We start from the raw sequence: 51,832 nt of genomic DNA, 5'->3' as shown, positions 1-51,832 counted from the left end.
GGTGAAACAGCTTTTCAAAAAAATATCCGGTGCCCGAAACTTGCTTATATTAAAATGTCTAACATGTGTATGTGTTCTAATACAGAAGATGAGTGCAATGTGGAAACTGAATGGCCTCACAGACAATTGTCAACGAGTTGGAATTTTTTATGAATTACCCTTTGTCGAGTCATCCTACTACCGATTGGCCTCTTCAATCAATTGCCCGTCGACAAATATTGTTGTTGGTTTATTTGCCATCTGCTGTAAGGGGAGAGTGTGGGGCTTGTCAAGCCGACATCTGCCAGCATTTTCATCACGCCTCCAGCGCCTGTACCGACTGACGCCGACGAGTTGGCCTAGAAATAAATACCCACGGACTATACTATAGCCGCTAAATATCTCTACGCGAGCATGATTTGTTTTCAAAGGGGCACCCGCCTGTCGGTGCTTCTTTGATTTATACATACGTCACGGTCAAAACGTTCCGCAGCTACTGAGTGAAGGCCGACCAACCTATTTTGTCCAATTGTCGGTGTATGGAAGATGAGAATGCCACTGCGTCAAAGACAAGACGTGTGCGAGCGTTGCTAAAAATAGAGACCACTATCGATGTTTTAGTATACATGGTTTCATTCTTAGTCAGAGCGCAAACAGAGGTTAGATGTCACGAAAACACATACACAAAGACAAGAAGCACTTTATCACGGCGCATTGTATGAGTTGTTATATTAGTGGGTGGAATCACCCAAACAAAGATAGTGAACGCCGTGGCGTTTAGGTGTTGAGCTGTTGGTGATGCTTGATCGGCGCAATGTGTCAGTCGAGCTCCAACTGAGGGTGATATGAGGCGGGGCAGCTCTGTGGTTTTACTTGTTGTTTATTCTTGTGTCTTTCGTTTTTGCGCGAAATATTGCGGATCACAACAGCTAGGCATCTTCGTCCGATGAAGCTCTGTTTTATTGATTGGCGTTTCATCGAATAGTGGACATTTCATCGAACACCGCTTCATTGAACGCCAACTCAAGTAGCTTGATCGAATTATGTTTCTGCTATCAAATTATTGCAGATATAATAACTACGCTCGTCATATTTTGTAAATAACGGTAGCCTTTAGCGAAAATTGTGTTGCATAGTTAGTTTTGGCCGTCAGCAAATAGTGAAAAATATCTATCTACCTATCTCTCTCTCTCTATATATATATATATATATACAAAGGCAAAAATGCGTACTGTCAGAGTTACTAATTCGAAGTTTACTACGACGTTTCGAGCGGGGACCACACTTCATCACCTAATGAAGAACGGTCCCCGCTCGAAACGTCGGAATAAACTTCGAATTAATAACTCTGACAGTACGCATTTTTGACTTTTTATATATATATATATATACATTTTACTAATACAATGTCTGGACATTTACACTTACCAAGTAACCATTTTCAGCTGTGATTTGAGACTGTGTTGCGCTTATCCCGCTCTTATTTATTTATTTTTTGTTTCTCTAGTTTCTGGCCTTTTTAGTATAGGCTTCCACCAGCTCGCTTGCGCGTGAACTCTAATTTCAAGTGAAACAAATTTGTAAATTAGGGTGACACTATATAGGTTTGAAATCCTATACCAATTTTATTGCCATTTGGTGAGCCACGTACGAATTTTGAAATATATCTTTTCATCCAAATAATCGATTAGTAAATCGAATAGCGATTCGGACGAATTTACTACGACGGGAAGAACGAATTTGCAAATCTCATGGCATTTAGGAAATTTCAGCCATCCTTGGTTTCCGATTGGTCGCGCTCAGTAGCGGCTCCCTCCGCACAGAGTAGCCTCGAGTCAGAATTCGCGGAGTCTCTACTGACCGGCCAAAAAAAGTGCGGCGCTTCAACTGCTCCCGCCCACACGACTTGATATATTTGTATACGCCCATGACATCGGCCGCGATCGGCGATTGAGGTTCCGTTAGCCGACGCAAGCGTCAGCGGACGTCTCATATTTCCATACTCTCATTTAACTACAGAAACACAAACAACAAAAAAATCATCCAGTTCATGTTCACTATGTTCACCACTGACAAGATAGTCGGTAGTCGACGAGTTTCCGTGCAAAGCCGATCAAAACGAGGCACCAGATCAACTTTTACGGCTGCCATCAGGAAAGATGTGGCTTGTCGCGTTCCCTCAACGTCACTCCGAATATTGTTTGTGCCCCGCGCACCATCCTCTTGTAGCAATATTTTTATTGTCCCCATGTGATTTCTTTTTTATGTTCTTACTGGTGTTTGATCATAATTCGGTCATTGAAATAGTTTTTGCTGCCGACCCTACCATTATTTTGACCCTCTGGCAGCAAAGGAATCTTATGCCGGCATTACACACGAAATAAGAATGTAGACACTCCGTCCCATATCTGAAATTACATCACAATGTGTTCACACAACTGTAGTGCAGAGGTACGATGAGCAGGGTCTGAGAAAATATTATTTTCAGTATTTTCAAAAGAGCGACGAAACAAAATAAAGAAAGGACCGCCTATCGGCAGCGCGTGCAAGCATAGGCAGTAGTGACAGGAAGGGCGAGGTGTGTCTTTCGTACGGCCGGCATCAACTCAAGCACTGTCCGAAGATGTACTCTGTTTTACTCGTAGGATTGCAACGCTGCGGAATGTAGGCGTGTGATTTCAGAAAGCGCGTCCTACCATTTCTACGCGCGAGTGCTCCTGCAACCCAAGCATTGTATACAGTTACGTCCTCGCGCCCGTGCCTTGGCCAGCCCCGTACACAACTTATGCAGTATCGAAAAGGCATAGTTCAAAATTGACGGTCCCACTTTTCCATACCGCTTCAAAACCCCATCTCGCTCAAATCACTTGGCAGCCGGACAATTTTGGCAGGGGGCCTCAAGTTGGGGATTATCCGGTACATTGTCCTCCCAACAATGAACGTGGGCGCGACGCGCCAGAGGGTGAACACGTGAAAGGAGGGGCGTAAGAGTGGAGAAGGAAACTCAAGGTCGCAAGCGACGGGAAAAAGGGTTTCGAAATTGGCGCGCAGGTTTTGCAGCATTTGCTCATACGGACAGCCAACGCCGCCCTGGTGGTTCAACTAATGTTTTGTTCAAGATGGCCGCCGTGGTACCGCAGCCTTAAGTGGGTCAGGGGGCCCACGCAAGGGGTGGCCCAGCGCGGGCGTTCCAAGAGGAGCTATCAGTTAGAACTTGCACAAAGAGTCCTCCCCGCTGAAGGCAGGAAAGAACGATAAAACTAAAAGCCAAGAAGCAGACGGAAAACGCGAGAGAGAGGCTGTCAAACAAGTCGGGCGCCAAGAAGGTACCGGACAAGAAGCAAAGCCAAAGACAGAAAAGATAAACAATACAGCCTAAAAGAGCTAAGTGGTTTAGGGGGCCCTCGCAAAGGGTGGGCCTGCGCGCGCGCGTTCTAAATGGAAGGCAGTTAAGTAAACAGAAAGGAAGAGAAGCTGAGTCTAAAGAGGAGGCTACAAGAAAGAAGATAAAAAAAAAAACAGTCCGGGGTGCAGCGCGAGGGGGAACCAAGGCGAATAAAGTAAAGAGAAGAAAAACGCGAGAGAGGAGCTGTCAATCAGCTCGGCAGCAAGGAGGAGAGATTACGGGAGAGGAGGACGCGACGCCCTGCAGGCCCTGCCTGGATAGCGATCGCGTCCCCCTCCGCCACGCGACCGGCGGAGAAACCGAGTTTCCCCGAAGGAGGGAAAGGAGGAGCGTTTTCGGCGGGCGGGCAGCAGCGCCAGGCCAGGCCTTCCTAGTGGGGTGAGCTTTCCCCGAAGCTCTGCGGCTGTCGTCTGCTACAGCTCCTTTGTCTCTTGCGCGACCGTTGCAGCCTAGATCTCGCCGGCCAGCCCCGTCTCGACGAGGAATCCTGCGAGCGCTGTTAGGGCACTTTGCGCCGCCTTACCTTGCGGTCTGATTAGAGTTTCAAAGCTGTTCGTGCTACATCCAAGAGTGATGTAGCGACGAAACAATCGCTCACGTTCCTCGCCGAAGTCCGGGCACTCGCGGAGGAGATGATCGGCGTCCGCGACGGCCGCCGCGCATCTCGGGCAGCTTCGGTCGCCGTCGTCTCGCCACCTCGCTCTGTAGTCGGGGGTGAAGGCGCTGCTCGTGCGCAGCCTGTGGATCACCGCCGCTTCGCCTCGCCGCATGTTCCTCGGGGGCCTCGGGGGCAGGGGCCCGTGCTCGAGCTCGGGGTGGCGGGCTGCCACCACTCTTCTGACCAACAGGCGTGCATCGGAGAAGGCCGGGACCTCGGAGATCGGGTATGCAGGATCCTCCTGCGCTTCGGCGGCAAGGCGATCTGCTCTTTCATTACCTGCTATTCCACAGTGTGCAGGAACCCATTGGAAGGCCAGCGTCCATCCCCGGCGCTGCAGCTCGATGGCTTTTTGGGCCACCACCTTGGCCAGTGCTGGGGCCCTGTCCAGGTTCTTCAGGAGTCCGAGAGCAGCCTTGGAGTCACAGAGTATCACCAGGCGGTCTGGCTGCCCCTCGGTGTCCACGATGGACAGTGCCAGGATCAGCGCCGCCAGCTCAGCTGTCGTGGAGGTCGCCTGGAAAGAGAGCCTCTCGGCGGCCGTGCGGCCGGTGTCCTCCGACACGGCCGCGGCGCTGGCCGAGTGGCTCGCCGGATTTACAGACCCGTCCGTGAACGTCTTCGCCCAGCCCAGGAAGTGCTCGTGGATATGATGCTCCGCGTGCTGCCTCGCCGTCGTCTCAGCCATGTGCCTCTTTGGTGCATCGAGACCTGCGTTCAGTTCGACTCGCAGCGGGGGCTCCTCGCTCGGTGGTGGTGGTGTAGGGTTGTTCCCCGGGCCGCCCGCGATCCGAAAAAGTTCCCTCGCGTGCGCGGCGAGTTGGGACCGTGTGCGTTGTAAAATACGCTCGGGCAGCCCGGTTGTGCCCCTCGACTCACCGATCCGGATGAGGTGCCGCATCGCTCGTTCGGCCGCTGCGAGTCTTACCGTGGTGACGCCTGCATCGTTCAGTGTGTGGCGCGAGGAGGCCGTGCGGGGGACTCCGAGGCAGACGCGAAGTGCAGTGCGTTGCATCCGTTCGAGCAGTTCCCACTGGTTCTCTGTGAGTGTTAGTAGCGGCAGTGCGTACAGTGCGCGAGAAAGAATCAATCCCTTGTAGAGGGTCAACAGCATACCCTGTGAGGTTCCGCGGCGAGTACCTGCAAGCATTTGGATTATACGCGCGTGGCGTCGGCACTTACGGATTACCTCTGAAACCGCAGGAGCCCATGTGGCTTTCCTGTCCAGTTGCACCCCCAGGTAAGCTGCTTGCTTCTTGATTGGAATTTCTGTGCCGCCTGCTTTGATTGACATTGAGAAGCGATATGTGTAGTGGGGGGCATTGCACAGAACGACGGACTTGCTCGGGGAGAGGGACAGGCCGAGCAGGGAAAGATAGTGCTCAATGTTGGTGACTCCTCTCTGCAAAGCTTTCCGCACGGCCCCTCGGTGCCATCCCCGAGCAGTTGCCCAAAGTGCAATGTCGTCTGCGTAAACCGCTATTTGGAGGCGCTTGACTCCCTTTTGGCCAATGTTTATGATTTGCGGGAGGGCCGACATAGCCACATTAAATAGCAAGGGGGAAAGCACGCCCCCCTGGGGGACGCCACACTTGATTTTCCTGGGAGTGCTGAGTCCCTTGGCTGCTCGTACCTGCGCCTCTCTGCCGCTGAGATACGCCCTCACGTAACGGAGCGGTCGGCCCTCGATTCCTGACAGCCTGAGCATGTCCAGAATTGCTGAGTGTTTGACGGCGTCGAATGCTTTAGACACATCGAGAAGGACGACTCCCGTCGTCCATCTCTTTGCCTTGCTTTCCTCGAGCGTGGTCACCAGATCCGCGATGGCGTCTGCGGTGCAGTGATGCCGTCGGAATCCACACGTGCTTTCCGGGTACCCGCCCACCGACTCGAGATGGTATTCGAGTCGGCTTTTCACCATTCGTTCGAGTAGTTTCCCCATGCACGACGTGAGCGCGATGGGTCGGAACGAGCTGGGATCTTTTCTGGGCTTACCCGGCTTGGGGATCGGGACGACGACTGCCGAACGCCATTCGGAAGGGATGTTGGCGTCTCGCCACGCTCGATTGAACAATTCTAGCAGCGCTGGGTAGCTCGCTTTGTCGAGGTTTCTCAGCGCTGCAGCGGTGACGCCGTCTGCTCCGGGGGCCGACTTTTTACGTGGGAGCGATGCCAGGGCGCGTTCCAACTCGTGTAGCTGGAAGTCTCCGAGCCCCTCTGTCATCTGGGGCTTCGCGTGCCACTTCCAGTCTCGCCATCCGGGCGGTGCATCTCGGGCGGCAGGCGCGGGTGGGGGGGAGAGCAGTGCGTCCGCTAGAAGTTCTCGGACGTCTGCATCAGAAATGTTAAGCGCGAGTGCCATACCTGCAATAGGATCTCGCGGTCCCGGTCGGTTGCAGAGGGTCTTGGCCATTTTCCACGCCTTGGTGGCCCCGCGGGGGCCGTCGAAGGACTCACACTTCTGCTTCCATTGCTCCCTGGCGAGCCTCTTACCGTGTCGCTTGAAGAGTGCATCCTGGCGTCGGTAGCGGAGTGTGTCCTCGTGACGGCCCGTCCGCAGGGCCACCCTCTGTGCCTGGCGTCTTTGTGCTCGAAGTTGGAGCCAGCGAAAGTCAGGATTAGGACGCTCAACGGGGATACTCACTGACGTGGTGGCCTCTTTGAGTGCGGCGCCGATGGCCTGGCTGTCAAGGGGCCAGCCCATCGCCTCGTACTGGCGGAGGAAGGCACGATACCTGTCCCAGTGGACCACCTTGCACGTTCGATTGGGTGGCCGTGGGGCAGGTCCCGATGTTATGGGAACGTGGTCGCTCCCCCAGCTGTCTTGCTCGAGCACCGTGGTCAGTGGGAATCGCGCCGAGCAGAACGTTAAATCGAGTACGCTCCGCTCGACGCCTCGTCCGATGAATGTGGGCTGCCCTGTTCCGCTGTACTCCAAGTCGGTTTGGGCGAGGGCCTCCTGCAAACGCTTGCCGCGCGCGGTCGTTTTCCTGTCCCCCCACAGCTCGTTGTGCGAGTTAAAGTCTCCGCCGAGAATGATTATGCCCTGCTCTCGCGCGTGAATTTGTTTTACAACCTCTCCACCCCACGCCGCGTTGGGGTGAACGTAGCAAGAAAAGATAGAAAATGTCTGGTTATTTTTCTTTACCCGAATACCTACAAGTTCCGAAGTGTCCGAGCAGTAATCGGCGCTCTCGATCCGGCAGTGGGTCGCGTCTTTGTGGACGAGCACGGCCGCCCAGGGTTGTTTTTCCCGGCCGGGGCAGCAGTAGGTGGTGTAGCTGGGAATGGTTAGTTTGCTCACGTCCATTTTTGGCTCCTGCAGCAGCACCACCTCGTACGCCCTTGCCAAGAGTTCTGCCCTCAGGTGGGTGAGGCGGTTGCCGAGCCCGTTCGCGTTCCACTGGAGGATCGAGGGACAACCTTTCACAGCATTAGGCTTACTTGTTTTCTTAGGGCCTGTAGGCATTCTCAGTTCCTTGCCGCGAACGTTGCATCCCCGCGGTGATGCTGTGTAGTAAGGTCCCCTCCGGGATCATGGCTGTAGCCTGCCGATTCTTGAGGAAAAGCGGGATTAGTGTTTGGAGCAGATCCTCCAGGGTGTGGATCATGTCGCGCATTTCCTGCGCGGTGGGGGGCGTGTCCGTCTCGTCCCGCCGAGGGGAATCCCCGGCGCTGTCTCCTGGGGAGGCTGCGGGGAAGGGGGGTGAGGGGGGCACCTGTTCTTGCTGGGGGAGAGGCCTCTCCTTCTCGCCACCGGGTCGGTCGTCCGCGCGGGGAGAGGAGGATCCTCGCAGGTGCCGTGCGTCAGCTGGGCGCCGGTCATTGACCCCTCGCTGCTGCTGTTGGCTGTCTGGACGGTAGGACCTGCGATAGACCTCCTTCCGCCGCTGCGGCTTACCGACTTCGGGGATTTTGGCGCTGGGTTCCGTGTTAGTGGAGGCCTCTCTTGTCTTGACTTGTGGGGGCTGTGGGGCGACTGGGGGGATTAGTTCGCGAGTCGCACTCACCGCGTTTGGCCGACTGCGCGCTTCCAGCGTTGGGAAAGTGTCTCCCCAGACTGAGCTCGCTGGGAGCACGCTGGTCTGCCACGCGGGAGTCTGGCTGGCTCCGCTGTGCATCCAGGGGGGCGGGGTGGCGGTCTGCTCCTGCGCGCGCTGCGTGCTGCGCTCGCTTGCCTTTTTCTTGTGGAGTTCGGCGGCGACACGTTTGGCCTCCTTCCAGCTGCAGCCGGTGTCGCGGACTGCCTCGGCCTCGCGCTTGTGTTGTTGGTACACGCTGCATCCCTTGTCGAATGCAGCGTGTCTGCACTTGCAGTTGGGGCAAATGGGGGTGAGTTTTGTCGCGCACTTACCCCGAGGGTGCCTGCCCCTGCATGTTGGGCAGGCAGTGGGCAGCGTGCACGCGGACTGCACGTGGCCGAAGCGTCCGCATCCCCAGCACTGCGTTGGCCGGACGTGTCGTGCCTCCACGACAAACTCGATGTCGTAGATCAGGACCGTGGCTGGTAGGGGTCCGCCGAAGAAGAGCTCCGCGTACCGTCCTCCGCTGAACCGTCTGATGTGGTCCACGGGTACCTCGCTTTCGAGGCCTCGGGTCAGCTGTTCTGTTGCGTCATTGGGGCAAAGTCCGCGGATTACGCCGATACTCACCGCTCTGGCCGGCGCGAGGGTGGCATGGAGAGGGAGGCTCGCCAGCTTGTCGGTGCCTAGGAGGCGGTGGGTCATTGCCGCGCTCGTTGTCTCGACCGCCATCACGTTTCGCCTGAGATTGAAACGTGTGGCGGCCGCCTTGCCGCCCGTGACCTGTCGAAGGCCCTGCGCCAAGGAGACTCTGTTCTCCAGGGTTAGCTTACCTGTTCCCGTTGGGCGGAGCAGGACTGTGGACCCCTTTGCGGGGAGTTCGTCTAAGGAGGGAATTGGTTGGTTACCCTTGCCTGTGTTTGTCTTACGTGAGGCCCCGGATGTTGGGGGGCTTGTCACTGTGGGGGGGGTTGTCGCTCGGGGAAGGGTTGCTGCACCATCCTTCCTTTTTTGGTGCAGTTCCTCGATGAGGGTGTTGCAGTCCTTGTTGCCTGCTGCCTGAAGTGCTGCAAACTGGTTGGAGGTGTTTACAGTCACCTGGAGTTGGTCGTCATCCTCCTCGGAGGTGTTGTCAAGTGTTGAGTCACTGGGGCTCAATGTTGTGTCCCCGCTTGCTTCGGAGGGGCTGTCGCTGTTCTCGCAGTCGTGGAACAGGTCCCTTACTTCGTCCAGGAGCCGATCTGCATTTGGGTGCACTAAACCGGCACTTTTCAGTACACCTAGGATGGCGTCCGGTCGGGGGACGCCATCCTTCGGGGGCTCGTCGCGCGCCACGTGGGCGCCGTCCTCGTGGCTCTCGGGTGCCACGCGGAGGCTAGCCTCCGCGCGGGATCCGGTCCCCACGAGGTTTTCCGCGTTGTCCACGTGGCTCGCGCCGGCTGGCGGTAACGAATGGTTACCGTCTGTGTTTGGTTTGGGCTTCATGGCCCTGCTCCGCAGCAGGTACCCCGAGGGGTCCTCTGTCTCCTTTGAGTGGTCCGTGGTCAGTTGGTCCGGGGGCATGCCTGCGTCGGTGCCCTCCCGAGGGAGGGCAGGGGGAAACTACAAACTGTTTAAATAAAGGTCCCTCCGCCTCTTTAAGGCAGAAGGATCTTTAACACTAACTAGCTCTACTCTATCTTAATTCTTCTTCACATTACGAAGTTAGGGTTAAAGCTAAGACTAAATTCAAAATGGCGCTTAAATTGGAGCTAACAAATCACACGTCTACTTTATTTGCCAACTCTTCTAAAAGTCCTCAACCCCTGAAATTTTCGTTTTCTTTGCTCTTTTTATAGGTTTTCACAGCATTCTGAAAAATGTGCTCCGATTGGCCAGCATTCTAGAGCGCGGGAAACAGTGCGCTGTGATTGGAGTACGCCCAAAATAAAGCTTCGCGATTGGTTGCTGCGCGAACCAATGAGCAAGCAGTTGAAACTACAATTTTTTGGGAGAGGGTTTTGGGAGAGGAGTGCTATGAAGCAGAGGCAGTGCAAGGCGAAAACGCGCTCTTGCAGCGCCCCCCAAGCGGAGAGGACTGGCACTTCCTTTGATTTTCTGCTTCTCGATGCGCTGACTCCCTCACTCACTCAGTGTTCGTTGGTTTGTTCGGTTGTCCACTTCTCACCTCCACCAAGATGTCTGGGCGCGGAAAAGGAGGCAAGGCAAAGGGCAAGAGCAAGACCCGTTCCAGCCGCGCGGGGCTCCAGTTTCCCGTGGGAAGGATCCACCGACTACTGCGAAAGGGCAACTACGCGGAGCGAGTAGGTGCCGGTGCCCCCGTCTACTTGGCGGCCGTACTCGAGTACCTGGCTGCCGAAGTGCTCGAGCTGGCAGGAAACGCGGCCAGGGACAACAAGAAAACTAGGATCATCCCTCGACACCTGCAGCTGGCCATTCGCAACGACGAAGAGCTCAACAAGCTGCTGTCCGGCGTTACCATCGCGCAAGGAGGTGTCCTGCCCAACATCCAGGCCGTCCTCCTTCCCAAGAAGACCGAGAAGAAGGCCTAAACCATCCCGCGGCATCCGCTACAGAAAAACGGTCCTTTTCAGGACCACTCACGACTTGAGTACAGGATACTCATTTCCGTGCGCTAGTCTTCCGTGTCTCTAAACGCTCGGGTATGTGCAATTCAATTTCCTTTTTGTGCAATGCCGACAGTGTTTCTCTTTCATCACCTACAGGCCTTGAATGCCACTCTTAGGCATTCTCCCATGCATAATATTTACGCTGCGTTTAATGCCAAATTCTTTCACGTGTGCGAATTGCCCGAACAAGACTTGCTGTCGGGTGCAAAGGCCAGCATTGCTTGTTATTTGAACTCGTAAAACCACCGCTGCACTGCCTCGCTTTGAGAGGATTTGAAGCTGTTTCTACGAGAGTCAACAATCGGAGCAGCATTTCCCCGAAACCGGCAGAGGGCAATAAATGTTGTGGACATCCCTCAAAAACAGATAATTACTCCACGGGTTTTTGTTGGTCGAATCTATAATCGTGATATTCGCTGATTGCTAGAAAATGAACCCTGTAATGTCTCGGGAAAGGTTTTTTTCTTCTTTATTTATTTCATTGAACAACACTTTAGAAAACAAGGAACACATGAAGGAATCGTTGGAAGCAACTGCGAACGGAGCACTTGGCACAATGCAAACTAGTTCAAAATGGGAGAATAAATAGAAAGTACTCACAGCTTTTGAACTCCTGCACTTGGAACAAGTCAGCATCGGAGATTGAGACACGGGAGGACGTCGCTTTACACATGTCCGAAAAGCATGTCTGATGTGGCCCTGAAGAGGGCCGTTTTTGTGGCGTTGCCTGCCGCTTCCAAAGAAGCGACATTAAGCGCGTTCACCGCGGATGCGACGAGCCAGCTGGATGTCCTTAGGCATGATGGTTACCCGCTTGGCGTGGATGGCACAGAGGTTGGTGTCTTCGAAGAGACCGACCAAGTAGGCCTCGCTGGCCTCCTGCAGGGCCATTACAGCCGAGCTCTGGAAGCGGAGGTCCGTCTTGAAATCTTGCGCGATCTCCCGCACTAGCCTCTGGAAGGGCAGCTTGCGGATGAGCAGCTCAGTCGACTTCTGGTAACGACGAATCTCACGCAGCGCGACCGTGCCCGGCCTGTAGCGATGCGGCTTCTTGACTCCACCGGTTGCAGGAGCACTCTTCCGGGCGGCCTTCGTAGCCAGCTGCTTGCACGGTGCTTTTCCTCCCGTGCTCTTGCGGGCGGTCTGCTTCGTACGGGCCATTCCGAAACGTTGGGACAATAAAACGAGAGAGCTAGCAAACAGCAACACACCTCGACTCCTGACGACCAACTGCCTCAGCGCGAGTGGCGAAACTTCCTTCCCGACAAGGCCTCTCGGCCAATCAGAGAGCTTGTTCATTCTGGATGCTGTTTTGGGCAAGTTTCTTGCGAGGGACAGCGCACGTGGCTCGCTAGGACAATATTTCACGATTGAAGTGATCTAAACTTGTGGGGATAATGTGGAACCAACGTTAGAGCACAGAATCGAGCAAAAATTAGACTCCCAACCTTGTTATTTTAGAAACGGCACGGTTATAAACATTCGTTACCTTCTCCAGTGGGCCGCGCTCGCCTCTCGTCCAATCAGCGCGCTTGTTCATTCTTGGATGCTGTTTTGGGCGACTTTCTTGTGAGGGCCTATGCGCTTGGCTCCGTAAAATAATTTTTCTCGATCGAAGTAACTCAGACTTGTGAGGATAATGTGGAACCTATATTAGAGCACAGAATCGAGCAAAAATTAGACTCCAAACTTTGTTATTTTAGAAACGGCATGGTTACAAACATTCGTCACCTTCGAAGGGCTTCTCCCGGAGGTTCGCGCTCGCCTCTCTCGGCCAATGAGCGCTTGTTCTAGACGGTTTTTTTTCAGTCTCTCTCTGCTTACGATTAGAGTGGGTCATGTCCGAAGAAGTGTCCGCTCCTGCTGGGGTCGCGGCCCCCGCTGCCCTCAAGAGCCCCAAAAAGGCTTCCACGAAAGTGTCCAAGGGAAAGGCAAAGGCCGTGCCAACGCATCCCAAGGTGTCCGCAATGGTGACAGCATCCATCAGTGCGCTTAAGGAACGTGGTGGTTCATCTCTACAAGCCATCAAGAAATACATGTCTGCCAACTACAAGGTGGACGTCGAGAAGCTGTCTCCTTTCATCCGCAAGTATCTCAAGTCTGCCGTGGCTGCGGGAGCATTGGTGCAGACCAAGGGCAAGGGAGCTACCGGATCGTTCAAGCTGTCAGCCAAGTCCGACAAGCCCTCACCTGCTGCTAGGAAGCCCAAAAAGGAGGCCGGTGCTGCAAAGAAGCGCCCAGCCTCGGCAACTGCCGGTGCGGCCAGGAAGAAGAAGCCCGGGACTGCCAAGAAGTCGCCCGCAAAGAGGGCCAAGTCGGCCAAGCCCAAGTCGGCCAAGCCGAAAAAGCCAAAGGCAGAGAAGAAGGCTGCAGCACCCAAGAGCCCCAAGAAACCCAAGGCAGCAAAAAAGACCCCTGCCAAGAAGCCGGCTGCAAAGAAGGCTTCCTCCAAGAAATAGGTCTTCTCCTGGATATCCAGAGCGAAAAACAAAACGGCCCTCATCAGGGCCATAATTCGTTTGCATATCGGGGGATATGCACTTGCGTGGCATGCAGCTCCCGTGTCTCTCGCCACCTCTCTGTTCCAGCCTCGGTAAGCTGATTCCTGCTCTTTTTCAATGTGCACGAGGCATACTTGGTGTTATATTATTGTTTGTTCCCCTGTTAGCAGCATTTTATCTTTGTGTGTGGTACTCGTGAAGTCGTGGAGGCCCGCTTCACGCTCGAGCCGCGATTCGATCGCCTAAGATCAGGCGAAAATAAAAACAAAAAAAAAACTACTCGCTTTAGAACAGTCTTTTTTTCTGTCCTCTTAGCGCACACCTTTTTTTTCGCGGCACACGAAATTAAGAATCTGTATCTACGTTTATTACTACCTCTTTTAAACTTAAATCGACCAGCCGCCCTGACCGCTTGAAAACTAGTTTTGGCTTCCAAGTAAGAGGTTAGATCGAAATATGAAGAAAAGTAACTCCGTTTAAATTCAAATAATTTTTACACCTATTAGAGAAGTTCATTAGCTTTCGGAAAATATATACTTCGCTATGCGTAAAAATATTTTTCGTTGCGTTAGAGAGTGAAACAGGTCAAGCTGTAGAGTCCGGCGCGCGCTCGAGCCGCGATTCGATCGTCCAAGATCAGGCAAAAATTAAAGATAAAAAGAACTACTCGCTTCAGAAGAGTCTCTTTTTTTGTGCTCTTAGCGCACACGTTTTTTGAGCGGCACACAAAATTAAGAATCTGCATCTGCGTTTATTATTACCTTTTTAAACTCAAATCGACCATCCACCCAGAGCGCCCGAAAACTTGTTTTGCCTTCCAAGTAAGTGGTTAGATCAAAATATGAAGAAGAATAACTCCGTTTAAATTCAAATAATTTTGACACCTATTAGAGAAGTTCATTAGCTTTCGGAAAATATATACTTCGCTATGCGTAAAAATATTTTTCGTTGCGTTAGAGAGTGAAACAGGTCAAGCTGTAGAGTCCGGCGCGCGCTCGAGCCGCGATTCGATCGTCCAAGATCAGGCAAAAATTAAAGATAAAAAGAACTACTCGCTTCAGAAGAGTCTCTTTTTCTGTGCTCTTAGCGCACACGTTTTTTGAGCGGCACACAAAATTAAGAATCTGCATCTGCGTTTATTATTACCTTTTTAAACTCAAATCGACCATCCATCCAGAGCGCCCGAAAACTTGTTTTGCCTTCCAAGTAAGTGGTTAGATCAAAATATGAAGAATAACTCCGTTTAAATTCAAATAATTTTGACACCTATTAGAGAAGTTCATTAGCTTTCGGAAAATATATACTTCGCTATGCGTAAAAATATTTTTCGTTGCGTTAGAGAGTGAAACAGGTCAAGCTGTAGAGTCCGGCGCGCGCTCGAGCCGCGATTCGATCGTCCAAGATCAGGCAAAAATTAAAGATAAAAAGAACTACTCGCTTCAGAAGAGTCTCTTTTTCTGTGCTCTTAGCGCACACGTTTTTTGAGCGGCACACAAAATTAAGAATCTGCATCTGCGTTTATTATTACCTTTTTAAACTCAAATCGACCATCCACCCAGAGCGCCCGAAAACTTGTTTTGCCTTCCAAGTAAGTGGTTAGATCAAAATATGAAGAAGAATAACTCCGTTTAAATTCAAATAATTTTGACACCTATTAGAGAAGTTCATTAGCTTTCGGAAAATATATACTTCGCTATGCGTAAAAATATTTTTCGTTGCGTTAGAGAGTGAAACAGGTCAAGCTGTAGAGTCCGGCGCGCGCTCGAGCCGCGATTCGATCGTCCAAGATCAGGCAAAAATTAAAGATAAAAAGAACTACTCGCTTCAGAAGAGTCTCTTTTTCTGTGCTCTTAGCGCACACGTTTTTTGAGCGGCACACAAAATTAAGAATCTGCATCTGCGTTTATTATTACCTTTTTAAACTCAAATCGACCATCCACCCAGAGCGCCCGAAAACTTGTTTTGCCTTCCAAGTAAGTGGTTAGATCGAAATATGAAGAAGAATAACTCCGTTTAAATTCAAATAATTTTGACACCTATTAGAGAAGTTCATTAGCTTTCGGAAAATATCTACTTCGCTATGCGTAAAAATATTTTTCGTTGCGTTAGAGAGTGAAACAGGTCAAGCTGTAGAGTCCGGCGCGCGCTCGAGCCGCGATTCGATCGTCCAAGATCAGGCAAAAATTAAAGATAAAAAGAACTACTCGCTTCAGAAGAGTCTCTTTTTCTGTGCTCTTAGCGCACACGTTTTTTGAGCGGCACACAAAATTAAGAATCTGCATCTGCGTTTATTATTACCTTTTTAAACTCAAATCGACCATCCACCCAGAGCGCCCGAAAACTTGTTTTGCCTTCCAAGTAAGTGGTTAGATCGAAATATGAAGAAGAATAACTCCGTTTAAATTCAAATTATTTGACACCTATTAGAGAAGTTCATTAGCTTTCGGAAAATATATACTTCGCTATGCGTAAAAATATTTTTCGTTGCGTTAGAGAGTGAAACAGGTCAAGCTGTAGAGTCCGGCGCGCGCTCGAGCCGCGATTCGATCGTCCAAGATCAGGCAAAAATTAAAGATAAAAAGAACTGCTCGCTTCAGAAGAGTCTCTTTTTCTGTGCTCTTAGCGCACACGTTTTTTGAGCGGCACACAAAATTAAGAATCTGCATCTGCGTTTATTATTACCTTTTTAAACTCAAATCGACCATCCACCCAGAGCGCCCGAAAACTTGTTTTGCCTTCCAAGTAAGTGGTTAGATCAAAATATGAAGAAGAATAACTCCGTTTAAATTCAAATAATTTTGACACCTATTAGAGAAGTTCATTAGCTTTCGGAAAATATATACTTCGCTATGCGTAAAAATATTTTTCGTTGCGTTAGAGAGTGAAACAGGTCAAGCTGTAGAGTCCGGCGCGCGCTCGAGCCGCGATTCGATCGTCCAAGATCAGGCAAAAATTAAAGATAAAAAGAACTACTCGCTTCAGAAGAGTCTCTTTTTCTGTGCTCTTAGCGCACACGTTTTTTGAGCGGCACACAAAATTAAGAATCTGCATCTGCGTTTATTATTACCTTTTTAAACTCAAATCGACCATCCACCCAGAGCGCCCGAAAACTTGTTTTGCCTTCCAAGTAAGTGGTTAGATCAAAATATGAAGAAGAATAACTCCGTTTAAATTCAAATAATTTTGACACCTATTAGAGAAGTTCATTAGCTTTCGGAAAATATATACTTCGCTATGCGTAAAAATATTTTTCGTTGCGTTAGAGAGTGAAACAGGTCAAGCTGTAGAGTCCGGCGCGCGCTCGAGCCGCGATTCGATCGTCCAAGATCAGGCAAAAATTAAAGATAAAAAGAACTACTCGCTTCAGAAGAGTCTCTTTTTCTGTGCTCTTAGCGCACACGTTTTTTGAGCGGCACACAAAATTAAGAATCTGCATCTGCGTTTATTATTACCTTTTTAAACTCAAATCGACCATCCACCCAGAGCGCCCGAAAACTTGTTTTGCCTTCCAAGTAAGTGGTTAGATCGAAATATGAAGAAGAATAACTCCGTTTAAATTCAAATAATTTTGACACCTATTAGAGAAGTTCATTAGCTTTCGGAAAATATATACTTCGCTATGCGTAAAAATATTTTTCGTTGCGTTAGAGAGTGAAACAGGTCAAGCTGTAGAGTCCGGCGCGCGCTCGAGCCGCGATTCGATCGTCCAAGATCAGGCAAAAATTAAAGATAAAAAGAACTACTCGCTTCAGAAGAGTCTCTTTTTCTGTGCTCTTAGCGCACACGTTTTTTGAGCGGCACACAAAATTAAGAATCTGCATCTGCGTTTATTATTACCTTTTTAAACTCAAATCGACCATCCACCCAGAGCGCCCGAAAACTTGTTTTGCCTTCCAAGTAAGTGGTTAGATCGAAATATGAAGAAGAATAACTCCGTTTAAATTCAAATAATTTTGACACCTATTAGAGAAGTTCATTAGCTTTCGGAAAATATATACTTCGCTATGCGTAAAAATATTTTTCGTTGCGTTAGAGAGTGAAACAGGTCAAGCTGTAGAGTCCGGCGCGCGCTCGAGCCGCGATTCGATCGTCCAAGATCAGGCAAAAATTAAAGATAAAAAGAACTACTCGCTTCAGAAGAGTCTCTTTTTCTGTGCTCTTAGCGCACACGTTTTTTGAGCGGCACACAAAATTAAGAATCTGCATCTGCGTTTATTATTACCTTTTTAAACTCAAATCGACCATCCACCCAGAGCGCCCGAAAACTTGTTTTGCCTTCCAAGTAAGTGGTTAGATCGAAATATGAAGAAGAATAACTCCGTTTAAATTCAAATAATTTTGACACCTATTAGAGAAGTTCATTAGCTTTCGGAAAATATATACTTCGCTATGCGTAAAAATATTTTTCGTTGCGTTAGAGAGTGAAACAGGTCAAGCTGTAGAGTCCGGCGCGCGCTCGAGCCGCGATTCGATCGTCCAAGATCAGGCAAAAATTAAAGATAAAAAGAACTACTCGCTTCAGAAGAGTCTCTTTTTCTGTGCTCTTAGCGCACACGTTTTTTGAGCGGCACACAAAATTAAGAATCTGCATCTGCGTTTATTATTACCTTTTTAAACTCAAATCGACCATCCACCCAGAGCGCCCGAAAACTTGTTTTGCCTTCCAAGTAAGTGGTTAGATCAAAATATGAAGAAGAATAACTCCGTTTAAATTCAAATAAGTTTGACACCTATTAGAGAAGTTCATTAGCTTTCGGAAAATATATACTTCGCTATGCGTAAAAATATTTTTCGTTGCGTTAGAGACTGAAACAGGTCAAGCTGTGGAGTCCGGCGCGCGCCCGAGCCGCGATTCGATCGTCCAAGATCAGGCAAAAATTAAAGATAAAAAGAACTACTCGCTTCAGAAGAGTCTCTTTTTCTGTGCTCTTAGCGCACACGTTTTTTGACCGGCACACAAAATTAAGATTCTGCATCTGCGTTTATTATTACCTTTTTAAACTCAAATCGACCATCCACCCAGAGCGCCCGAAAACTTGTTTTGCCTTCCAAGTAAGTGGTTAGATCGAAATATGAAGAAGAATAACTCCGTTTAAATTCAAATAATTTTGACACCTATTAGAGAAGTTCATTAGCTTTCGGAAAATATATACTTCGCTATGCGTAAAAATATTTTTCGTTGCGTTAGAGAGTGAAACAGGTCAAGCTGTAGAGTCCGGCGCGCGCTCGAGCCGCGATTCGATCGTCCAAGATCAGGCAAAAATTAAAGATAAAAAGAACTACTCGCTTCAGAAGAGTCTCTTTTTCTGTGCTCTTAGCGCACACGTTTTTTTAGCGGCACACAAAATTAAGAATCTGCATCTGCGTTCATTATTACCTTTTTAAACTCAAATCGACCATCCACCCAGAGCGCCCGAAAACTTGTTTTGCCTTCCAAGTAAGTGGTTAGATCAAAATATGAAGAAGAATAACTCCGTTTAAATTCAAATAATTTTTACACCTATTAGAGAAGTTCATTAGCTTTCAGAAAATATAAGAACTGGTACAAAAGGACACAACCCTCCAAGAGAGCAGAAAAAAAAAAGAAAAATGCCATCAGCACTCCGTGTTCCCAGGTGGTCACCCTCCCAAGTACTGACGGATCCCGATGCTGCTTAGCTTCGGTGATCGGACGAGAACCGGCGTATTCAGCATGGTATGGCCGATTTTTTTTTTTTTTCTTTATTGCCTGGAACAGGACAGTGACATTCACCATCACCCCGTACTTAAAACAACAGGGATAAAAACGAGGACATCAGTCAGCTCGGCTGGTGTCAGAAATCTTAAAAGTCCTTTAGGGTAGCTAGCCCCTCAAGAGCAGGCAACCAATCAGGTCGTGGTTCCTGCGCCTTGTACACTTCAATCAGAAAACAGATATTTTCAACGAAATACTTGCTAACAGGGCGTACATCAACATCTGCGTGGCGTACAGCCATACGGCACCGCCATATACTGTGCAGGCCCAGGAGCATTATCATGTCATACGGCACATCGTCCGCTCTTTCTGTGGGTAAAAACCTAATTCCCTGAGGCGTTATTGGGAGGTCCTTTTTGAGAGTCCTCTGAAGGACGTCCCAAAAGAAAACCGCGTCCCAACAGTCGATGAAGACGTGTTCAATAGTTTCTCGCTTTTTACACAAAAAACAGTTATCGGACCATGGGACCGGTATACCTTTCTCAGATAACCAAGCTTTAACGGGGAGTGTTTCACTGTGTAACTTAAAGAAAAACGTCTTGGTATAGGCAGGGACCAGCATTCTTTTAACGCGCTTTAAAACATCTTGCCCTGGGCCTGCACTGTACAACAAACGATACAAAGGCATGGGGAAAAGCGCATCCATCAGGTCTCTCGACAACCGTTTACGCGACACACCGGACAAATACTGCAAAGAAAAACGTGCTGTTAAAAACCGATACGCACCAACAACCTCTTTCAAGTATCCGCGTAAACCAGGGCAGATGTCTACATTCGTCGCCACCACAAAATCTGGCAGGGCACTGCGCAGCCGCGTCTGAATAACTGTACGCAAAAAAGGGTCTTGCTGGTCTCTAAGGAACATAAACCTGCTAACCAGTTGTCTTATAAACAGGTGTGAAAGACCTATACCACCAGCTTTGACCCTACGAAAAAGATTTGTGCGGCTGGTTCGTTCCCAGGCCGAGCTCCAGATGAAAACGGCGAAAACACGATGGATCCGCTGAATGTTAATACGTGAACAATACAAAACCTGCAACAGATACCAGACTTTTGCAGCCAGAAACAAATTGCAAACAGTTGCCCGCGCAAAAACGGATAAACCTTTTCCCCCCCATTTCTCGGCCTTTACACGCAGAACTTCAGTCTCATCCCTCCAGTACTGATCATTGACGCGGTACTGATCCAAGGGTACTCCAAGGTAACGCGCCGGCGTGTCGGACCAGACAATACGGTCAAAAATAGCGGGTGCTGAGGGCCAGTCACCGTGCCAAAAACCAACACACTTCTGCCAGTTGACTGCACTACACGTCTGTTCACAAAATAGTTCTGTTAACTGTACAGCCTTGCTCACACTTTCGTGGTCAACACAAAATATCGCTACATCGTCCGCGTAGGACAAAAGACGGACCTCAGTTTCCTGTAGTCTAAACCCACGTATCTGACTGTTATGAATGATGCTCAAACAAAAAGGCTCCAGAAAGACACAAAAAAGTAGCGGTGAAAGCGGACATCCCTGCCGCACAGAAGAAAGTAGGGGAATGCGCTCACTAACAGATTTATTCACTACGAGACTGGTGGCGCAGTTCTTATACGCCATACGGATGCCGTTGTATAAGAGAGACCCTACATTAACGTGTTCTAAAATCGAAAAAAGAATCTCGTGCGACACACGGTCAAACGCTTTTTCTAAATCCACTTGTAGCACCGCGACCCTACGGTGCATGGCGTCACAGCACTCTAGAATGCTGCGCGCGACGTGCACATTGGTTACAATACTTCGGCCTCTAATGCCGCAAGTTTGGTGCGGACCGACGATGACGTTAATAACCATTTGTAAGCGTTCAGCCAATACCTTCATGAAAATTTTATAATCAACGTTGGTGAGCGTTATCGGTCTATACGCTCCAACAGAACGGAGTCGCTCGGGGTCCTCGCTCTTTGGAATAAAAATCGTGTGCGTACACAAAAAGGAAGGAGGCAAACAACCAAGGTCGTACGCCTCAGCGAAAACGCGTTGCAATAAAGGTGCAACTTGATCTTTAAACGTTTTGTAAAAATCCCCTCCTAAACCATCTGGGCCGGGCGACTTTCCAGGCTTTAAATTATCTATCGCTTTTTCAATCTCCCACAGCTCTACTGGTTGTTCTAACCTTTTTCTTGCTTCATCATCGAGTTTCGGCATTAACGGCAAAAAGGTCGTTTGGAACTCTGCTATCTTTGAAGCACGATAACTGAAAATCCCTTTGTAGTACTCAACAAAAGCACGCACGATGACTTGTCTTTCACTCGTCAAAGACCCTTGATACTGTATCTCGCTTATTTCATTCTTGCTAGCGTATCTCTTTTCTAACCCTAGGGCTCTTTTAGTGGGTAACTCCCCCCGTGATAAACGCTGTAAACGTGCTCGAACCATGGCCCCTTGATAACGTTCGGTATCAAGGGCCTCAAGGCGTTTCTTTAAAACACTGATGTCATCGGAAAACAGCCCGGGTGATATGCTGTCCGCGTTAAGCAAATCTTGTAGCAGCCCCTTTAGCTCCGTAATTTCTTTTCTTTCCCCATGTTTTAAGGCAACAGATCTTTCAATGGCGCTCATCTTAAATTCTTGTTTTAACAGTTCCCATTTCGCCCCGACACTTTTTCCTTCTTTTACTTTATCTAGTTGTTCGAGACTTTTACGCACCTCACTCGCAAAAATATCGTCTTGTAAAAGCTTCGAATTTAATTTCCACAGATCCCAACTGAAATTATTGGCTTTTTCCTTTGAAGAGCCCAATGTAAAAGAAACAAGACAGTGGTCGCTGAAAGACACTGGGTCCACTGCATACGTTTTACAGGACCTGACGAGTTCCAAAGAAACATAAGCTCTATCCAACCGTGCGTGACTAGCACCTTGGAAGTGAGTAAAAAATAGGCAGGTAGGACTTGATGCACACTGACCCACGTCTTCCAATTCACACTTCTGGACCATATCACTTAGAAAAATGGTACTCGTATCTCTATACTGCGTGCTGTTCGATCGGTCACGCGGCTCGCAAACGCAGTTGAAGTCCCCTAACAAAATGACAAGTCTATCGGTTTGGACGAACTCGAAAATGTTTTAAAAAAATACTAATCTTTCTTCCGCCTTATTAGGGGCGTAAACGCACAAAATACGAAACAGTTTACTTGAAATGGTCAAATCGCAGAGGACCAGGCGACCAGACTCGCAACTAACAACTCTGGTCACAGACCCAAGAGACTTCCTGATAAATAAAAGGCATCCCCCCGACGTTCCCACGGCGTGACTGACGCATACATCGTAACGTGACTCAAAGAGCCGCACCATGCTCTCCGTCCGGTCTTCGCTCTCTATCTTCGACTCTTGCACGGCAATTACGTCGAGGTCTTTCTCAATAAACAAACGGCTCACTTGGCATTGCCTACGCCTCGCGTTTAAACCTCGCACGTTTAAAGTGCCTACTCTCAAAGGTCTTTGAAACATAAAGAAGGGCTAGAGAAAGAACAGGCGGGGAGCACGGTGCTTACAGTGTGAAGCGGGCAGCAACGTGCCGAGACGACTCACTGTGGCTACTCCTTGTGGCGTACAGGAGACGCGGGCCGGCTCTTGAACCGTCCCACCTTCCCGCACCACTCACGCTCGAGGCGTCTCAGCTGTCCTTCCCCACCCCTGGACGGCGCATCATCCAGACGACGCTTCACTGTAGTGGTTTCGACGACCATAACGTGGTCGTCGTCGCCACCCTTGGCGACCGCGGGCTCCCTTCCTTGGACGGCATCCACTGGTGCTTCCGGAGTCGCCATTCCATCCCTCGCCGAAGCACCACTGGTTCCTTCGGGAGCCGTCTTGGGCGATGGTTCCGTCTGAGAAGCGGCGGTCTCCGTCTCGCTAGGGCCTCCCTTGGCTTCCTCCGATTCGGGCTGCCCTTGAGGCACTGTCAGCATCGCCGGTGCAGCCGCTTGTTCCGCCTCTTCTTCGTCCATCAGAAGCTCCGTGGACTCCGCATTGGTACTGCCGCTGGCTGCACGGGCGTACGTCTTGACGCAGTCCTTGGGCTCGTGTCCGAAACCGCGGCACTCAGCACACCAGGGTGCCCTGCAGTCTCGGCGGATATGCCCAGTGCGACGGCACCGGAGACATTTCGCCGCACGCCCGGGCACCACGACCAAGACGTTTCCACCGCAGAGACGGAGTTGGTGCGGCAGGCTCTCCAGCAAGACTCCCTCGTTGAGGGTGATCCTCACGACGAGGGTCGTGGACTCAACGTCGACGAAACCATCCACCTTCCACTTTTCCCTCGCGACTTCCTTGACGGTCTCAAATGGTTCGAAGGCGCGCCGAATAGAGTCCACCGGCGCGTCGAACGAGACCCAGTGAAGCTTAACGCGAAGCTCCCTCCGGTTCGGGTCGACGAGCTGGCACGTCAAACCTTTCACCTGAAGACTCCCTGCTTCCAAAAGCTTTGCTTTCGCTTCCGGAGTTTTCAGTTTAAGCAGCCAGACGTGGCTCATCTGGTAGGCGCCCAGACCCGCCACGTCTGACAAAACGCCCACCTGTTGCAACGGCTGCCTGAAGTCTTCAATCTTGTACGGGCGCCCGTCGAGGTCAGCGTGCAAAACGACGCTGAGGTTTGCAGCATCACCGGTGGGCAGTATCGGCAACTGCATACGATATTCCTTAGCAGCAAAAGACCTGTTATCACCGCGGCCGGGCACGGCCGCCACCGCTTGCAAGGAGCGATCCATATCACGTCCGTCCGCTATCGCGACCGGCAGTGGAATGATTAGCATGGTATGGCCGATGGCAGGTGCTAGGGCAACGAATGTTCGACTGCTGCCTGAGAAGATTGGTACACTCGGCTGTGGCGCACAAAATGGTAGAGACCCGCGGCAAAACAACACTCATGACAAAAGAGGAATCACTCACCCAAAGCAGTGCTTGTTTTCAGGATTACAGAGAGACACGGGAGGGAGGCGTTGGAATGAAAACCCGTTTCCAAGATAGATCGGTACTGGTTTGGCCCTGAAAAGGGCCGTTTTCGATGTGTGTCCGACGGCGAGACGGCTGTTAACCACCGAAACCATAGAGGGTACGGCCTTGCCTCTTGAGGGCGTACACCACATCCATGGCCGTCACGGTCTTCCTCTTGGCGTGCTCGGTGTAGGTGACGGCATCGCGAATGACGTTCTCCAGGAAGACCTTGAGGACGCCGCGGGTCTCTTCATAGATGAGGCCGGAAATGCGCTTGACACCACCGCGGCGCGCTAGGCGACGGATTGCAGGCTTGGTGATCCCCTGGATGTTATCGCGAAGAACCTTGCGATGGCGCTTGGCACCACCCTTGCCCAGGCCCTTGCCGCCCTTGCCTCTTCCAGACATGTTTGCTGCAAAAACAGGGACGGAAAACACGACCGCACCGTTCGCCTACTTCAACAAAGACTGGCGGCAATGCTCTACGGGTCCGACCAAGTGAACCCACGACGGCCTCCTCCTCTCCCGCCGACGAATGGGGGCAGTCCTGCAGCTTCGTATTGTGGCCGACAGGTGGCTGCGCACTGGAAGCAAGCGTGTGTTGATGAAATGCATGGCTTTAGCAAAGGCATTCATACACCTCGCCCATTTTGAGTCTTCATAGTTGTATGTGCAAAACATTGTTTTTTCTAGGTTCCAGGAGATATATATTTTAGCGGGATTAAGATTCGTTTTCGCTAAGTCAATGGGAGAAACATGTCAACTCAGGAGTGCCGAGCTTCGCACCGATGCAGCTAGTCAAGGGCCCGTTTTCACATGCGAATAAAAAAGAGTTTTATAAACGTTCGAGCAATCTATTCATCGGAACTTGTACAAGACACACTCTTCTCACGGCACACAAAAATTAAAGTTTCTTATCACTGGCGTTTTTAAGCGCGCAGTGCAATTCACCGCCATGGTGAGCCGGGTCGACAGCAAGTTGGGTCACCCAAGAACACAGTTTGATCAAAATATTGACTTATATAAAAGGGTCCGGTTTTAAGTGCTCATTACACGGGACGAAAAGTCTTTTTGGCTGGCGGAAAATTTGATACTGAAAAACTTTTTACCAAGCCTTCGGTCTGTTAAGAAGCAAAACCTGCCACCCGAAAGCGGCCAGTTCGTGCCGCTGCCGCGAATCGCGCAAATGAAGTAAAGTAATAAAACAATTTCGTCTAAATTCAAATGCTTTTTACACCTACCGAAGAATTTCATTAGCTTTCAGAAAATATACACTTCGGTAAGCGTAAAGATATTTTTCGTTGCGTTAGAGAGCGAAACAGGCGAAGCCGTAGGGCCGGCTTCGCGCTCGGGCCGGAATTCGATCGTCCAAGATCAGGCAAAAATTAAAAATAAAAAAAAACTACTCGCTTTAGAAGAGTCTCTCTTTCTGTGCTCTTAGCGCACACCTTTTTTTAGCGGCACACGAAATTAAGAATCTGTAGCTACGTTTTTTATTACCTTTTTTAAGCTTAAATCGACCAGCCGCTCTTAGCGCCCGAAAACTAGTTTCGGCTTCCAAGTAAGCGGTTAGATCGAAATATGAAGAAGAATAACTCCGTTTCAATTCAAATGCTTTTTACACCTATTGAAGAAGTTTATTAGCTTTCAAAAAATATATACTTCGATATGCGTAAAAATATTTTTCGTTGCGTTAGAGAGTGAAACAGGTGAAGTTGTAGAGTCCGGCGCGCGCTCGAGCCGCGATTCGATCGTCTAGGATCAGGCAAAAATTAGAAATAAAAAGAACTACTCGCTTTAGAAAAATCTCTTTTTCTGTGCTTTTAGCGCACACTTTTCTCTAGCGGCACACAAAATTAAAAGTCTTTATCTAGCTTTTTTTAAACTTAAATCGACCAGCCACCCAGAGCGCCCGAAAACTAGATTTGGCTTCCAAGTAAGTGGTTAGATCAATATATGAACAAAAATAACTCTGTTTAAAATCAAACGCTTCCTACACCTATTGGAGAAGTTCATTAGCTTTCGGAAAATATATATTTCGATATGCGTAAAAATATTTTTCGTTGCGTTAGAGAGGGAAACATGTGAAGCTGTAGAGTCCGGCGCGCGCTCGTGCCGCGATTCGATCGTCTAAGATCAGGCAAAAATAAAAATAAAAGTACTCGCCTTAAAAGAGTTTCTCTTTTTTGTGCTGTTAGTACACACTTTTCTTTCGCGGCACACGAGATTAAAAGCCTGTATCTACGTTTATCATTGCATTTTTTAAACTTAAAATAAGAACACTCGAATTTAAAAGCAAGTTATTTGATACAACCGTGGCTCTAAAAAGAAAAACGCTGCAACTCGAAAACACAACACTTTGGAGTATGGGCTCCCAACGGCTAAAAACCACGCGAATATATCCTTTACATACGCGAGCGATGTGCAATATTTAGGAAGGTCACTCGTGCCCTCAAAAGCAATGAAATACAATGTTTTTTTTCACCGAAACAAAATAAACGACATCCGACTGTGGCTACAAGAAGCCAAGTTCGACTGCACAACAAGAAAAAAGACATACTCTTTGCAAACATGCGCGATGCAGAAGCACTGGGTACTCACATATTTCTTGAAAAGAGAGACACGGGAGTTGGAAGTCATCGAGAGACGGCCGTTTTGCAGGGATGAGTATGGCCCTCAAAAGGGCCGTTTGTACATACAGCAGGGAGATAGCTCCTGGGTGTTACTTGGAACTGGTGTACTTGGTGACAGCCTTGGTGCCCTCGGACACCGCATGCTTTGCCAGTTCACCCGGCAGCAGGAGCCTCACAGCTGTCTGGATCTCCCGACTCGTGATGGTCGAGCGCTTGTTGTAGTGAGCCAGCCGAGACGACTCTGCTGCGATGCGCTCGAAGATGTCGTTCACGAAGCTGTTCATGATCGACATGGCCTTGCTGGACACTCCGGTGCCGGGATGGACCTGTTTGAGCACCTTGTAGATGTAGATGCTGAAGCTCTCCTTCCTCTTGCGCCTCTTCTTCTTCTTGTCGGTGGCACGCACATTTTTCTGTGCCTTGCCCGCCTTCTTCACTGCTTTTCCGCTCGGTTGGGGGGGCATCCTCGCGCGACTTGTCTTCGGGAGAAGATCGACGTTGTTACTCGCAAAAAGATGGCGAAACAACAACTGGGGCAACCTGAAATTTTTTTAGTCAGAGTATTGGGAGGAGGAAATCAAAGGAAGTGTTGCTGAGCCGGAAGCTCAATATGTCACCTTTGTTTTGGGGTAGGGGAAGGGGAGTAAAAGATAAAGATAGAAAAGGGGTTGTTGCGCCAGCTTCGCGCCGCCAATGCGCGCCGCCGCGCCACGCAAGCCGCACGAAGAAGCCCCCCCGGCCGAGCAGAGCGGCCGGTGAAATGCGCTTCTTCTAAGTTGAAGTTGGGCAGAGTCCCACTTGATTCTTGAGATAGTCTTCAGAGGTCTTCCTTAAATGGGCCGTCACAAAACACACCAGCGCCAAGCACCACCCAGGAGCCCTGTTGTACAAACCTAATATTAAGCCGAATTAGGACCGAATCAGAATGGTAAATAAATATATAAGTAATTAAATAAAGTTGGGCCGGAATGATAAAAAATTGTGGCCAGGAGGAAGTTTGTTCCCATTAGTCTTGCGCCGCGATTGAAGTGTCAATCGCGGTGGCAATTTGTTACCGAGGGGCCCAAGCGAGCCGTCTCATAACGGCCGACCGTCCTAGGTCAGGACGGTCGGAGCTCCTGTGAATGAGGCCGCGGTGCGAGGAGAACGCAGCGCGGTGAGAATTCAGTTACCTCCGCTAGCGATGCAGAGGCCCCGCAAGCAGAGAGTCCCGCGCGAGAAGCTAAGTCAGCGCGAAGGACAAGGGAGCGGATCGCAAAGATAAAGTTTCCGCGATCGTGAGGAGAAATACCTTTGAGTTTGGTATCAATCCAGATGTGAGGGTCGCCCGGTGGTCCGGAACGCCAGGCGGTCGCTTCCCAGAGCGGCAGCAGCGAGCGAGCCGTTCAGGAGGACAGCGGCGCCGGGGAGAATCCAGGCGCCCGACTAGGGCATTCCAGACGACAGGCGACCGGCGCGATGTCCGGGAGGAAGAAGCGGCGGTGAGTCACCGCGCGATGCAGTCAGACGAAAACATCACGTGATGAGGAGAGGGGTACTCGGTCAGTGAGAGTAGTTTTGTGGAGGCGGCGAAGGCGTCGCGGCAAAGGCGCGGCGCCAACGTTGCCTCCTGGTGGCGGCGAGAGACACCACTCGCCCCGCCGAGGCTGTAGCCCCCCGCACCGCGCGCCGCCCGGAAACCGGGAGGCGCGCGATGCCAGAGTAAGCGAGCCGATGCCTCTCCCCACCCCCTACGTCACGGCGCAGGGGCTAGTCGGCCAGCGGGCCGCTGAAACCAGGAGAGCAGAATTTGTAGATTAAATAGATACTAAATAACCTGGGGGATCGACCTCGATGATGGTGAACCTCTTGCCTTTAGCGCGCGCACCACCACCGATGAAGATCCCACAGTTTCAGCCAATGGCGAGCGAGGCCCGCGTCTGGCCAATAGCGGCGGCCGCAGCTCCTGCCTCGCGCGTTCCCGGCCGCGCGCTGGCCAATCAACGACCAGTCGGCAGCGGGGTGCAGAGGCGCACGGTCACGGACAGTCCTCTCCCTGCAGCGAAGCACGCCGTCTCCGCGATCTCCGTGCTCGTCGGTGGTTTACAAGTTATTTTCCAGGCGTGTTTCCACCAGGAATTTTGCCAGGGCCTTTAGCGCTGTCTCTGCCGCAGGTTCGAGAGAGAGAGAGAGAGAGAAGTCTTGCAAAAGAGGAAAAACCATCGTTGGAGTTACAGCCATGGGCCGAACGGTCATCGTTGGATTGGGGGAAGGGAAGGGGATAAAAGCTGATAGAAGAAAAAATTGTGAAAAAAGAGAGAGGGAGGTTGTTTCGCCAAAGCCGACAAGCGGGGCGCGAGGAGCCACAGAAAGTGGCTGGTAGAAAAGGGGGCGGAGCCGAGGAAGGAAGGAGATCCTTTAAATGTCCAAGTGTCTTGTCCAGAAGCCTGTAGCACATCTTCACAGAGTCCAGGGTGAACGAATCAGGTTCGGCACGCGGTGTCCGAATTTCCAAGCACTGTCACCAGTCACACCAACACCAAGTCTCCCAGTATTCCGAGCCAAAGTGCAATGGGTCGGCGAGCATCTCTCTGCTGCATGTATACACAACACGGCGTTGCGAAAGGATTGGGGGGAACATTAATAGATTCCGTTCCCTCAACAGGGGCGGTCGAGCCTATTGTATGCATAAGGGACATTCCGCAGAGTGCTACGGAATGACATTCTTTGCCTGTGTTTGGCTGAGTGACCCACGCGATTTAACGCGTGGTTCACCAAACGCAAAGGTAGAAATTACTTGTATGGCATTTTCTGAAAATGCCTGACCCTTGGCATGCCTAGGGTTTACTAGCTTCCGAATCTATCATTCGAAAACTTTTCACGGCTGGGCGAGGTTAGTTCCTGCCCATTAAAAGGGAAAAAAAAAGAATTCCGAATTTATTATTCGAAACCCGGACTCAGTAAGGTTATTCCTTGCCCGCGAGAGAAGAATCAACATAAATAAGAAAAATGGCACGGCGCCAGAGCGGGACAGCGCGCGGGGAGACTGTTTTGCCAAAGCAGAAGGGGCCCCGCGCGAGGGGCAGACCTGGCGAGAATAAAGAATAGAAAAACAAAACGCCGGAGGGAAGCTATCAGTTAGGATTTGCACAAAGAGCAGTCCCTGCTGCGAGGCAGGAAAGAAGAGATCAAAAATAAAAGCTAAAAGCAGACAAAGAACGCGAGAGAGAGGCTGTCAATCAAATCGTGCGCGAAGGACGCACCCGACAAGAAGCGAAGCCAGAGAAAGAAAAGATAGCCAATACAGTCTTAAAAGTGTTAAGTGGGTCAGGGGGCCCACGCAAGGGGTGGCCCAGCGCGCGCGTTCCACGAGGAGCTATCAGTTAGAACTTGTACAAAGAGTCCTCCCCGCTGAAGGCAGGAAAGAAAAATAAAACTAAAAGCCAAGAAGCAGACGGAAAACGCGAGAGAGAGGCTGTCAAACAAGTCCGGCGCCAAGAACGTACCGGGCAAGAAGCGAAGCCAAGAAAGAAAGATAAACAATACAGTCTAAAAGAGTTAAGTGGTTCAGGGGGCCCTCGCAAAGGGTGGGCCTGCGCGCGCGTTCTAAGTGGAAGGCAGTTAAGTAAACAGAAAGAAAAGAGAAGCTGAGTCTAAAGAGGAGGCTACAAGAAAGGAGAGAGAAAAAATAACAGCCGGGGGTGCAGCGCGAGGGAGAACCAAGGCGAATAAAGTAAAGAGAAGAAAAACGCGAGAGAGGAGCTGTCAATCAGCTCGGCAGCAAGGAGGAGAGATTACGGGAGAGGAGGACGCGACGCCCTGCAGGCCCTGCCTGGATAGCGATCGCGTCCCCCTCCGCCACGCGACCGGCGGAGAAACCGAGTTTCCCCGAAGGAGGGAAAGGAGGAGCGTTTTCGGCGGGCGGGCAGCAGCGCCAGGCCAGGCCTTCCTAGTGGGGTGAGCTTTCCCCGAAGCTCTGCGGCTGTCGTCTGCTACAGATCCTTTGTCTCTTGCGCGACCGTTGCAGCCTAGATCTCGCCGGCCAGCCCCGTCTCGACGAGGAATCCTGCGAGCGCTGTTAGGGCACTTTGCGCCGCCTTACCTTGCGGTCTGATTAGAGTTTCAAAGCTGTTCGTGCTACATCCAAGGGTGATGTAGCGACGAAACAATCGCTCACGTTCCTCGCCGAAGTCCGGGCACTCGCGGAGGAGATGATCGGCGTCCGCGACGGCCGCCGCGCATCTCGGGCAGCTTCGGTCGCCGTCGGCTCGCCACCTCGCTCTGTAGTCGGGGGTGAAGGCGCTGCTCGTGCGCAGCCTGTGGATCACCGCCGCTTCGCCTCGCCGCATGTTCCTCGGGGGCCTCGGGGGCAGGGGCCCGTGCTCGAGCTCGGGGTGGCGGGCTGCCACCACTCTTCTGACCAACAGGCGTGCATCGGAGAAGGCCGGGACCTCGGAGATCGGGTATGCAGGATCCTCCTGCGCTTCGGCGGCAAGGCGATCTGCTCTTTCATTACCTGCTATTCCACAGTGTGCAGGAACCCATTGGAAGGCCAGCGTCCATCCCCGGCGCTGCAGCTCGATGGCTTTTTGGGCCACCACCTTGGCCAGTGCTGGGGCCCTGTCCAGGTTCTTCAGGAGTCCGAGAGCAGCCTTGGAGTCACAGAGTATCACCAGGCGGTCTGGCTGCCCCTCGGTGTCCACGATGGACAGTGCCAGGATCAGCGCCGCCAGCTCAGCTGTCGTGGAGGTCGCCTGGAAAGAGAGCCTCTCGGCGGCCGTGCGGCCGGTGTCCTCCGACACGGCCGCGGCGCTGGCCGAGTGGCTCGCCGGATTTACAGACCCGTCCGTGAACGTCTTCGCCCAGCCCAGGAAGTGCTCGTGGATATGATGCTCCGCGTGCTGCCTCGCCGTCGTCTCAGCCATGTGCCTCTTTGGTGCATCGAGACCTGCGTTCAGTTCGACTCGCAGCGGGGGCTCCTCGCTCGGTGGTGGTGGTGTAGGGTTGTTCCCCGGGCCGCCCGCGATCCGAAAAAGTTCCCTCGCGTGCGCGGCGAGTTGGGACCGTGTGCGTTGTAAAATACGCTCGGGCAGCCCGGTTGTGCCCCTCGACTCACCGATCCGGATGAGGTGCCGCATCGCTCGTTCGGCCGCTGCGAGTCTTACCGTGGTGACGCCTGCATCGTTCAGTGTGTGGCGCGAGGAGGCCGTGCGGGGGACTCCGAGGCAGACGCGAAGTGCAGTGCGTTGCATCCGTTCGAGCAGTTCCCACTGGTTCTCTGTGAGTGTTAGTAGCGGCAGTGCGTACAGTGCGCGAGAAAGAATCAATCCCTTGTAGAGGGTCAACAGCATACCCTGTGAGGTTCCGCGGCGAGTACCTGCAAGCATTTGGATTATACGCGCGTGGCGTCGGCACTTACGGATTACCTCTGCAACCGCAGGAGCCCATGTGGCTTTCCTGTCCAGTTGCACCCCCAGGTAAGCTGCTTGCTTCTTGATTGGAATTTCTGTGCCGCCTGCTTTGATTGACATTGAGAAGCGATATGTGTAGTGGGGGGCATTGCACAGAACGACGGACTTGCTCGGGGAGAGGGACAGGCCGAGCAGGGAAAGATAGTGCTCAATGTTGGTGACTCCTCTCTGCAAAGCTTTCCGCACGGCCCCTCGGTGCCATCCCCGAGCAGTTGCCCAAAGTGCAATGTCGTCTGCGTAAACCGCTATTTGGAGGCGCTTGACTCCCTTTTGGCCAATGTTTATGATTTGCGGGAGGGCCGACATAGCCACATTAAACAGCAAGGGGGAAAGCACGCCCCCCTGGGGGACGCCACACCTGATTTTCCTGGGAGTGCTGAGTCCCTTGGCTGCTCGTACCTGCGCCTCTCTGCCGCTGAGATACGCCCTCACGTAACGGAGCGGTCGGCCCTCGATTCCTGACAGCCTGAGCATGTCCAGAATTGCTGAGTGTTTGACGGCGTCGAATGCTTTAGACACATCGAGAAGGACGACTCCCGTCGTCCATCTCTTTGCCTTGCTTTCCTCGAGCGTGGTCACCAGATCCGCGATGGCGTCTGGGGTGCAGTGATGCCGTCGGAATCCACACGTGCTTTCCGGGTAGCCGCCCACCGACTCGAGATGGTATTCGAGTCGGCTTTTCACCATTCGTTCGAGTAGTTTCCCCATGCACGACGTGAGCGCGATGGGTCGGAACGAGCTGGGATCTTTTCTGGGCTTACCCGGCTTGGGGATCGGGACGACGACTGCCGAACGCCATTCGGAAGGGATGTTGGCGTCTCGCCACGCTCGATTGAACAATTCTAGCAGCGCTGGGTAGCTCGCTTTGTCGAGGTTTCTCAGCGCTGCAGCGGTGACGCCGTCTGCTCCGGGGGCCGACTTTTTACGTGGGAGCGATGCCAGGGCGCGTTCCAACTCGTGTAGCTGGAAGTCTCCGAGCCCCTCTGTCATCTGGGGCTTCGCGTGCCACTTCCAGTCTCGCCATCCGGGCGGTGCATCTCGGGCGGCAGGCGCGGGTGGGGGGGGAGAGCAGTGCGTCCGCTAGAAGTTCTCGGACGTCTGCATCGGAAATGTTAAGCGCGAGTGCCATACCTGCAATAGGATCTCGCGGTCCCGGTCGGTTGCAGAGGGTCTTGGCCATTTTCCACGCCTTGGTGGCCCCGCGGGGGCCGTCGAAGGACTCACACTTCTGCTTCCACTGCTCCCTGGCGAGCCTCTTACCGTGTCGCTTGAAGAGTGCATCCTGGCGTCGGTAGCGGAGTGTGTCCTCGTGATGGCCCGTCCGCAGGGCCACCCTCTGTGCCTGGCGTCTTTGTGCTCGGAGTTGGAGCCAGCGAAAGTCAGGATTAGGACGCTCAACGGGGATACTCACTGACGTGGTGGCCTCTTTGAGTGCGGCGCCGATGGCCTGGCTGTCAAGGGGCCAGCCCATCGCCTCGTACTGGCGGAGGAAGGCACGATACCTGTCCCAGTGGACCACCTTGCACGTTCGATTGGGTGGCCGTGGGGCAGGTCCCGATGTTATGGGAACGTGGTCGCTCCCCCAGCTGTCTTGCTCGAGCACCGTGGTCAGTGGGAATCGCGCCGAGCAGAACGTTAAATCGAGTACGCTCCGCTCGACGCCTCGTCCGATGAATGTGGGCTGCCCTGTTCCGCTGTACTCCAAGTCGGTTTGGGCGAGGGCCTCCTGCAAACGCTTGCCGCGCGCGGTCGTTTTCCTGTCCCCCCACAGCTCGTTGTGCGAGTTAAAGTCTCCGCCGAGAATGATTATGCCCTGCTCTTGCGCGTGAATTTGTTTTACAACCTCTCCACCCCACGCCGCGTTGGGGTGAACGTAGCAAGAAAAGATAGAAAATGTCTGGTTATTTTTCTTTACCCGAATACCTACAAGTTCCGAAGTGTCCGAGCAGTAATCGGCGCTCTCGATCCGGCAGTGGGTCGCGTCTTTGTGGACGAGCACGGCCGCCCAGGGTTGTTTTTCCCGGCCGGGGCAGCAGTAGGTGGTGTAGCTGGGAATGGTTAGTTTGCTCACGTCCATTTTTGGCTCCTGCAGCAGCACCACCTCGTACGGCCTTGCCAAGAGTTCTGCCCTCAGGTGGGTGAGGCGGTTGCCGAGCCCGTTCGCGTTCCACTGGAGGATCGAGGGACAACCTTTCACAGCATTAGGCTTACTTGTTTTCTTAGGGCCTGTAGGCATTCTCAGTTCCTTGCCGCGAACGTTGCATCCCCGCGGTGATGCTGTGTAGTAAGGTCCCCTCCGGGATCATGGCTGTAGCCTGCCGATTCTTGAGGAAAAGCGGGATTAGTGTTTGGAGCAGATCCTCCAGGGTGTGGATCATGTCGCGCATTTCCTGCGCGGTGGGGGGCGTGTCCGTCTCGTCCCGCCGAGGGGAGTCCCCGGCGCTGTCTCCTGGGGAGGCTGCGGGGAAGGGGGGTGAGGGGGGCACCTGTTCTTGCTGGGGGAGAGGCCTTTCCCTCTCGCCACCGGGTCGGTCGTCCGCGCGGGGAGAGGAGGATCCTCGCAGGTGCCGTGCGTCAGCTGGGCGCCGGTCATTGACCCCTCGCTGCTGCTGTTGGCTGTCTGGACGGTAGGACCTGCGATAGACCTCCTTCCGCCGCTGCGGCTTACCGACTTCGGGGATTTTGGCGCTGGGTTCCGTGTTAGTGGAGGCCTCTCTTGTCTTGACTTGTGGGGGCTGTGGGGCGACTGGGGGGATTAGTTCGCGAGTCGCACTCACCGCGTTTGGCCGACTGCGCGCTTCCAGCGTTGGGAAAGTGTCTCCCCAGACTGAGCTCGCTGGGAGCACGCTGGTCTGCCACGCGGGAGTCTGGCTGGCTCCGCTGTGCATCCAGGGGGGCGGGGTGGCGGTCTGCTCCTGCGCGCGCTGCGTGCTGCGCTCTGCGCTCGCTTGCCTTTTTCTTGTGGAGTTCGGCGGCGACACGTTTGGCCTCCTTCCAGCTGCAGCCGGTGTCGCGGACTGCCTCGGCCTCGCGCTTGTGTTGTTGGTACACGCTGCATCCCTTGTCGAATGCAGCGTGTCTGCACTTGCAGTTGGGGCAAATGGGGGTGAGTTTTGTCGCGCACTTACCCCGAGGGTGCCTGCCCCTGCATGTTGGGCAGGCAGTGGGCAGCGTGCACGCGGACTGCACGTGGCCGAAGCGTCCGCATCCCCAGCACTGCGTTGGCCGGACGTGTCGTGCCTCCACGACAAACTCGATGTCGTAGATCAGGACCGTGGCTGGTAGGGGTCCGCCGAAGAAGAGCTCCGCGTACCGTCCTCCGCTGAACCGTCTGATGTGGTCCACGGGTACCTCGCTTTCGAGGCCTCGGGTCAGCTGTTCTGTTGCGTCATTGGGGCAAAGTCCGCGGAGTACGCCGATACTCACCGCTCTGGCCGGCGCGAGGGTGGCATGGAGAGGGAGGCTCGCCAGCTTGTCGGTGCCTAGGAGGCGGTGGGTCATTGCCGCGCTCGTTGTCTCGACCGCCATCACGTTTCGCCTGAGATTGAAACGTGTGGCGGCCGCCTTGCCGCCCGTGACTTGTCGAAGGCCCTGCGCCAAGGAGACTCTGTTCTCCAGGGTTAGCTTACCTGTTCCCGTTGGGCGGAGCAGGACTGTGGACCCCTTTGCGGGGAGTTCGTCTAAGGAGGGAATTGGTTGGTTAGCCTTGCCTGTGTTTGTCTTACGTGAGGCCCCGGATGTTGGGGGGCTTGTCACTGTGGGGGGGGTTGTCGCTCGGGGAGGGGTTGCTGCACCGTCCTTCCTTTTTTGGTGCAGTTCCTCGATGAGGGTGTTGCAGTCCTTGCTGCCTGCTTCCAGAAGTGCTGCAAATCGGTTGGAGGTGTTTACAGTCACCTGGAGTTGGTCGTCATCCTCCTCGGAGGTGTTGTCAGGTGTGGAGTCACTGGGGCTCGATGTTGTGTCCCCGCTTGCTTCGGAGGGGCTGTCGCTGTTCTCGCAGCCGTGGAACAGCTCCACGACTTCGTCCGGGAGCCGATCTGCATTTGGGTGTACTAAACCGGCACTTTTCAGTACACCTAGGATGGCGTCCGGTCGGGGCACGCCATCCTTCGGGGGCTCGTCGCTCTCCACGTGGGCGCCGTCCTCGTGGCTCTCGGGTGCCACGCGGAGGCTAGCCTCCGCGCGGGATCCGGTCCCCACGAGGTTTTCCGCGTTGTCCACGTGGCTCGCGCCGGCTGGCGGTAACGAATGGTTACCGTCTGTGTTTGGTTTGGGCTTCATGGCCCTGCTCCGCAGCAGGTACCCCGAGGGGTCCTCTGTCTCCTTTGAGTGGTCCGTGGTCAGTTGGTCCGGGGGCATGCCTGCGTCGGTGCCCTCCCGAGGGAGGGCGGGGGGGAAACTACAAACTGTTTAAATAAAGGTCCCTCCGCCTCTTTAAGGCAGAAGGATCTTTAACACTAACTACCTCTACTCTATCTTAATTCTTCTTCACATTACGAAGTTAGGGTTAAAGCTAAGACTAAATTCAAAATGGCGCTTAAATTGGAGCGAACAAATCACACGTCTACTTTATTTGCCAACTCTTCTAAACCTCACCTCCTGCCGCAGGTTCGTTTTCTTTGCTCTTTTTATAGGTTTTCACAGCATTCTGAAAAATGTGCTCCGATTGGCCAGCATTCTAGAGCGCGGGAAACAGTGCGCTGTGATTGGAGTACGCCCAAAATAAAGCTTCGCGATTGGTGTCTGCGCGAACCAATGAGCAAGCAGTTGAAACTACAATTTTTTGGGAGAGGGTTTTGGGAGAGGAGTGCTATGAAGCAGAGGCAGTGCAAGGCGAAAACGCGCTCTTGCAGCGCCCCCCAAGCGGAGAGGACTGGCACTTCCTTTGATTTTCTGCTTCTCGATGCGCTGACTCCCTCACTCACTCAGTGTTCGTTGGTTTGTTCGGTTGTCCACTTCTCACCTCCACCAAGATGTCTGGGCGCGGAAAAGGAGGCAAGGCAAAGGGCAAGAGCAAGACCCGTTCCAGCCGCGCGGGGCTCCAGTTTCCCGTGGGAAGGATCCACCGACTACTGCGAAAGGGCAACTACGCGGAGCGAGTAGGTGCCGGTGCCCCCGTCTACTTGGCGGCCGTACTCGAGTACCTGGCTGCCGAAGTGCTCGAGCTGGCAGGAAACGCGGCCAGGGACAACAAGAAAACTAGGATCATCCCTCGACACCTGCAGCTGGCCATTCGCAACGACGAAGAGCTCAACAAGCTGCTGTCCGGCGTTACCATCGCGCAAGGAGGTGTCCTGCCCAACATCCAGGCCGTCCTCCTTCCCAAGAAGACCGAGAAGAAGGCCTAAACCATCCCGCGGCATCCGCTACAGAAAAACGGTCCTTTTCAGGACCACTCATGACTTGAGTACAGGATACTCATTTCCGTGCGCTAGTCTTCCGTGTCTCTAAACGCTCGGGTATGTGCATTTCAATTTCCTTTTTGTGCAATGCCGACAGTGTTTCTCTTTCATCACCTACAGGCCTTGAATGCCACTCTTAGGCATTCTCCCATGCATAATATTTACGCTGCGTTTAATGCCAAATTCTTTCACGTGTGCGAATTGCCCGAACAAGACTTGCTGTCGGGTGCAAAGGCCAGCATTGCTTGTTATTTGAACTCGTAAAACCACCGCTGCACTGCCTCGCTTTGAGAGGATTTGAAGCTGTTTCTACGAGAGTCAACAATCGGAGCAGCATTTCCCCGAAACCGGCAGAGGGCAATAAATGTTGTGGACATCCCTCAAAAACAGATAATTACTCCACGGGTTTTTGTTGGTCGAATCTATAATCGTGATATTCGCTGATTGCTAGAAAATGAACCCTGTAATGTCTCGGGAAAGGTTTTTTTCTTCTTTATTTATTTCATTCAACAACACTTTAGAAAACAAGGAACACATGAAGGAATCGTTGGAAGCAACTGCGAACGGAGCACTTGGCACAATGCAAACTAGTTCAAAATGGGAGAATAAATAGAAAGTACTCACAGCTTTTGAACTCCTGCACTTGGAACAAGTCAGCATCGGAGATTGAGACACGGGAGGACGTCGCTTTACACATGTCCGAAAAGCATGTCTGATGTGGCCCTGAAGAGGGCCGTTTTTGTGGCGTTGCCTGCCGCTTCCAAAGAAGCGACATTAAGCGCGTTCACCGCGGATGCGACGAGCCAGCTGGATGTCCTTAGGCATGATGGTTACCCGCTTGGCGTGGATGGCACAGAGGTTGGTGTCTTCGAAGAGACCGACCAAGTAGGCCTCGCTGGCCTCCTGCAGGGCCATTACAGCCGAGCTCTGGAAGCGGAGGTCCGTCTTGAAATCTTGCGCGATCTCCCGCACTAGCCTCTGGAAGGGCAGCTTGCGGATGAGCAGCTCAGTCGACTTCTGGTAACGACGAATCTCACGCAGCGCGACCGTGCCCGGCCTGTAGCGATGCGGCTTCTTGACTCCACCGGTTGCAGGAGCACTCTTCCGGGCGGCCTTCGTAGCCAGCTGCTTGCGCGGTGCTTTTCCTCCCGTGCTCTTGCGGGCGGTCTGCTTCGTACGGGCCATTCCGAAACGTTGGGACAATAAAACGAGAGAGCTAGCAAACAGCAACACACCTCGACTCCTGACGACCAACTGCCTCAGCGCGAGTGGCGAAACTTCCTTCCCGACAAGGCCTCTCGGCCAATCAGAGAGCTTGTTCATTCTGGATGCTGTTTTGGGCAAGTTTCTTGCGAGGGACAGCGCACGTGGCTCGCTAGGACAATATTTCACGATTGAAGTGATCTAAACTTGTGGGGATAATGTGGAACCAACGTTAGAGCACAGAATCGAGCAAAAATTAGACTCCCAACCTTGTTATTTTAGAAACGGCACGGTTATAAACATTCGTTACCTTCTCCAGTGGGCCGCTCTCGCCTCTCGTCCAATCAGCGCGCTTGTTCATTCTTGGATGCTGTTTTGGGCGACTTTCTTGTGAGGGCCTATGCGCTTGGCTCCGTAAAATAATTTTTCTCGATCGAAGTAACTCAGACTTGTGAGGATAATGTGGAACCTATATTAGAGCACAGAATCGAGCAAAAATTAGACTCCAAACTTTGTTATTTTAGAAACGGCATGGTTACAAACATTCGTCACCTTCGAAGGGCTTCTCCCGGAGGTTCGCGCTCGCTTCTCTCGGCCAATGAGCGCTTGTTCTAGACGGTTTTTTTTCAGTCTCTCTCTGCTTACGATTAGAGTGGGTCATGTCCGAAGAAGTGTCCGCTCCTGCTGGGGTCGCGGCCCCCGCTGCCCTCAAGAGCCCCAAAAAGGCTTCCACGAAAGTGTCCAAGGGAAAGGCAAAGGCCGTGCCAACGCATCCCAAGGTGTCCGCAATGGTGACAGCATCCATCAGTGCGCTTAAGGAACGTGGTGGTTCATCTCTACAAGCCATCAAGAAATACATGTCTGCCAACTACAAGGTGGACGTCGAGAAGCTGTCTCCTTTCATCCGCAAGTATCTCAAGTCTGCCGTGGCTGCGGGAGCATTGGTGCAGACCAAGGGCAAGGGAGCTACCGGATCGTTCAAGCTGTCAGCCAAGTCCGACAAGCCCTCACCTGCTGCTAGGAAGCCCAAAAAGGAGGCCGGTGCTGCAAAGAAGCGCCCAGCCTCGGCAACTGCCGGTGCGGCCAGGAAGAAGAAGCCCGGGACTGCCAAGAAGTCGCCCGCAAAGAGGGCCAAGTCGGCCAAGCCCAAGTCGGCCAAGCCGAAAAAGCCAAAGGCAGAGAAGAAGGCTGCAGCACCCAAGAGCCCCAAGAAACCCAAGGCAGCAAAAAAGACCCCTGCCAAGAAGCCGGCTGCAAAGAAGGCTTCCTCCAAGAAATAGGTCTTCTCCTGGATATCCAGAGCGAAAAACAAAACGGCCCTCATCAGGGCCATAATTCGTTTGCATATCGGGGGATATGCACTTGCGTGGCATGCAGCTCCCGTGTCTCTCGCCACCTCTCTGTTCCAGCCTCGGTAAGCTGATTCCTGCTCTTTTTCAATGTGCACGAGGCATACTTGGTGTTATATTATTGTTTGTTCCCCTGTTAGCAGCATTTTATCTTTGAGTGTGGTACTCGTGAAGTCGTGGAGGCCCGCTTCACGCTCGAGCCGCGATTCGATCGCCTAAGATCAGGCGAAAATAAAAACAAAAAAAAAACTACTCGCTTTAGAACAGTCTTTTTTTCTGTCCTCTTAGCGCACACCTTTTTTTTCGCGGCACACGAAATTAAGAATCTGTATCTACGTTTATTACTACCTCTTTTAAACTTAAATCGACCAGCCGCCCTGACCGCTTGAAAACTAGTTTTGGCTTCCAAGTAAGAGGTTAGATCGAAATATGAAGTAAAATAACTCCGTTTAAATTCAAATAATTTTTACACCTATTAGAGAAGTTCATTAGCTTTCGGAAAATATATACTTCGCTATGCGTAACAATATTTTTCGTTGCGTTAGAGAGTGAAACAGGTCAAGCTGTAGAGTCCGGCGCGCGCTCGAGCCGCGATTCGATCGTCCAAGATCAGGCAAAAATTAAAGATAAAAAGAACTACTCGCTTCAGAAGAGTCTCTTTTTCTGTGCTCTTAGCGCACACGTTTTTTGAGCGGCACACAAAATTAAGAATCTGCATCTGCGTTTATTATTACCTTTTTAAACTCAAATCGACCATCCATCCAGAGCGCCCGAAAACTTGTTTTGCCTTCCAAGTAAGTGGTTAGATCAAAATATGAAGAATAACTCCGTTTAAATTCAAATAATTTTGGCACCTATTAGAGAAGTTCATTAGCTTTCGGAAAATATATACTTCGCTATGCGTAAAAATATTTTTCGTTGTGTTAGAGAGTGAAACAGGTCAAGCTGTAGAGTCCGGCGCGCGCTCGAGCCGCGATTCGATCGTCCAAGATCAGGAAAAAATTAAAGATAAAAAGAACTACTCGCTTCAGAAGAGTCTCTTTTTCTGTGCTCTTAGCGCACACGTTTTTTGAGCGGCACACAAAATTAAGAATCTGCATCTGCGTTTATTATTACCTTTTTAAACTCAAATCGACCATCCACCCAGAGCGCCCGAAAACTTGTTTTGCCTTCCAAGTAAGTGGTTAGATCAAAATATGAAGAAGAATAACTCCGTTTAAATTCAAATAATTTTGACACCTATTAGAGAAGTTCATTAGCTTTCGGAAAATATATACTTCGCTATGCGTAAAAATATTTTTCGTTGCGTTAGAGAGTGAAACAGGTCAAGCTGTAGAGTCCGGCGCGCGCTCGAGCCGCGATTCGATCGTCCAAGATCAGGCAAAAATTAAAGATAAAAAGAACTACTCGCTTCAGAAGAGTCTCTTTTTCTGTGCTCTTAGCGCACACGTTTTTTGAGCGGCACACAAAATTAAGAATCTGCATCTGCGTTTATTATTACCTTTTTAAACTCAAATCGACCATCCACCCAGAGCGCCCGAAAACTTGTTTTGCCTTCCAAGTAAGTGGTTAGATCGAAATATGAAGAAGAATAACTCCGTTTAAATTCAAATAATTTTGACACCTATTAGAGAAGTTCATTAGCTTTCGGAAAATATATACTTCGCTATGCGTAAAAATATTTTTCGTTGCGTTAGAGAGTGAAACAGGTCAAGCTGTAGAGTCCGGCGCGCGCTCGAGCCGCGATTCGATCGTCCAAGATCAGGCAAAAATTAAAGATAAAAAGAACTACTCGCTTCAGAAGAGTCTCTTTTTCTGTGCTCTTAGCGCACACGTTTTTTGAGCGGCACACAAAATTAAGAATCTGCATCTGCGTTTATTATTACCTTTTTAAACTCAAATCGACCATCCACCCACACACTAAACGAAAATATACCCAGATGGGAGTACATCGCTTGTCCTCTAGCGCATTCCCTTATGGGAGGTTTTTATACTCTGCAGGATGGGAGTTCAGAATGAACTCCCACGCAGGCCAGAGTTTTTTGGGGGATGCAAGGGAGTATGTACAGGACTCCCAGCAGTACGGGAGTCTGTTCATGGATCAATGGGAGTATTTATTTACTTCCATCAGAGTGTTCCTAGGTGGATCCAAGGGAATATTCTTTCACATCCTTATGGGAGTTTTTACGTGGACTCACGGGAATGTTCCTTTACATCCACCTGGGAGTGCTTACGTGGATCCACGGGAGTATTCTTTCACATCCATATGGGAGTTTTTACGTGCATTTATCGGACTATTCTTTCACATCCATATGGGAGTTTGTACGTGCACTTATGGGACTATTTTTTCACATCCACATGGGAGTTTTTACGTGCATTTATGGGACTATTTTTTCACATTCATATGGGAGTTTTTACGTGCATTTATCGGACTATTTTTTCACATCCATATGGGAGTTTTTACGTGCACTTATGGGACTATTTTTTCACATCCATATGGGAGTTTTTACGTGCATTTATGGGACTATTTTTTCACATCCATATGGGAGTTTTTCCGTGCATTTATGGGACTATTTTTTCACATCCATATGGGAGTTTTTACGTGCATTTATGGGACTATTTTTTCACATCCATATGGGACTTTTTACGTGCACTTATGGGACTATTCTCTCACATCCACCTGGGAGTTACAGCCGGGACCTAAGGGAGTATTCTTTCACATCCATTTGGGAGTTAGTACGTGGACCCACGGGAGTCTTCTTTCACATCCTCCTAAGAGTCGTATACCTACGGGAGTATTCCTTCGCATCCATCTAGGAGTTTCTTCAAAGCCAGGAAGTGTGGAAGGAAAGGCATAAGCAGGTAGCACAATGCACGAAATAAATTTATTGCATTATGAATATTTTTTGCACATGTCGTGTAACAAGAGCTCATTTTGCCTTGGGCGCAAACTGGCTCAGACGGCCATTTAAATGGCCTTCAGAGCAAACTCCTCAAAAAATGTCTGCGAACACCAAAGGGCACAGGCAAAGCCGAGATTGTGAACTGATTTGCCGATTCTTTGAAGGAATTCATTCCGAAGGCCATTTAAATGCCCGACTGACAGGGGTATTTATTACAATGTAGGGTACGCTAGGCTAACTGTGGTACACAAGCCACGATCGCTCTGTAGAAATTTATCAATTCCAGTGCCTTCACCCGTAACTTCATGTAGCAGTCGGCAAAACCACGTTCAATGAAAGTCAGCATCTTATGTGCCTTCTTTACGTAGTGGATGTGGAAAATCCAGTAGACGGCAATGAGGTACGCCACATCCTGACGGAGCCATACCATAAGTTCAAAGTTCTTCCTTAATCAGTCCTAAAATATTGAAATAAATTACCTCAAACTTAACAGAATTTGATAAAACATAATATGAGAGTCACAGATTTTTTACCTCAGCTTATATATGTTAAACACTCCGACTGCTCCTCCTTAGACGTCGCAGCTTGCTCGTTATATGTAGTAGCGGCAGATGCAATCACTCTTCCTGCAATCAGTCCGCTGTTGGCCATTCTCTTTCCTGCGTAGTGCTGGAAGGGACCTGTAACCAAAAAAGCACAAGCATTTAAGTTAAAATGTACTCACAATCAACACAACAGATGTTTCCGACGTTATCGTATGAACCTTGCAAACCAGGTGGGGAGCAGACTTTTCTCAAGAAGTGATTTGAAGACAGTTTCTTCAAAGCAATATCAATACTACTGATACTGAAAATATGGTAAAAGGGCAGAATCGTTTTAAAGTGATATAGCAACGAAATTGTAGTGCCTATTTTATTGTCTAAATGTCAACCATGTTTTGACCATACAGTGGAGACACCAATTTTTTGCTCAAAAAGACACAAAACATCTAGAACTAGTGTCTCAGAAGATCTCCCGATATGCATCACGTTTGCGACGTCTGGTTCTCCTTCAGTCAAAGCTACGTGGGGGCTGGCGTGGTTGTGAGCTTACACGTTCGTGACGTCTGGTTCTCCTTCAATCAAGGCTATATGGGGGCTGGCGTGGCTGTGAGCTTCGCCACTTGATGATGTCAATGCACTGCAAGCTGGCCGCTTGAGTTGTCCCTCCTCGCTCTCCGCAGGAGTTGAATAAGCACGGGAGAAAAAAGAAAACCGGTTCAGCCAAGTTAGACAGGGCTCGGGCGCACACAGCCTGCCACCATGTTCCCGTGTAGCGGTGCTACTTTTATGTGGTGTGACGTGACAGTATTTGGTTTATTTAAATAAAGTTTCGGCGCCTTTTTTAGCAAAAAAAAAATCGGTGTCTCCATGGTGTGGGCAGAACATGGTTAACATTTAGACAGTACAATTAGTGCTAAAATTTTGTTGTAATAACCTTTAAAAAAAAAAAGAAAGACCAAGGTACACCCTTATTTTCAACAGTTCACATTAAACATGTTTATAACTATCTACCTTTCTGTGCTAGTTTCCTTTTCCATCGTTTCATAGTCTCAGTAACTTTAAGAGTGAGTGACAGTCCTGCAAAAATGTCATCAAGCATGTAAAAGTTTTGAAAGCCGGAAAAATTGACAGCTTATTGCAAGCTTTAAAAAAGTCAAACCAAACAAAATGACCTATTGCAAAAACTGTAGGATACCTGTCTTGCTGCATGTAAGCTTAAGAAATTGAAATTAGTATACATTTCTAGCGATTTACTCCTACAAACTATAATTTTCTTCACTCTCGCACAATCACTAGGCAGAAGAAGCAAAAGCCCTCCCATTATCATAATCGTGTGCACTGCAAACATGCAAGAGTTATCAACTTTTTGAGAAACGACTATAAGGGATAGCTCACATATACACACAGAGCTAAATCAACAGTAAAACAGTGCTGACTTGAACTTAACTTAGTACTGATGCAGCAGTGTATGAGCATCAGATCATTAACAAAGAGCAAAATCAGCACTATTCCCAGCACTTACTAATAGTACTGCACTATTGTAATGCCCCGAATCTGGGTGAAGCCTTTCAAATCACCGCATAAATTGGCTTCACAATGTATTGCACTACGATTTACCAGAGAGGTGCCTGAAGGTGGTGAAAGCATCGCAGAAAAAATTTCAAAGAATGAACTTACCCGAGTAAAAAGTAAAAAAACTGGTTTGGCTACCTATGACACCAGTGTGCTAGTATATGCGCATCCTCCGACTGGCACAACTACCGACAGATGGCGGCAACGGCACCGACGCCTTATGGCAGTTCAGTAGCTCCACGGTCACGCCAAAAGCACACCACATGTAGCTGAAATTATTCAACGAACCATCGGTTTGATTATTTTTGTGTCCATTTAATGTGATTTATTGGGGGTGAAAATAAAATAATGTTCTGACAATTATAGCACCGAAAAAGTGTGCACCATTTATGACTCAAAAAGGTTGTCCGATTTTGGTGTGACTGGGCGGCTGCTGAGCAGCTACAAGCCGCTAGGGTTGATGTCGCCATCTGTCAGTTATTGAGCCAGTCAAAGGGTGCACAGTTAGCAGACGGGCGCCGTAGGCAGAAAAAAATAGTCATTTTTTTACCTTTTACTCAGGTAAGTTTGTTCTTTGAGCTTTTGATGCAGTGATTCCAATACCTTCGGGCACCTCTGTCGTAAATCGTAGCGTGATGCATCCCCAAACCGACTTAATGCAGTACTTTAAAAGCTTCACCAAGATTAATAACTTGGCAGCACAGGTGTAGTGCTAATGTGAACAGGTCTTAAAGGAAAGGAACAGAAATTTAGAATTCCCAAAATAAGGTAGCAGGAGTGTTCAACGGGGCGCCACCAACCCCTAAACACCACTCATAAAGCGATATCTCGAACGGATGGCCATATTTTTGTAAAATAAGGATGCGATAAGTGAGAATCGCGACATCGTGTTTCCTGCAGAATAGTTGAGGAGGGGGGAAACGGCTTTGCTTCTTTCCCTTTTCGCGTCCTCGCGGAGTCAAAGTGAGAAAAGGAGGAAACCAGAATCGCGACGTCACGGGCCTTTTTGGCCATTGTTCAAGCATGCTCTTCTTTCACAAAAATACAACCATCCGTTAGAAATATTGATTTATGCATGATGCTTTCAGGTTTGTAGCGTCCCGCGTAGCACTTCTGCGTTGTTTCCCGAAATCAAAATTTCGCTTCAGCATTCCTCTAAAGGATGTACACCTAACAATTATATTTGGCAAATACATAACAAGGAATTGCCTAACTTATACAAATAATTTCAATTTTTTTAGTTGTAGTAGACTAATTTCACAGGTCAGTTTGGCTAAGCCACTGCTGCTGCAATGCATCAAGGGAACTTTCCTCTTTCTGCATGTGCCCCAACCTCGCTGGAGCTCTGCGCGTGCAAAGCGCGAGACGGCACGAGGTGTCTCAAGCACTGCCACCTGCCTCTTGTGAACTAAAGTTATGGCGGCTTCACACATGCGCTGAACGCTAAGTGAGATTGGTCTATTCCACTAAAGATTAAAATAACCATACCAACAGGCTCTTATCAATCTTTCATGAGTCTTGATTGTTTCAAAAAGCAACATGTCCCGTATACCATGTTTCATTATATTAAGTTACAGCTCAAGAAGATGGGGCGAGGGAAAGGAAGGTTGGGGAGGAGGAAGCAGACGGAATGCTAGATAGAAGAGGGAAAAACTTCCTCCTCTCTTCTCCAGCAATTCGTCTGCTTCCTCCTCCCCGGCCTTCCTTTCCCTTTCCTTACATTCTTGAGTTGTAACAGACTATAATTACGTGAAGGACAGACAAAGGCAACGCCAGACGAGGGGAGAAAGGCCAAGTGCTAGAAAGGTTGGGGAGGGGAGAAACCTACCCTCCTCTCTAACGTTCCTAGTGCTCTCTCTCTCTCGCCTCGCCCTCTTCTTCTGTCCAGCCTTCCTAGTGCTTGCCCTTTTTTTTTGCCTGGAATTGCTTCGCTTGCACTGCACACAACTAGTGACGCAGACTATTAGCAACGTGCGCGACAAAAAGCGTCGCTGTAGTTGGGTTTGCGATCCGCCGAACCATAGCTTCCTGTATACTGATAATGCTTACCCAAATGCCGGCTAACGGGGAGGGAAATCTTGCCAATTACAGGGAGGTAGAGGCAAATATCGCCAATCAGGACAAGAGAAATTCTGTTTGTGACATCACGGACGGAAACCATTAAAGGGTGCCAACGAAACATCTTGGAGCTAATGGAAGTGGAACATAAATAGCTCTGATGACTGCCCAGTCCGGTTTTCGAGCTGCGCAAGGGCCACTGGTCCTCTCACTCGAACAGTGCTTTCAGCTCTTCATTCTGGTACCTGGGCCACAAGTTGTGCCAGCAGGCTTGCAGCACCAGCTGAAGGAGTTGAAGGCCCACTTCTGAAAATACAAAGCATAAAAGAAGCCATCACTTAGAAAAAAAATAATAAAATAATAAAAATAATTAGAGTAGAGCTTTGAAGATTCATCTCAACCACCTAGGTATTTTAAGATTGATGGACCTTGCAGAACAGTAAGCCTGTCAAATTGCAGGCACCTCGGTCTGGTTTACAACCTGATAACTCGGAATGGGAGGACATAAAATTGTAACAAAGCCAAGTTACAATTAGTGGCCAATCAGACAATAATTTCTCAATATTTTGAAAGCATTGACAAAGAAGATGAGCACAGCCGTGACAATCTACTTGACTCACAATACCAAGTTAAATGTCAGTCAACCAAATAATGCTCTTATGCCCTTGAAAACTGTGGCACGGATAAAGACTACCACCAAAAAGATACCCCGTCACCATGCTGAACCTTGCTCTACAAACGGACGTGTGAAGAGCAACCCACAAGGGCCACAAGAAAGCACCTGCCTCTCAAGAACCTTAGCTTCACCACAGACGATGGTCTACTTTGATAAAAAAGACATAGCCTTGCAGCTATTTCAACTATCCGCTCACGTGATGGGGATAGTATACCAAACATATCAGATCGAAGATATAGTTTGACGGTCAAGTTGACCGACTGATTACAGAGCAAATTGCACGGAACAGAGGAGCCTGCTTTAATCTGTTGGTTAGCAATTGTCTGTTAAAAAATTAAAGAAGCACTTAACCAATTTAAGTAGCTATTGCTACTTAAATCGGCATCAGAAATCGATTCCTCGGGAACTATTGCAGACACGTCCACATTTATGACCGTAAATAGACTTTCGCAGACATTGGTTTAGTGCCCCTTTTAGAAAAAAAAAAGACAAGTCGATCGAATACAATGCCTGTATGGGTAGTGAGCTTCAAACAAACTGCTCGTGCAGCTAAAAGGCTTTTGATCGCCTTGTAAATGTGCATAATGGTGACGGGGTATTTCATGAGAGATCATTAATGCTGGAGGAAATTGAGTATGTCATAGAGCTGCGAGAAGGAAAAAACGAGAAGGAGGAGGCAGTGCAGAAATATCAACCAAGCATTCGCACAACCGAGTCGGAGTTGCCGGAGTCTTTCCTTTTTCAAATGTGCTGGCGACCTTTGGAAACTCGTCAAACAAAAAGCATATTAATTTTTTTTTAAAAAGGCGCCCACCTGAATGTTGTTAACTGCTGTACCTTCCTAAAAGCAGGGGGGCAAAGGGGAGGCCTGGTCGCTCTGACGAAACAACAGATATTCTGTCGGCCGGTCACAAATTCTTCTCGGCTCCCCACGAGCTGGGGGGATTTGAGAACATTCGTGATGCGGAGCACGTGAGTTTAGTAGAGCTCGATGACGTTTAATCCTGTGCTCAGGGAGAAACCTAGTCGTGCGAATACTTTATTAAGAACTCGCAAAAGGATGTTGGTCTGAACTCGAAGTTTCGATTGACCCTGCTTTGACTGCTCAAAACTGATATCGTTTTAGCGGTATAAATTAACTGAAATGAAACGTTTCCAATGGCTGTTTCACAAACTCGTGACTGCTTATGACCAGAGGGTGCAAAAACAGATTTTAATCTCTTGCGACTGCTTAGAATTGGTAATATCGCTGCACAGTTAGTAAGAAGTTGAACAAGGCTTAAAATCCGGTTTTTACCCTCACTCTGGAAAAGAGAGGATGTAGTTGTGCACGCCCTGGTGAGCGAGATTGTTTCTAACTGCTCACAGGACACTGCTGCATCTCGCCGCGCGAGACCGTGCCAACCAGGCACGTAGCCAGGATTTTGTTTCGGGCAAGGGGGGGGGGGGGCGGGGCCGCCTATGACAAAATGCTGTATGAGTGGGAGGGGGGACAGGAGGTCCCAGCAAAATGGAAGATTTCGGGGGGGGGGGCCAAGCCCCATGGGCCCCCCATTTGCTACATGCCTGGCGCCAACCACGGCCGAACCCCGAGGCTGAGAGTTTCCGGCATAAGCATGGAGAGGTAGGTGCTGCTCGATCTGTGGTACCAGTGCTTGCAGAGTTCCTGCATAGGCTCCCTATGGGAGCCAGAGTTGCGTGTTTATCCCCGTAGCGCCGTCTTTCCTGCACGGCACGTTGATCCTGCTCCTCATCTGACTGAATTCAGATGAGGATCTGACTGAAGCAGGGGAACGTACGCTGGGGCGCACGCAACGTCTACTTTCCTGCACGGCATTTAAGTCTGCTGCTCACGTGATCGGATCTCGGCGAATAGCGGCGCGACGGCACGTGGAAAACAGATGCGCAACTCTGGCTTCCGTAGGGAGCTTATAGACCATTCCATTTAGTTCTCTCACGGCAGCGCCATTTTGTTAGACCACAGCACCCTCTCCACACATCCGGGAAGTTCAGCAGGGTCGGCAGGGTAAAACGAGAGAGGGCACGCGCCCGTCTCTGCTAGCAGACGACAAACAGGGAGGTTGCCGTTCTCCATCTCTGGGCTGTCCCGACGGGCTGTACCAAACATCGAACTCTCGCTCGTGGCTGCCGTTATGAAGTGGTTCGCATTCTTAGAATATTTATGGCTACTCCAAAATCAGCCTTTAGCGCTCTGTTGTTTTATCTCAGTAAATGATCAACTAGCGTATCTTTGCCCTATTACTTCAATAGCAGTGCAGTCAGCTGGCAACTCAACCACTGCGTCTATTGCGCCAGGAGAGCACGTTTTTATTTATTATTCCAGACTTCCACTCATTGTCGCTAAAGGCCCACCAGTACCAACTTCATATAGTAAAATAGCTACAGCGACCGGATTTAACATTAAAAACAAGCGTGTTGGTAATTATACTTAAACAATCGGAAAGAATAAACAAAATTTGGGACGAAAGCAGGCACTTACAACTCTTTCAACTCTCACCAACATTTATTTCCTCTCCGTTCAAACGACGGCCATCGAGCAGGTTCAGGGGAGGGAGCAGAGAAGGAAAAAGGAGGGGGGGTTGAAAGAGGAGGAGGGGGAAAAACGGGTTATTCGCGGCCTTCCCTCAAGGCCTCTGGTCCCTTCCGCCCAGTTCGGGACGGAGGAGGTTCATCTGCCTGTCGGAAAGGGCTAGATAGAGAAGCCGAAGCGACGTTAGTGACCAAGCTCTTAATGGCGTACGATTCGGCGACTTCCCTGCCAAATCTCTGCTGGTGTCCTCCAAATACGCGCATACCTTCGCAACTGGGCGAACAACCGTCGCACGTCATACGGTGTACGACTATTGGATGCATGGAGTCGTCGGGGGTTTGCTCAGTGATAGGCGAGTCCCTTAAGGCCATGTGCGGTGTTGTGCAAGTAGGGGATAACTGTAAAACGCTTTTTGCGAGGAACAGGAGCGGCTGGCGGTGCCCAGGAGGCGGTGATCAGCCTCTTGAGTGTATTTGCCACTAAGTCTTCAGGATACCCTGCCCTCTTTAGCCTCTCTGTTTGTAGAAGCACGCTGTGCGCGCTGTGCATAGGAGCTGAATGGAGGAGACCGCACCGGAGAGCCGGGTGTTTCAGTATGTAGACGATTATCTGATCGTGCACCCAAAGCAGACCCCTCCCGAGTCTGTCATTCAGGCCTTCGCTTCGAGACCCACCGGACTCTCCTTCAAGAGAAAAGACCCGTCTGAAGACTGTCTTCAATACTTGGACCTGCACCTGAAGATGCACCCCGATGGGATATGCTGGGAGTTCAGATAGCGCACACAAAAGCCGGTCCGCCCTTCACAAGTGCCCACTCCAAAGCAGTAAAACGGGGTCTCGTGAACTCACTCCTAAAATCCTCTGGAACCAGGTCGTGCCCCCATCTCACCACGCACAGCATGCTTCTACAGACAGAAAGGCTAAAGAGGGCAGGGTACCCTGAAGACTTAGTGGCAAAGACACTAAAGAGGCTGATCACTGCCTCCCGGGCACCACCAGCCGCTCCTGTTCCTCGTAAAAAACATTTTGCAGTTATCCCCTACTCGCACAACACCGCACATCGCCTTAAGGGACTTGCCTATCACTTCGAGATAGGGGTAGTGTTTAGCTGCAAGCAAAAGCTTCAACAAATGTGCAGAATGGTGAATACCCCACCCTCCGTGACCCAATGCAACAAAAAGCACGGACAGCAGTTTGTTAAGTGCAGGAAGGAGGTGGTTTATACCATCCTTTTTTCCTGTGGGGGGGGGGGGGGGTATATAGGGCAAACCGGCAGGCGCCTAAATGAGCGCCTGAGGGAACACTCGCGAGAGGTGAGCAGACCCCCCGACGACTATATGCATCCAATAGTCGTACACCGTATGAAGTGCGACGGTTGTTCGCCCAGATACGAAGGTACGCGCGTATTGGGAGGACACCGGCAGAGATTTGGCAGGGAAGTCACCGAATCGTACGCCATTAACAGCTCGGTCACTAACGTTGCTTCGGCTTCTCTAGCCCTTTCAGACAGGGAGATGAAATTCCTCCATCCTGAACTGGGCGGAAGGGACCAGGGGCCTTGAGGGAAGGCCGCGAAGAACCTGTTTTT

At 50.6% G+C, this 51,832-nt stretch overlaps 10 protein-coding genes and 1 pseudogene across 10 annotated transcripts; 4 read left to right on the top strand and 7 right to left on the bottom strand.

Annotated features, from left to right (window-relative positions):
* Positions 1 to 3,682: 3,682 nt before the first annotated feature.
* LOC120837237 lies at positions 3,683 to 5,231 on the bottom strand. The gene has a single exon (XM_040206478.2). It carries the CDS (start codon positions 5,191 to 5,193, stop codon positions 3,835 to 3,837), a length of 1,359 nt encoding a protein of 452 aa, XP_040062412.1. The 5' UTR covers positions 5,194 to 5,231; the 3' UTR covers positions 3,683 to 3,834.
* A 4,685-nt stretch (positions 5,232 to 9,916) lies between these two features.
* LOC120847602 (histone H2A-like) lies at positions 9,917 to 10,654 on the top strand. Its single transcript, XM_042291148.1, has one exon. The coding sequence runs from the start codon at positions 10,243 to 10,245 to the stop codon at positions 10,615 to 10,617; it is 375 nt and encodes a 124-aa protein (XP_042147082.1). The 5' UTR covers positions 9,917 to 10,242; the 3' UTR covers positions 10,618 to 10,654.
* A 546-nt stretch (positions 10,655 to 11,200) lies between these two features.
* On the bottom strand, positions 11,201 to 12,206 carry LOC120837243 (histone H3-like). The gene has a single exon (XM_042291145.1). The coding sequence runs from the start codon at positions 11,992 to 11,994 to the stop codon at positions 11,446 to 11,448; it is 549 nt and encodes a 182-aa protein (XP_042147079.1). The 5' UTR covers positions 11,995 to 12,206; the 3' UTR covers positions 11,201 to 11,445.
* A 77-nt stretch (positions 12,207 to 12,283) lies between these two features.
* LOC120847569 (histone H1-III-like) lies at positions 12,284 to 13,211 on the top strand. The gene has a single exon (XM_040219389.3). The coding sequence runs from the start codon at positions 12,534 to 12,536 to the stop codon at positions 13,152 to 13,154; it is 621 nt and encodes a 206-aa protein (XP_040075323.2). The 5' UTR covers positions 12,284 to 12,533; the 3' UTR covers positions 13,155 to 13,211.
* Positions 13,212 to 18,786: 5,575 nt separating this feature from the next.
* Positions 18,787 to 18,905, bottom strand: LOC120837277 (annotated as a pseudogene).
* A 4,852-nt stretch (positions 18,906 to 23,757) lies between these two features.
* On the bottom strand, positions 23,758 to 24,438 carry LOC121836285 (histone H4). The gene has a single exon (XM_042291147.1). The coding sequence runs from the start codon at positions 24,311 to 24,313 to the stop codon at positions 24,002 to 24,004; it is 312 nt and encodes a 103-aa protein (XP_042147081.1). The 5' UTR covers positions 24,314 to 24,438; the 3' UTR covers positions 23,758 to 24,001.
* Positions 24,439 to 26,569: 2,131 nt separating this feature from the next.
* On the bottom strand, positions 26,570 to 27,100 carry LOC120837249 (histone H2B-like). The gene has a single exon (XM_040206494.2). The coding sequence runs from the start codon at positions 27,000 to 27,002 to the stop codon at positions 26,628 to 26,630; it is 375 nt and encodes a 124-aa protein (XP_040062428.1). The 5' UTR covers positions 27,003 to 27,100; the 3' UTR covers positions 26,570 to 26,627.
* Positions 27,101 to 30,403: 3,303 nt separating this feature from the next.
* Positions 30,404 to 32,568, bottom strand: LOC120837236. Its single transcript, XM_040206477.3, has one exon. The coding sequence runs from the start codon at positions 32,460 to 32,462 to the stop codon at positions 30,546 to 30,548; it is 1,917 nt and encodes a 638-aa protein (XP_040062411.2). The 5' UTR covers positions 32,463 to 32,568; the 3' UTR covers positions 30,404 to 30,545.
* A 4,393-nt stretch (positions 32,569 to 36,961) lies between these two features.
* Positions 36,962 to 37,447, top strand: LOC121836284 (histone H2A-like). Its single transcript, XM_042291146.1, has one exon. It carries the CDS (start codon positions 36,962 to 36,964, stop codon positions 37,334 to 37,336), a length of 375 nt encoding a protein of 124 aa, XP_042147080.1. The 3' UTR covers positions 37,337 to 37,447.
* Positions 37,448 to 38,164: 717 nt separating this feature from the next.
* Positions 38,165 to 38,913, bottom strand: LOC121836283 (histone H3-like). The gene has a single exon (XM_042291144.1). The coding sequence runs from the start codon at positions 38,711 to 38,713 to the stop codon at positions 38,165 to 38,167; it is 549 nt and encodes a 182-aa protein (XP_042147078.1). The 5' UTR covers positions 38,714 to 38,913.
* Positions 38,914 to 39,200: 287 nt separating this feature from the next.
* LOC121045968 (histone H1-III-like) lies at positions 39,201 to 39,930 on the top strand. The gene has a single exon (XM_040499486.2). The coding sequence runs from the start codon at positions 39,253 to 39,255 to the stop codon at positions 39,871 to 39,873; it is 621 nt and encodes a 206-aa protein (XP_040355420.1). The 5' UTR covers positions 39,201 to 39,252; the 3' UTR covers positions 39,874 to 39,930.
* Positions 39,931 to 51,832: the final 11,902 nt, after the last annotated feature.

This window comes from Ixodes scapularis, unplaced genomic scaffold (genome assembly GCF_016920785.2).
Source record: "Ixodes scapularis isolate PalLabHiFi unplaced genomic scaffold, ASM1692078v2 PGA_scaffold22__2_contigs__length_789307, whole genome shotgun sequence".
Classification (NCBI taxonomy): Eukaryota; Metazoa; Arthropoda; class Arachnida; order Ixodida; family Ixodidae; genus Ixodes; species Ixodes scapularis.
This window is presented reverse-complemented; position numbering and strand designations above follow the sequence as displayed.

Coding starts and splice junctions, on each gene's coding strand:
- LOC120837237 (XM_040206478.2), bottom strand. CDS start 5,193: ATGCTTGCAGGTACTCGCCGCGGAACCTCACAGGGTATGCTGTTGACC.
- LOC120847602 (XM_042291148.1), top strand. CDS start 10,243: ATGTCTGGGCGCGGAAAAGGAGGCAAGGCAAAGGGCAAGAGCAAGACC.
- LOC120837243 (XM_042291145.1), bottom strand. CDS start 11,994: ATGAACAAGCTCTCTGATTGGCCGAGAGGCCTTGTCGGGAAGGAAGTT.
- LOC120847569 (XM_040219389.3), top strand. CDS start 12,534: ATGTCCGAAGAAGTGTCCGCTCCTGCTGGGGTCGCGGCCCCCGCTGCC.
- LOC121836285 (XM_042291147.1), bottom strand. CDS start 24,313: ATGTCTGGAAGAGGCAAGGGCGGCAAGGGCCTGGGCAAGGGTGGTGCC.
- LOC120837249 (XM_040206494.2), bottom strand. CDS start 27,002: ATGCCCCCCCAACCGAGCGGAAAAGCAGTGAAGAAGGCGGGCAAGGCA.
- LOC120837236 (XM_040206477.3), bottom strand. CDS start 32,462: ATGCTCAGGCTGTCAGGAATCGAGGGCCGACCGCTCCGTTACGTGAGG.
- LOC121836284 (XM_042291146.1), top strand. CDS start 36,962: ATGTCTGGGCGCGGAAAAGGAGGCAAGGCAAAGGGCAAGAGCAAGACC.
- LOC121836283 (XM_042291144.1), bottom strand. CDS start 38,713: ATGAACAAGCTCTCTGATTGGCCGAGAGGCCTTGTCGGGAAGGAAGTT.
- LOC121045968 (XM_040499486.2), top strand. CDS start 39,253: ATGTCCGAAGAAGTGTCCGCTCCTGCTGGGGTCGCGGCCCCCGCTGCC.